The sequence below is a fragment of the Melozone crissalis genome, unplaced genomic scaffold, assembly GCF_028551555.1.
Source record: "Melozone crissalis strain CALT ecotype California unplaced genomic scaffold, PUWL_Pcris_2 ptg000056l_1, whole genome shotgun sequence".
In the NCBI taxonomy this organism is placed as follows: Eukaryota; Metazoa; Chordata; class Aves; order Passeriformes; family Passerellidae; genus Melozone; species Melozone crissalis.
Window position 1 is genome coordinate 2,065,982 of NW_026535834.1, and position 70,739 is coordinate 2,136,720.

General features: G+C 45.8%; 2 protein-coding genes across 2 annotated transcripts; both read left to right on the top strand.

Moving 5' to 3' along the window:
* The first annotated feature begins 17,491 nt into the window (after nucleotides 1–17,491).
* Nucleotides 17,492–39,279, top strand: LOC128943848 (inverted formin-2-like). Its single transcript, XM_054286784.1, has 5 exons — nucleotides 17,492–17,575; nucleotides 35,919–36,327; nucleotides 37,636–37,751; nucleotides 38,282–38,441; nucleotides 39,242–39,279. Exons 2-5 carry the CDS (start codon nucleotides 35,934–35,936, stop codon nucleotides 39,277–39,279), a joined length of 708 nt encoding a protein of 235 aa, XP_054142759.1. The 5' UTR covers nucleotides 17,492–17,575; nucleotides 35,919–35,933.
* Nucleotides 39,280–43,262: 3,983 nt separating this feature from the next.
* Nucleotides 43,263–58,529, top strand: LOC128943847 (inverted formin-2-like). Its single transcript, XM_054286782.1, has 13 exons — nucleotides 43,263–43,351; nucleotides 44,127–44,229; nucleotides 44,313–44,398; nucleotides 44,909–45,009; nucleotides 46,311–46,381; nucleotides 46,495–46,602; nucleotides 47,499–47,569; nucleotides 48,235–48,355; nucleotides 48,913–49,077; nucleotides 49,778–49,880; nucleotides 50,829–50,987; nucleotides 51,983–52,696; nucleotides 57,279–58,529. Exons 2-13 carry the CDS (start codon nucleotides 44,149–44,151, stop codon nucleotides 57,302–57,304), a joined length of 1,806 nt encoding a protein of 601 aa, XP_054142757.1. The 5' UTR covers nucleotides 43,263–43,351; nucleotides 44,127–44,148; the 3' UTR covers nucleotides 57,305–58,529.
* Nucleotides 58,530–70,739: the final 12,210 nt, after the last annotated feature.

Here is a 70,739-nt window from a genome sequence, read left to right on the forward strand (position 1 = left end):
CACTCCAGTGTGAGCCCCACAGCTGCACTGCACCAGCAGGGACAGAGGCACTGGGGAACATGGTGCAGGCTCTCACTTGTTGACCCCAAGAAGGGTTGCACAAGTTGAGGCACACTTCATTTGGGCATGTCCTCATTTGACAGCTTTACCCAGGAAAGTCCCCAGAAGGGACATTTATTGGAGGTCACAGTTTGTACTCAAGGGACGTTTATTGGAGGTCACAATTTGTACTCAAGGGACATTTATTGGAGGTCACATTTTGTACCACAGAACCTCTATGTGCTCAAATAGCAAGTGAGGGGGATTTACACAGTGATTTCATGACCTCTGTAGTCCAGTGTTCATCCTGAGCACTATTACAGGGACCACCCTCCTTTTCTTTGGTTCAGGCAGCTCAGTGGTGAGTGAGGTTGGGGCTCTCCTCCCTCTGGGTATTCCTCACACCTGCACAGCCACAGCATTGCAGGTGTTAGGGAAGAAAGTCAAACCAAAACCCAGCCTGGTCTGCAGAGAACTTCCCCAGCAGGGCAGAGGCAGAGAAAAAAAAAGGGCTTTTTCAGCTCTTGTCCCAGGGTCAGAGACCTCATTTGGTCTGTTCTCAGAAAATTGAGAAATTGAACAGGGCTGTGACTGGTTTGTCATGTTTTGCCCCAGGGTGACAGTGATGACTCAGAGCAGAAAGAGGAATGAAGACCCCAAAGGGCCAGGCTTTCTTCTTACCCAGCTGAATGCCTGAGCCTCTCCCTCTCCATGTAGATTGAAATTTGACACTCAAAAATTTGACAATTGTTTTCCTGCTGCCAAGAACAATTTTACAGAATCACAGATTGGTTTGGGTTGGAAGGAACCTTAAAGTTCATCTCATTCCAACCCCCTGCCATGGACAGGGACACCTTCCACCTGACCAGGCTGCTCAGAGCCCCCTCCTGCCTGGCCTTGAACACTTCCAGGGATGGGGCATCTGCAAGTTCTCTGGCAATGTGTTCCTGTGCCTCACCACCCTCACTGACAGGAATTTCTTCTTAATATCTAATTTAAATCTCTCCTTTTTCAATTTAAAGCTATTAAGCCTTGTTCCATCAGTGTATGCCCTCATTAAAAGTGCCTCTCTCTTGTAGCTCCCTTATATAATGGAATGTGCTGTAAGTCCTCACCAGAACCTTCTCCTCTCCAGGCTGAGCACCCCCATCTCTCTCAGCCTGTCTTCTTAGGAGAGGAGCTCCAGCCCCTCTGATCATTTCCATGGCACTCCTCTGTGCTTATTAACATAATTAATAATTATGTCACCCCATGTGACATAATTTTAATGAGAAAGCCAACACACATTTCTCCCCAAGCCACACAGAAGGGGCTGTCCTGCTGCCAGCATCACAGGCAGGTGTTCGGGGTAAGGTACATCCTGGAGGATGGGGAGGAAGAGTTTTTACCCAAAAATGAGAGCCAGGGCTCAAAGCCCTTCTCAGCACCTGACTAAGCACAGCCTCCTCCTGCAGCCCTGGCTCCAGGTGTCCTCCCTGAACAGCAGCTGGAGCTTGTGAGAGCAGCCACAGCCCCCAGCAAGGGCAGCCCTGCTGAGAAATCAAACCAGAGCTGCAAAAATGGGGAGTAGAGACAAAGCCCTCAGTCTGTGGTCACTGCAGAGCAGGTGGGGATGAGAGTGGGGAGTGAGCACCTGCACATCTCTGCCTGGAGGTTTCTGAACCTGGAGCCAGGTTTACTGTGCTGAACAAGAGCCCTGAGTGTGCTGTGCCAGCCCACACCAACAACTGAGAAACCTTACCTCCAGCTCAGCCCCATTTAGATCCAGACCCAAAAATGACATATGAATGTACCAGGAGAGAACAAAATCATTTTACTGTGTTCATTGAGGAGAACAGCTAGAAGGGGCTTTTTTTCCTCTAAATCAGCACGATTTCATAAAGGTAGTTCACATCCAGTTACAGGCACAATAAGCACATGTGCTTGAGTCTTGGGTAGAAACTGATGAGGTCTCTGGTGTTGAGATGACCCCGAGGTGTTAGAAATTCTTTTTTTCCCAGCCTTGAGACCGGAGAAGAAGACAGAATTCCTTGGCTGTCATCCTCAAGGTTGTTTAGTTGCTCTTATCTAATACACTGTCTTTCTGACCTGCTGAGATCTGTCCAGCAGGGTGGGTTGAGGCACACTGACCAGCCTTTTTATACTAAGAACTACATATACTTTATTTACAATAATTTTCCAATACTTATCACCTATGTTAGACAGTCTGTCTCCACTCTAAATCAATCAAAAAGTGTCACCATCCCAGCAGAAGATGGAGGCTAAGAAGAAGAAGGAGAAAGACAGGACACGCACAGATTTCTCCAGCTTGCCTCTTGAACCACCATTCTAAAATCCCCAAAATTCTACATTTTCACCCAGTGATAAATTCCCTATCATTCTACCCAAACTCTTGTGGCTTGTACATCTTCACATAAAGTTGTTCATTTTTTCCATGGGCTCAAATCAAAGGCACGAGTGTCTTTGACTCTGTGCCAAGGTCTCTGAGCCCCCTGCCAGGGTCTTGAATCACCCAGGGCAGCCAGAGGAATATCCTGGGTTCTGACAAGAAACAATGGCCCAGATCTGTCACTTCACTTTTCCATTTGTGGCATGAAATTTCCACCTGATCTGTGCCATTATGGCTGGAGTTACTGCCACTTTTAGGTTGATCCTCAGAGAAGGATTTAGTGGAATCTGCTGATTCCACCAACTCCATATCTGACCTGCACAGAGCAGAAGCTGAAGGCATGGCTTAAGCTCTCCTCAGCCAGTATTTACTAAATGTGAGCAACCCCAAAAAACGATAAATAACTTGTGCAGGCATTCTCTCAGGCCTCTTGATACCATCTGATAGCTGTTCATTTTGTAGCTGCCAGCAGCCCTTTTACGTCTTCCTTCAAACAACAGTCAGTCACTTGTCCAAAGTTCATCACCCTCTCTATGTTTCCATCAGTGCCCAGTTTGGCAGGTATGGATTGTCCAGTTTGGCAGGTAGGGATGTCCAGATCCTGCCAGGGCCGGTGATGGCTGGAGCAGAGTGAGCACAGTCTGTGAACTGTCCCTTGCACGTCCCACAGAGACACTGGCAAGGATCACAACACTAGACTTACCAGCTCAGCAGCTTTCAAAGCACTTAACACAGGCAAATCAGGTGTATCTGTCCAATGGAAGGACACAGGGACAAAGATAAACATCTCCAAAGGCCTCTGGACACTTAATGGGTTCTGCAAATGGAGTCACACCCCTCTCCAGAAGTTTGGCCGGATGTTGGCCCTCCTGGTTGCTCCATCATTTCCCAGTGGATGCTCCACACCAATGCCTGCTACAGCAAGGGAGTGTGACAGGGCTTCCTTCATGCAAGCTGAAAACTTCTCTGCTTTTTATCAATATCAGCATCCCCCTGCACCCTCCTGGAGAGCACCAGAGCTGACTGGCTGCGGTCCAGCTGCCCTGTATAACTGAACCTTCCTTTGCATCAGTCCTTGCACACAGGCACTCTGTGATTCTCTGTCTTTAATCAGATCCCAAATCTCCTCTCTGCTATACTGTGATTTGTGATTCTAAAAGTGGCCAAGATTCACAGCTTTCTTTCTGACTTCTCGGGGGTGTAATCTCATGCACAGCAGAGAAATCTAATAAACTTCATTCACCTCAGTGCAAGGACACTGCCTTTGGCCAGCTGCAACTCCTCAACTGGCCACTCATTTCACACCACATTTCAGACACTTCAGCACTTATCTTTACTTCTGCTTCCTTTTCTCATTTGACCCAAATTGCTTCTCCTTTCTATATTCTATTCACATAAAACCTGCATTTCAACCAGAAAAAAAAAAATTAAAATGAATTCTTTTTTTGGTCTGAAGAAGGCAAGAAGGACTGAGGCTCTCAATCCCACCTCCAAGCTGAAAATTGGAACACTCTACAATTCCCCTGTCCCTGACATGGCAGTGAAGCCTCCTACACTCCCTCCTGCCCCTTCCAGGCAGTCCCTCAGGCTTTATCTGCCCCCTCCCATTCCAAGTGCCTGACTCCTCTGGCATTTCTGCTCCCCTCCCACATTACAGGCGACCCAGACCTTTCCATGCTGTCCTCATTTGCTCCCTTCAGTCCCAAGGGACTGCAAATGCCCAAGCTGGGGAGCTCCAGGGCACAAATGACACTGCCTGCTTGAAAGTTGGTGCTGGGCACTCAGAGCACACAGCCCTGCTGAGCATCTCTGACTGAAAAGCATTTCCCTTTTCTCCCTTCTCCCTCCTCTGACCATCAGAGGATAAAACAAAAAGGACCCTCCAAGAACCTAACTGGTGTGACAGTGTTCACAGTGGTTTTAGGATGAGGGAAGAGATGAGGATCTGACTCCATGTTACAGAAGGCTTGATTTATTATTTTATAATATGTATTACCTTAAAACTATACTAAAAGAATAGAAGAAAGGATTTCATCAGAAGGCTGGCTAAGAATAGAATAAGAAGGAATGATAACAAAGGTTTGTGGCTCGTCTCTCTGTCCAAGCCAGCTGACTGTGATTGTCCATTAATTACAAACATCCACCATGGGCCAATCACAGATCCACCTGTTGCATTCCACAGCAGCAGATAATCATTGTTTACTTTTTGTTCTTGAGGCCTCTCAGCTTCTCAGGAGGAAAAATCCAAAGGAAAGGATTTTTCATAAAAGATGTCTGTGACAAACTGGAGCTCATCCTTGTGAAACAGAGGTGAGACACCAGTCCAGAGAGCTGTGACAGCTTTAACTCAGCTGTTTGAGGAAGCAGCTCACCCACCAGATCACACCTTTCACCTGGCATGTGCTCTGTGGAGAGCAGCCCCTTGTGCCCTCACAACTCATTAGACCTTATCACACTGCTCAGTGATAAGGGACAGCCAGAGCACACAGGATATTTGCACAATGCTGCATCCAGGGCAGCTCTCCATGGATCCAAGGCAGTTCCCTGGCTGGGGGAAGGCTCCAGCTGCCCCACTGGATCAGAGCATGTCCCCAGTGCAAACCTGCTGGCTGCCCTGGGCTGCTCTGCCCGGGGCTGCACTCAGCTGTGTGTACAGAGCATCTTCCGCCCTCCAGAGCAGAAGTGCTGCACTAATGAGCTCTGTGTGGGTTTGTCCAGCTGTGGCTATCTGGGAAACATCAGCTCTTCCCAGCCAGAGGGCTGGAGGCAGCTATCCCTGCCCTGCTTGTTATCAAGCTCCTTCAGTGCAAAGAGACTGGAGTAGCTGCACGTTGCTGAGCACAGTGCAGGAGCAGATTCTACATCTTATGAGTAATGCAAGTTTGAACCTAGCTCTCAAAATACATGTCTCACCAGCTAGGAACTGCTAGACTCTAGTTATTCTTAGCCCCCAAGTCACTGTGGTAAGAAACTAAATGGAAATGATTCCCAACAAAAGACATGCTGAAATCAAAATATTTATCATGCTGCTTCTGTAAATGGGAAAAGGCTCTGCATTTTCAGGGAAGACAACATGCTGTTTTATAAGAAACCACTTCATGGCTGGTGTTAACTCATCTGGAGTTTCTGGAGGGAAAATGAGTGCAAGGTTCTTTAGGGACCCTGCCTGCATGCTCCCATCTGAGATTGACTCTGTGTGTTCGATGAGGAATTCACAGACCAAGCAAAGCAACTGCTCCAGACACAGGGGATCCCAACAGAGAAAAACTACCACACTACAGCAGTGCCTGTGAACACACTGCCTCCACAGGGAGGGAATGGAAAGAAGAAGTCAAGTGAGTCAATCCTATGCCCAGTGTCTGAGATGGAACAAATCTGCTGTTCTGACTTGGCATTGTCCTGCACCAGCTTAATTACCTCTGGTAAGGTGAGCTCAGTGGAGAAACTGGCCCCTTCCTGCAGAGGTGGTGATGCAGGTGTGAGACATGAGCTATCCATTCCCCATTCATTTACAGCTTCATTCATGGAGTTGGAAAACAGAGCTCAGCGCCCACACACCTCCACAGCTTTTATTTACAAGCTCATCAGATAATGGTAAGCTGAAGCTTTTGTGCTTGTCTTTTAAAAGCTGATGACAGCTTTAAAGACCAGTTTTCCTAAGCCCTGCACAGATTTCTTAATAAATAAAAGAAAACTGGAGTCAGTATAACAAAAGATCTCCCTCCCTGCATGTCTCATGTGGATTCCATCCTCAGAGCATCACAGCAACAGGCAATTCTTGGCTACATGAATATTCAAGGTTCTCAACAACTTTCAGCAGCACCTACAGAATTTGGTCTGACTTCCTACAGGATGGCCTTTGGAATTCAGGTCTTCCTCTGCTCTGGAAAGAGTTACAGATCTGCAGCCAAGTGCAGCCAGCAGTGCTGTAGATCCAGCAGGATCTGTGCAGCTGGGAGACACGACATGGACTACTCATCCTTCAGCTCTGGCAGCCTGGAATGAGCCATCTTTACCTGATTGCTTCAGCCACAAGAAGCCCTGAAAGCAGGTTCCAGTGCTGTGAAGCCACCTGCAATCCCCCAGTGGTTCCCCTGAAACCTGTGTGAGACCCAAGTGTGGAAAGACAGCACTGGAAATGCCCTTCCAGCTTTCCCTCTCCTGCCAGCTTCTGCTGCCTGTGAGGCAAGAACCAACCTCTGCAGCCAGGCTTCTCCCTCCTGTGTTTGCCCAGCCTCAGCTCCCCTCTGGTCTCTCTCTGCAGACATGTAGGGGACAGAGAGCAGTTAAAACTTCACAAAGAACAGGTAGAGAGGACCAGACACAGATGAATTTCTCAGTGCACACAAGCACCCACACTGCTTTGGCTTTGCAGCTGCTGACAAAAGCCCCCTGCAATGGCCCATCCTTCATTCCAAGCCTGGCCTTGGGGGAGAGAACAGATTTGTCCAGCCTGAAGCAATTCACTGCACAATACCAAGGGCAGGAACATGATTTTCACTCTTTATCAAAACAGTCAGTCCAAGGGCAAGGCAATATAGTGCTGGTAATAGCAAGGAAAGAAGAACCAGGCAGTGATTTGAAGGTCTCCATCAAGTAAGGGGTATTTCCTGCTCTACCCTAATATAACCCTTTCAAGCCTCATGACTCACATTCACCGAGAATCACCACTTCCTTTTTGTTTTCCTCCTTCAACTGAAAGAAGCACTTTCTGCTGGCCCATGGCAATGTTAAATAACAGCCTTTCTCCTGCTGGCTCAGCTGCCTGGCCCCAGAGGCACAGGGTGGGGAGGTGATGAGCTCCACACAAAGCTCACCTGTTGTAGGAGGGTACACGTCAGCCCATGTGCATCCAGGAACACACACAGGCAGGTCCCTTGAGCAGGCAACAGGACTAAAAACACTGTTTCTGGGGTTAACCTAAACCCCTGGGGCTCAGTGCAGCTCTGGTGGGGCTGGAAGGAGAAAGGGTTTATTATGAAAAGTGAAGCTTCCACCAGTGAAGTGTGGGAAGCTGTCAGTCCTCCTTACCCCATGCTATTGCTAACCTCAGCTCTGAGTCTCTGCCCCAGCTCCACTGTTCAGGTATTAATCAAATTCAGCTCAAAATTATTCTTCAAGCAGTTTTCTGATGAGTAACCAAGACACATTAGTGGCTGACTCATAAGGAAGCAAACCTTTGTGCAGCAAGAGCAAGCTATGGAAACTCTGTCACATCAGCCTTGTGAGTGCCTTCAGATGTTTCCAAAAAAGCAGCTTCTCTGTACCACAGTTAGCTCAAAACCTGTCAGTGGCAGGGGATAAATGTTTTGAAAATGTTGGCAAATGATTAAATGGTGCCTTAATTGCAAAAAACAGAAGCAGAACTGCACATTCATAGGCAGGCTGGCTTGTCCCATGGTGCATGATCCCATGGGAACACAGGAGGTTTGAGTGCTCTTGCAGACTCTGTTGCCATCTTCCTCTGTAACCCTGGAAAAATCAGAGCTTCAAAGTCTAGCCCCAGTCTGAAGGTCAGTTTTTAAGAGAAGTTTGGCACCAAATTTGCTGAGCTCTTTACAGCTCTGGGGGAGAAGGCAGGAACCCTTGCTGTGGGACCTGTGTGCCATGTATGGGACCACAGCAGTGGTCTTGGATAGCAGTGAGCACTTGGGCAATAAGGACATGGCATTCAATCCAAATACTCTTCTAATCCATGTGCAGCTTTTGGACTTGCTGATCCACACCAGACCTTTGTGATTAATGGCCTCAGTGGACTTTTCTCCCTTGAATTTCTCTAGCCACTTTCTGAAGAACTTTATTCTTGAGTATGTACAGTAAACTCTACAGTTTAAAGCATGACATTGTAAAGAAACGGGGGTTTAGTTTAAAAACTGTTACTGAAGAAAACAGTTAATCTTAGGACCCCAAGCTCTCATTTGACAAGGAAAAAGGTGGATAATTTTGTTCACTATTGCACCTTCTCTATTGCGCTTAGGACATTGCAGCTTCAACCACAGACCCTTTCAATCACCCCTCTTCCTACTCAGTAAAGTCTTCTTATGAAAAGAGGTCCTTCCTATTACTATTCCTGTTGCTTTCTCCACATTTTTTCTACTTCATTTTGGGTTTTTTTTCAGCAAGAAAGTTAAGGACAGCTCTGTGCAGCTTCCCAGCTGTGAGTGCAAAACATTTTCTATAGTAGCTTGTTATGTTTCTCCTTTTTTGTGCACTTTTCCTGTTTGAACAATACCTAACATCTGGTTTACCATTTTCTAATTGCTGAGCATTGAATTGACATTTTCATGGGGTTATACATGATGAGCTGAAGTTCTTCTTCCTGAGTGGCAATAGCTAATTTTAGACCTGTGCATGGCTAGGATTGTCTTGTTTTCCTTAAGTAAATGAATTGCATCTGCTATTCTCCCATTCATCCAATAACCTTTGTGAGATCCTTCTGTAAGTCTTTACTGTCAGTTTTCATTTTTCTTATCCTCAGTCAACCCTGTATCATCCAGAGCTGCTGTCACTTCTTTATTCAGTGCTCTTGTAGATCACTTGTGAATATGTAAGAAAAGCAACACAAGATAAATCTCTATAGCAGTCTGCTAGAAACCCAGAATATCCTGAGCTGGAAGGAACCCACATGGATCATCAAGTCCAAATCGCGCATAGACACCCCAAAAATCACACCATATGCCTGAGAGCATTGTCCAAATTCTTCTTGAGCTCTCCCCTCAGTCTCCTCTTCTCCAGGCTGAACCAGATTTAAGTCCATTCCTCCCCAGCTGTGAATTTATTTTTTTTTTTTGCTACATATGCCTTAACCAGTCATTAATCCATGGAAGTGGCTTCATATTTACCCCTTTCACTACTAGTTGAATCCTCTGTTTTTCCTTCTCTACCAATTTTCCAAGGAAAATCTGAAGTTTCCTCACATAGCCTTCCTGTTCTCTTCTGACATTAAGATCTCCAGAAAATCTGCCCTTTCATCACTGTATGTCTTAAAATATTTGATGAATGGAAATAATAAATGCTAAAAAAAACAGGTCAGTTTATAGGAACGCCACAAATTGTCAGGGTAATTGCTGATGATAATCAAGTGCTTTTGTATTTAGAGGCAATTCCATGTACTGAGTCATACATTTCATCAGCTCTTCTGCTGAAACAGATCTCTGTGTTCCTGGCCTAAATATTAAAGCACATGCAAAGACTTTGACATTATTAGAAAATTGTTGTATGTTGTTACATGTGATGTTATGCCATAGGATCCATTCATGCCAGGCTCTGACAACTGTTGCTGCACAAACTTTTGCCTAATGCTAATCAATGAGCCAAGTGGAATAAAAATGTGCAAGTAAAAATTGTTTCATTTGATGATTAGGCAAGACGCTTACTATGGTTACTTTGTTTTCCATTTACATACAATTATACAAACAAGGGCACAAATGTTTACATTGCAAACACACTGTCTCTTAGGCCAGTGGTTTGCTATGTTTCCAGAGCAACAACCCAAATTTTCCTTGCATTATGAGTACAACCACAAAATGTGCTGGGCAAATATGTTTCATTCCCAACAAACTTTGTGGACAATTTATAAAATCTACCACTAATCTGCATACTACCACTGCTTTATGTGCTTGAGCAGGAGACATTCCTCTGTTGTAGGAGTACCTCAGGCATCCAAGGATGGGCTTTGTGAGTTGAATCTTCCTTCTTTTTACATACGAGGAACAGAAGTAGAGAGTTAGTCTAAATATAAAACAATTTACCACAGCATGGGCCTCAAGTTACCTGGAAAACCCAAGTTCTCCTTGGCCTACTCGTTTCTTGGCCATGAATTCAGCCAAGAAAAGGTCCTTAAAAAACCCCAGAAGTTACAGGGATTAGAGAAAGAAGCGGTGAACCAATTTGGCACCCATAAAATGGTGGCAAAACATTTTGTGTCTTTGTTGCTGGGCTTTAAACTGAGACCTTTTGGCACTGGTGGCAAGATGGACATCCCTCAGCCAAGAGAAGGCAGAGACACCAAATCAGCATTTCCTTGAAACCAGAGTGGTAAGGGGAACAGGCTGACTTTATCCTCACAATGCATCAAATCATGGCTCTATTTATTTACAGCCAGGCATGATGTATGCATGTAAAATCAAATCAAATATCCCAAGCTATTGTTGAGTAGAGATTGTGGGGTCAGCCTTTGTTCTGCTGCATGTACCAGCCCTGAAAGAGAGCCTTTGTGGTAGAAAATGGCCTGCTGTTCATATCAGTGTCCCTCCCCAAAATGAATTCTGCATTTCTCCCAAAGACATACACTAGGCCTAAGTCTTACTCTCACAAAGGGGCTTTGTCTGGGTGCCTTTGCTTAGAACACAGATTTTATTTATCAAAGCTGGGCATGAAACTTGGAGCCATGTTGATACTTAACATGCAGAACATGCTGCTTCTCTGGAAGCAAGGGCAGTGAAAATGGGGATCTTGGAGGAGAAGGAACCACGCCTTGTCCTGCCTTGGTAATTCCATCCATCCACCATCCCAGGCTGAATCACTGCTAGCACTAAGCTGTCTCTGGAAACAAAACCCCATGCCCTGTTCAAACCCAGAACAAAGACCTTCTGGAGAAGATCTGACAGCTTTTTGCAGCTATCATACTTTTAATCAGTCTAATTCTAAGTCCCTCAGCTAAAACTTTCACAGGCATTGGATCAAAGTGTGGGCAGTGAACCAGGCTCTGCAGGTGGTGGAGAGCTACCTCTTCCTAAGAGGAGCAGGCTGGAAGAAAGCACAAAATATGAGACAAGCTCTACTGGGCCACACCAAAGCTTCCATCCAACTAGACCCACATTTATTGTCTGTAAGTGGCCAAACAAGATGCTTCATAGTTGCTAGTCCAGTCTAACAGTTAATAATACCAAGCTAATAACAAATAATTATGCTATAATTAATTACAGCATATAGTCATATCCACCCATAACACCTCCTCCATCTCCAACATTTTGCACCTTAGGAACTTCCAGAGCCAAAAATATTAACTCCATAGCCCTCAGTCTATTTTTCTTCTTCACTGATTTTTACTGTTGATAACATCCTGCAGCAGGGAGTTTCTCAACTTATGTCACCTGGTGTGAGGAATCATCTCTTGTTATTTGCTCAAACTTGTCTTCTGCTAGTTGGATGAGGGGTTTTTTTCTGAAGTTCTAAATCTTTACTGGACAAGGCACAAAATAGCTGGATTCTGTTCTGCTGGATCAAATCACAGGGCCCTAGTGCTTGCAAAAATCCTTTCCCAGAAATGTAGCATATTTTTCTGCCATATCTGCATGTCCAATATTCTGGGAAGGGTAAAGAAGTAAGAGTTGTGCCATTAATTAAGTAATTTTGTCATAACCAGTTACACACATCTTAACCTGCTTGGTCCCTCTTTCTGTGGCAGTGGATTGGTCATCCAAAAGCTGATGGAGGGAGTTTCCATCACAAGATTCAGGCAAACTTACAGAGGAACTCCTGCCTCAAAGTGTACAAAACACTGCAGGCATCCAGGATGCAAAAGGAGAAGGGAAACCAACAGTGAACCACAACCACAACCAAGAGATGTATGCTGAGCCTGACATGAGTATGTGAGGAACAGGGAGGGAGCCAAAGGAGGGGTGACCTATCTCAAAGCACCCCCATGTTGTGAGAGCAGCTGTCCTAAATAACTAGCCAAAGTTGGAGGGCAAACTATGTACCACAGCCTTTCTCCATCCCTTCAAGCCATAAACAGATGCTTAAGTAAAAGGAAAGGAGAATTTAGGATCAAACCCCTTTGTGGTCACTGAAATTGGCATCTGCTGTTGCAGACAAATCCCTCTTCAATCACTTTTCATAAAGAAATGAAGCTCCCTTTTAACTCAGCCTAGAATTTTGGCCTTTCATCTCCTGACAGAGATAGCACTTTTCTGACCATTAAAACCCTTTTTCTCTTCCCCAGTGTAAATGGGTTTATTTCTCATTAATAGCCATTTGTTCTTGTGCTAGCACAGTTCACACACTTGAATAACCAGGGCGTATTTTGCTCCTGCCTTGCACTGACACCTTTCCTGAGATATTCAGATATGATCACATGCCCTCTCAACCCTCAATTTGTTATATTTTATCAGCCAAAAGTCTTTTAATCTCATGCTGTAAAACCCCACTAGCATCCCCCTTCTCAGCATCTGTCCCACTTTAAATTCACCATTCTGGGAATTATCGAGAATTACACACAGGATTTCAAAGGATGCTCTAGGTGAGTTATTAGCAATGGGAACCTGAACTCCAGCAACTTGGGCATGAAAGCAGAATGCTTTCCTGACAGAATTGGAAACATTTCCAAGCTCTGGAAGACTTAGAAATCTTTACATCACCTGGATAAGAGGTAGGAGCAGGGAACCACACACCTCCTGTCCAGCCAGTCTGGCTGACAGATGTGTATCCCACCAGTGAATGGGACACCCGGATAAATACTGTCCCCTGAGTTTGTAACCAATTCCCTCATCCATAGCAAGTGACAGCAAGCACGGCTTTGCTGTGTACCTGGAAGAATACCAGGAAGAGCAAGGAGCAAGAGATTTACAAGAAAACCAGAGCACTGAATCAGTACAAAATTACATCCCGTTAGTCTGTGTCTTGAGTGTGCCTGAATAATCAGTGCCAAAATCACAGTGCTTTAAAAATCCATTACATGGGAAAAATACAGCCATTAATCCTAAATTGCAATGAAGGGAAGAAGACTTCAGTCTCTGCTGTGGACTCTCGTTCTGAAAGCCTTTAATCTCTATGAAGTCATGTTTGAGATGCAGTTGCTGTTGCTGGGGAAATAAACATGATGGCACACGAAATAAAAAAACCCTGTCAAGTGGGGAGGAGGCAAGAGTAGCAGATGAGCCCTGATGAAACAAAGGACTCTCACTCTCCAAGTGCAGCCTCTAACAAAACAAAACATGAAGCAAAGTGACTGAAAACATCTTAGAAAAATTGACTGTGCTTAGGTGCATTAGATAGTAGGACATCTCTGAGCCTTTATCTAAATTACACAATCTGAGGTATTTCATCCACTCAGTGTCTCTAGGCTTCTTAAATGAGAGGGAAGGTTTATCTTCCTCCCATTACAACTGCAAATATGTGTCTAAATCCTCGTGTGTGTATGCACCATTACTGACTTACAAATTCCACATTGCTGCTCAGCGTTGTTACTCAATCTCCTGTGGTTCAGGGAACACTAAAACACAGAGATTATTTTGCACTTGGTATTATAGATAATATCTTTATCTTTAAGGTTCTCAACTCTCCTGGGGCCTCTCCCTCAGGAAAATTCAACTCTTTCACAACTGCTTTGCGACTCAAAACCAAAAAGCATTTTTCTTCTGTGCTCTGACCTTCGCTGTAAGCATTGCAAAGGGCTTAAGTGAAGAAACAAAAGATCAGGAATCCTTCTGTGCAGTACATGCTCTTAACCTTCACCACCACTGGAAACGAGTCCCACTTTAATCTGAACAGGGACAAACACTAAACCGACTCTCATCATCAGACCTTGGGACAACAATTCCTGCAGCTGTGCAGAAATGACATTCTCAGCATGGCAGATCTCTGTCTAAAACCCTGCTGCTAAGAAGGAAGAGGAATGTCTGCACAAACACTCACGTCTCTGCATTCCTGAGCTCTACTGTAGCCCTGCCTTCATGTCAAAAACACCAAATAAATGTTTCAGCTCTCCTGAAGGGCAGGGCACAACTGCAGGTAAAATATCAGGAACCTGACAGAGGTCTGTGGACAGCAAGAAAAAAAAGAGATCAGAAGAAAAAAACTTTGATTCATATTTTTGGCATTTAGATTAGATGGTCATTGTAGGTCCCTTCAAACTGAAATTTTTCTATTCTCTTCTATCCTATTCTATTTAATATTAGTGTAGGTAGTGAGAACACAAAGCAATACAAGCTAAGAATGATTTGGAAGTAGCTTGCTCCACTGAAAAAGTTGCTTTTTAGGACCTCAATCCAGCCAGGGCAACAATTCCCCTGAGCTTCAAAGCCCCATCTTCCAGCTGCTGTTGTATTTCTTTCCAGCCCTTTCACTGTGGACCGAGCAGCCAAGCATGGGGATGCTGTTGAATAAAAATGAATTTGCCATCAGCTCTTTTGCCCAAACCAAAGGAAAAAAATGGCCAGCTGGAGGTTAAAAGACCAAATAGTGGCTCATGGTGTAACCAAAGAAGAATTTGGCCCATGTGGTAGAGTTCTATGTACACATTTCTGTCATAATTGGCAGTGATTACACCAAATAGAAATGGCAATTCAGACAATCAACAACAAACTCAGAGATCACAGCCCCTCCAGGCAGGCAGATGGAGAGCCCAGGGAGAGTTCAGCCTGATTTTTGTGGGTGCAAGGTTCCAAAGTGCAAAGCACACTGCAGATATAGGTCTAGGAAAGCAAACCAGCGACTGCACCCCCTCAGCCCCAGCACGTGTGCACCCAGCTCTGGACATGGATGCACAGCGTGGCTGCACCCCAACAAAGGAGCGCTTGTGTGTTCACTGCTCACCCCCACAGTCATCTCTGCTTGGGTCAAAAGGGATCTGGGTGAAAATGAGGGGCATTTACACAGAGTTTCATTTTTTTCTCTTTGCCTTGTGTTTTCTGAGCTTTGCCCCTCATTCCTACATGATGAGAGCCCTTACGGCCCAGCAGTTATAATTCATCCTCCATATGACGTTTTTACAGTGTGTACTGTCCTTCTACATCCAAGCAGGGCAGACAAGTACCAAGCATTAGAGTAATGAATAAAGCAGTGAAACACAGAGGAGGAAGAGTTCCCTTGCTCCTCTCCCTGTCTCTCAGCTGCCCTGTCAGCTGCAGGTCTCCTGGGTGTGACCCAGCTGCCCCATGGCCACACTCCCTGCTGCCCCATGCTCCAGTAGACATAAGAGGAAAGTGGATTAAAGGATCTACAGTCCAACTGTCCCAACACTCACAGTCACCATGAGGGACAGAGGGCACAAACCTGGTGCTGAAAATGCCTGAAATGAGCATATGAATGAGGCAGCAGGAGGGGAAGCCCCATGGGTGTCCTACCTGTCTGACTTCCATATGGCAGGACTACTCCAGAATACAAAGGGAGCAGACAAACACAAAGAAGAAAAATGCTCTCAAGCAGGAAAGATTTGGATTCTCTGTTCTTCTTCATATACCAAAGCAGCAAAAACTTGCAGAGAATGGAAAAAAGGCTAAAGCAAGAACAGCAGCAGCAGGCAAAGACAAGTACTATTTCCTAAAAAATAAATAGTTCTTCCAAAAACAGTTTTAAACCCTTTAGAGAAAGACTGCAGGGGACACATCCATTTTTCCCACTGTGTAGATTTGTAAAGCTAAGTATGTATTGCATAAGATACCAATTAGAAACATTTGTTTTGGGCAAAAGAAGAAGCGATGAGCCACTCTGGTTAACTGCCATCTCTCAGAGAGGCAGTCTTTTTCCATTTGTCTTCTCTTCCACTAAAAACAGAGGAGTGTTTTATGAGCAAACAGTGAAAGCTCAGGTCTCATTTTCCAATTTGAAGTCTCAGAAGTACTCAGCCCTGTGTTCTCACCCTGTAACTATCCTCCAGTCACCTGTAATCATACTCAGTGGTCCCAGCTCGGCTCTCAGCAGCTTGCAGCAGTCCTTTGCAAAAACACTTCATCAGTTTATTTCCCCCCTCCATGATTTTCCCTGCCAGGTTTTCTCTGGATGGCAAAGCTGAGTGGCTCTGCCTGAAATCAGAACTGACTCATGCCCCTAATGCCTATAGGAGACAGCACTTCTGACCCACAAAGGGGGTCTCTTTTCCACCAAATTCTCTCCACTTGGCTGTCAATATTTAGCTTAACCCCATTGTTTTGTTGCCCATGTCTAGAGCTGATGTGTTTTACTAATGGAAAAGGCATTCCTTCTCTTCTGCTGAGTTGGGTGCCCACTGTGCTGATCTGAAGTACCATGAGATGTTAAACTTGCACTGACTAGATGTTTACATGGTGATACACATATCTGACTAGATGTTTACATGGTGATACACTAAAATCTGTGCAAAATGCTCAAATATTAGCTTTCCTAGCCCAGTGCAAAGTACAAGAATCAAACATTGTAACAGGCTATCCCGGGAGCGGGTTGAGTCACCATCCCTGGAGGTATTTAAAATTTAGACACGTCAATGTGGCACTCGGGGATGTGGTTTAGTGGTGGGCTTGGCAATGATGAGCTAATGCTTGGACTCGATTCATCTTAAAGGTATTTTCCAACCGGACTGATGCCATAATTCTGTGTTAAAAGTGAAGTGCTTACACTGCAGGGTGCCGGGTCCCTGGAGGAGGGTGCAGGATCCCTTGGGTCTCTGACCGCCTGGGCAGCCTGTCCCCAGCTTTCGTGATTCCCCTCGGATCCCCCAGCCCCGGGCCGCGGATCCAAACCCCTGGACTGAGAGAGTCCCCGGGCCGGGCGGGGGCCGCACCCTCACACCGGGGCCGCTCAGGCTGCCAGACGGCTGGGGCAGCGCTGGCTTCCAGGATGCCCAGGGGACACGGGAGGAAGGGGCACACACTGGGAACGGGCAATGCTCGCATCCAGGATACCCAGGGGACACGGGAGAAGAGGCACACTGGGGACGGGCAGCGCTCGCCTCCAGGATGCCCAGGGGACACGGGAGAAGGGGCACACTGGGGACGGGCAGCGCTCGCCTCCAGGATACCCACGGGACATGGAGGAAGGGGCACACTGGGGAGCCCCCCGGGACGGGCAGCACCCTCTGCAGCGAGGGTAACGCAGCACTGGCTCCGCAGGGAGCTCTTCCCCCGGGATTGATCCGCCAGGGCGAGACCAGGACACGCAGCGGGGCTGCTGAGGGAATCCACCAGGCAGAACACAGCTCGGGGGCGGCGCGGCGGAACCCCCGCCCGGCAGGGCACAAACTTCCCCGGCGGGGCCGGTCCGGACCCCCGCCCCGCCCGCGCCCCGCCCCGGAACCGGGCGCGGCTCCCGCGGGCGGGCAGAGCCCGGCGGCTGCGGGCGGAGGGGCTGCCGTGAGGGGCGCTGCCCGCAGCAGGGCCGGGGGCCGTGAGGGGCGCTGCCCGCAGTAGGGCCGGTGGCTGTGAGGGTCCCCGCCGCAGGAAAGCCGCCGCGGTAAGGCCAAGCTCCGCCGGGAGCGGGGTCCTCTGGGTCGGGAGAAGTTGGGCTAAACCCCCTCCCGGGGCTGGGCATCCCCCGTGCCCCGCTGCAGACCGCTGGGACCGGCCGGTGTCCGCGGAGCAAGGAGCTCAGCGGGCCGGAGCTGCACCCTCACACCGGGTGAGCGATGCTGAGCGCAGGGGATGGAGGCGCCACGGCGGCGGGGAGGCGTAGGTGGGACCCAGTTCGGGCTGCAGGTGCGGCAGCATCGCCGGGACGGGCCCCGCCGCCGCTGTGACCGGGAGCCGGTCCGGGCTGCGGGTGCAACAGCGCGGTGTGTTCATAGGCGGGATGGAGTCCGGACTGCAGGTGCGAGAGTGGAGCGCACAGGTGGGAGCGGGTCCCAGACGCACCGTGCGAGGGTTCGGGTGTTGGGATTGCCGTGCTGGGTGTCCTTCGGATGGCACTGCAGCCGCACGGGGTATGGGTGCGATGTGGTCCCGATTGCACGTGTAGGTGCAACGTGGTGCGGGATGCAGGTGTGATGGCAGCGGGATGTGGTCCTGCTGTGCCTGGGGCTGGCAGAGCATCTCCCAGCGCGGAGAGCATGGATGGCGTGCCTGCGTCTGCGCTGGGCCACTTTCAGGCTTTTATTTTGACGGATTCTGTTCTGTTATCCAGTGGTTTTCAGACAAGATCTCCCAAGTCCTGCCCGGTTTTCCCACATAGTTCTCTCCAACCTCATCCTCCCTTTTGCTCAATAACTCTGCAGTGATTAAATGGCTTCTTGCAACATCAGTTATACAGAGCTGAATTCCAGAGCTCGTGGGCGGGGAAGGAGTGCTCAGACATACTGATTTTAGAAGAAATACCCCAAAACGGTGCTTGTGGTTGTCCCTCCCTGTACCAGATCGGCACTGTGAACTGTACGTTCTTTTTTTGGGAATCTTAAGACTGAAGAATTTCTCCGTGTAAACACAGTGCAAAACACCTCAGGCTCCCTGGTAGACTGCAAGGAAACTTGTGGCTTGAGTTAGTTGAAAAGGAAAGTTGGAGTCAGCAGAGTTACAGTGATGTTGCCATGGTCCTACTGAACTTGCTCAGAATTTGGGCTGTCTGGCCACTAATCTCGTTTCTCTTCCATCCCCTTAAGCTTATTTTTCCACTAAACAGAGGCTGCCAAAACCAGAGGGCAGGGGGGAAGGGATTGCAGGAATCTGTGAGGATATGAGATTTTTTTTTTTTGTCCTAAGTTAATAATCCCATTCTAGGCTGTCATCCAAAAATATTGCTGAAAAAATGCAAGCAGTGTACAAGACCCATTGTATAAAAGATAATCTAAGTGTAGGACAGGAAGAGACCTGGCAGGTCAGCAAATCTAAACACAGAATGATATTATGCCTTATTGCACACGACTAATTCATTTATTGCCAGCCTTGTGGGAAAAGGAAATTTCACACCTTAATAGAACTGATATTATAACCCTTTCTCCAATATATGGCTTTCTCTTACTTTGTATTTGCACTGTGACTGCTTCGTTCTCCCTGCCTGGTGCTTTTCCCTTATCAGTGCAGAAATAGGGGTTGCATGCTTTTCTCTTTACTGTGCAATGCCAAACAAGCTCCAACTCGCTGTCTGCTCTCATGAAGCAGGCTCCAGCTTCTGCTGATCCCTGGCAGTTGTGAGCTGGGCTTCCTAATCCCTGAGTTCCCTGTGGATGGGCAGAGCTGCAGGGCTCAGAGGTCTGTCCTGTGCCTCTCATGTTTTTCTGACACCTCCCCTTGAAATAAATCCCTCACCAGGTAGGTGCTGCAGTTAAACTCCTCCTCAGGTTCCTCCTGTCCTGTGAGGGGGGGTGGGAAGCTGGGATTTTCCTCTCCACGTGTCCATATGACTTTTGTTTTCTGCTGTCAGCTCTCATCGTGTTCCAGTCATTCTGTTAATCCGTTTTTATTGCATATCCCCATGTTCTGTGCTGGTTCAGTATTCCCTCAGCTTTCTCCCACTTGCTCTGTGATGAAGGGACAAGTTAGGTAGGGTGAAGTCTCCCTCACTTGCACTCACTCCCTCCCTGCTAGACTCAGACTGACCCCTTCCATTTCATTGTCTGTCTGATCCTTCTAGGTCTGTGCCCTGCTTATTACAAATTTTTATCTTCTGTTTGCAAATTCTGATTTCACTGGACTGCACAGCAAATGGCTTCAAGCGCGTTGTAAGCTGTACTTTATCCCTATCTTGTGTGCCTGCTATGCTGGATAATTTTCCCAGAGTAGCTGAGCAGAAAATTTTTCTTACCAAAGCAAGCTAAGTTGCATTTTGTCCTTCTTTCCACCCGATTTACTTCCATGGCATTGATTATTAGATGTGGGGCTTTTCTGCAGGGATTATTCTGTTGAGGAGGAGGTTTAATTGTACTGCAGCCAGCTGTGAGTGGAAGATGGGTGTAATTCAGCAGTGGGGAGCAGCACAATGCTGCAGGTGGGGCACTGAACAACATTCATCCAGCTGAAACAGCTGAAGGAACTTCAGACAAGCTCAGTGCTCACATCTGAGCTCGGGTTAAGCTCCCACTTGAATATCCTTGCTCTTAATATTTGCAGTAAGGTCTATCAATAATGATTCAGAGAAAATACCACTGAACCAACAGAGTCAGGTCGTGGGGTCACACAGTGACACTGAACAAATCCAGCTCTGCTCAGTCCAAAACACTGCAATTGGTAGGTGCAGATAAACATAAGGAGTTATCCCTGCTCCATTCATTAATATTGTACATTGCTTTTTATATAACTAGGTGAAAAATACCTAAATAGTTTGCAGAAGGTAGACACAGCCCTGCAGCATGATACCCCTCGTGTTCAGTGCATGACTACCTGCTTCTGACCTAATATATTATAATCCCTGTGGCATTATCCACCAAGCTCAGGGTTATTCCAGTGTTCCTCAGCATTGCCTGTGAGCAGTTCATCATACAGGTTCATGAGCTTGGTCTTGCAGAAGCTGCCTTCATCTCCCAATGGTCAGAAAAAGCACTGAGAGCACCAAGTGAGCAAACAATCTGAATTTTAATTTTACTGAGATTTCTCCAGTCCTGTGCTGCCAGTCAAAATGCTAAGAACAAATTCAAGGAAGGCAACAAGTCACATCAAATTCTGAGTTTTGACTGTCTCCTTCTAACAAAGGGCAGCTGCATGCTCACAGGTCTGGTGTGGGGTTGTCACACCATTCCAGGGGTTCCAGTTCTGCAGGCATGCTTTAAGGGCTGGAGTGAAGCACAAATTGGGAATACTTAAAGAAAGCAGTTGGGTGACTTTTCAGTGCCTCTCAGATTCCTTGTCAAGGGCAGGTATCCTCTGGCTCCTTTTTCCTAGGAGAAAAATAATAATGAGCAACAGCCAAGCTTTATGATTGGTACCAGATAATGTCAGTGGTAGATGAGGTGATTTTATGAGACTGAATATGGAAGAAAATAGGGTGTGGGGTTCAAGCATGAGGCCCTGAGTCATTGTCTGGCATCTACAGGAGTGCCCAAAATTAAAAGTTAGTGATTGTGTAATGTGGCAGATGAACATTTGTTGCTGCTTTGTCAGCCAGCCTTTCACATCTGCAGGAAGCATCAGGAGAGCATGGTGAGTTTTCTGTTTGATGTAATGAACACATATTGTTCATGGATTCAGCTGTTTTCTACTATTTTAATACCTGAGCTGACATTTCAAAGTGCTGGGAATGCTGGAGCCACAGATCAATGAGACTCTTAAGCAAGCAATAGTGTTTGCAAAAAGCTCTGTAGCATTTAATGGTGTATTTCAAGGTCTCTGAAAAACCATCTGAGCTGCTGAAGGACACCAGACAAAGCCAGAAAGGACTGAGAGACACTGGATGAAGTCCTCATTCCAGCATTGGAGTCACTCAGCTGATTCCAAAGTGTTTAATGACCACAAAAGAAACAGCTCACTCCAGAAGGGACATTGCTCCATCACAAGAACAGACAAATGCAGAGCTGCCAAATGCTGCAGTTGGTAAGGCCTCATGTTGAACTTGGCATGGTTGGAGTAATTATCACCAGGTGGTGCTACTTGGAAATGACTTCCCACTTGTTATTTTTACCAGGATCATTATTCAGCTGAGGTGTGAGCAGGATTAATTTTGTGGACTGTTAGAGGCCAGAGGAGGGGTTTTCTCTTTGCATTGCTGTTCCAGTGCAATCTGTGAGCAGGTGTCCTCAGTCACTCCTGGGTGCTGAGAGAACTTCCCCACAAGGTACACAAGGGAGGTTTCAGCTGATGGTTTGCATTGCTGCTCACAGGGTACCTACAGACTCTCTGACACTGATTTCCCCCCAAACCCAGCTTGCAAAGCCTCTGTTGGCTCTGCTGCTCCCAAGCTGATGGCTAACACTAACACAGGACATCACTGGTGGCAGCTGGCCACCTTGGAGCCATGTGGGTCTCCACTTTTCCAGATGGGAAAGCTGAGTCACATTTTAACAAGGAAGGACAGCAGAGGAATTTGGAGATCACTCCAGGAAAGTGTGGGAAAGGAGGCAACCATAAAACCTCTGTATTTAGTTGTACTTTAGGATGGAAAATGTTGGCGATTTTGGCAGTGCAGAGGTCCAGTGATCTCCACTCCTGTTTGCACAGGGAGCCATGGGCACCTGTGCCACCCCTTCCCTGTGTTCCCCAGAGGGAGGGACATTCCAGCCCCATGGTGTCCTGGGGGCTGCAAGGCCAGCCCTTCCCTTGCAGGAGGCACAGCCAGAGGGGATGAAGGGAGGGAAGCAGCAGCAGCAGAGCCCTTTCCTCTCTCCAGATCAATGTATAAGGTTGCCATCATCTTGATTGATTTATTTATTTATAATTTTGAGCAGCTCTGCTTTTGCCGATGCAGCGGAGGCATAACTGTCACACTGGCTCCGTGGGTTAAGTTGCATTATTTTTAATGAGGCAGCTATCTCCGTGCTGCTTCTGTTCTGCTGGCTTCCCCTTTCTGGGAGCTCTCTGCTCTTTGCTTGTCCTTCTTTTCTGTTAAGTCATTGCTGAGCATGGGCTGGAAGCAGTGAGCTAAGCATTACCTTTATTTTCTGCCAGAGGCCCCAGTTGGAAACAGAAGTTCCCATAGAACAGGGCAGCAGCTCTTTGTGAGCAGTGCTTTTCTTCCCACAGCCTACCAAGAAGTCAAACTGTGCAAATCAACTCATCCCACCCCCTGGCCCAGATCAAGGTACTTCCCCTAAATAAAAGGATGACCCCTGCTGCCAGAGGATTTACTGCAGGAGTGGGTGCAGCCCTCAGGGGCTGGATGTGCCACCCAGGGCTGCAGGACGAGAGGCAGAGCCACACAGCCCTCCCTGGGCCGTTCCTGGTGCTCTGGCTCATCTCTTCCATCAGCACTGCGGTGCTGAGCCCCTTCCCTGTGTCCCAGCAGGTCCCTTGGTGGCACTGGGTGGCTCTGGGGGGTTCTGGGGTGCAGCCCTGGGGTTTTGCCCCCCTTGCATCCCACAGCTGCACACCTTGGGTGGCTGCATCAGCTGTGTGAGTAAGCCTCCCTCCTGCCCCAGAAACAGCCACAATCTCCTCTGTGTGTTTCTAGCTCAGAAAAGGCTGATTCATTCTCTGAAGCAGATTAATTACTTCTGCTATTTAGAAAAGAGGGGAAAAAAAAGATAAATCCTTTAGAATTGGTCGGCTTAACTTTCAACTGTGTGCACAATGCAGTGGAACAAATCTGCTCTGAGCCAGAGCAGAAAAGTTCACACTCCTTACAGTAAGAAACTGTAAGAATGCAATATTTACCTGTCATGTCAGCAGTGGGCTCTGCTATTTAGAAAGTATTTGTGAATGTGTCTTCTTCTTGACTTATATGACAAATGGTGCAAATGTGAGCCTGCCATGAAGTTGAACTGGGGAACAAATGTTTTTATTCCCTGATACATTTTATAACTTGCTTCCTTTCTGGTTTGTGTCATGCCTATGTGGCAGCAGGCTCCCTGAGTAGCTCTCATCTGAAAACTGGCTGAGCTGCTCCATTTCTCCCTTGGAAGGCTGCTTTCCAAGCCTGCCTGGCTGTGCTCACTTGTTTATGCACTGATGGGCTGTAGTTTCCCATTGCAGAACAAGCTGTCCAATATTCATGAGTTATTTTATATTTACCCAGTCCTGAAGCTTCTTTTATAAGCCTGGGGATAAATTTTGGGTTTTGTTGTTTCCATTACTGGAAATGGACTGAACCTCTGCAAACATTACCAAGCCTCAAATAAGGCCTCTATTTATCTAAAAAGGAAGGGAAAGGACTAACACAAAGCCAAATTGATTTACAAGCCTGTAATTCCCAAACCCCTGTTCTGATAACACGTGAAAGAAAGCAAGCCGTATGTGAAGAGATGAATCACTTATAAAATTATATCCTAATATTCATTATATATTAACTTATCAGACAAGTATAATGATTTTCATCTTGAAGATTAATGACAGCCACATGTTCAGCTGGCATAAAGCACTGCAGCTCTTTGGACTATGCAAACCTGAGGATGTGATTGAACAACTGATTTCTTTGCAAAGAACAAAACAGTATATAAGGTGATAAGGAACAACTGAAAAAGGTGAAAATGATAATCATTAGATATCCTGCTTGTATAGTAAGGTCATTTTGACCAAGCATGAGACCTTTCCCATGATCCCCAGTTGGCTGGGCCATACTAAAATCTTTCCACATTAATACAAAGACTGGGTTGGAGCTGGAAAGTCAGTATCTAGGGGGACAATTTTAGGTCCTCTCAAAACAGCTGGAATGAGTACTGTAGCAAAATGAAAGGTTAAACCCATTAATGTTTTAGGATTACTGTGTTACAAAATAGGCTCTTCAAACTTTTTTACCCAGCAGCAGAGAAAATACTCTAAAGGCATCTTTGGAGTGGATTAATGTTGAAATAATGCTAAGCCAGCCTTCTTCAAGCATTTATTTTAAACAGCTCAAATGCTTAACTTCTTGAATTAGCAGCTGAGCAGGTTCTCTCATTAGCCTTGGTAATGTTCACATTCACAGGAGCGAGCAGGAAAGTACCTGGCAGCATCTGGGGCTGGTCTCCCTAATGTGTGCAATACTGCTTCAGCGCTGCCATTAGGAGTCCTGGCTGTGGTCAGCCTTATCTGAACAAAAACACTCAGGATGTTTGCATTTGGGCTGTTCAGCAGATGAGATACCAGCCCCTGTGATTCAGCAGCAGCTGAATGCAAAAGCTGATCATGGGAGAAGGGAATTGCATTTGCAACCTGTTTGGAGAGCAGCTGGAAAAACACTTCTCCCTCCTGCACCATGCTGGTGTCTTGGGAGCTCTGTTCAGAGGGGATGTCTGTAAATATGGGTCTGGGTGGCTCTTTGGCTCAGTGATGCCCTCAGCCCTTTCCTCCGTGAACATCCAGCTTCAAACTGGATTTTAGGGGAGACCTACTGCTGCCTGAAGATCCTCCCCCTTGTGCAGGGTTTGTGCTTGTGCTGGAGGGATACAGCTAAACCCTGGGCAGGACCTGCTGCCTCTCTCCCTCCGGGGCAGGGCTCAGAAGGTCTTTTTTCTGTAATTACATCTTTTTGCTGCTGCAGCACCAGCATGTGTACCAGGGAGCAGAGTCCAGCTGCCGTGGCACCTTTCATCCTGGCAGTGCCTTAGTTCCCCTGCAGCCTTGGCACGGGTGCACTAGATGTGTGCAGGAAAAATAAATAATAAATATTAGGCCTCTTACCTGTGCTTAGCAGCACATACATCCTTTAGAAACCTGTACATGGCTCTGTGCTCTGGGCAGAACTGCTGGTGCAGTTTGGGGTTTTGGCAGCACCTTTCCAAATTAAACTCCAAGTTCCTCACATGGTTTCATCTCCTCAGGAGGAAGAACCCTCCCCATGTCTCTTTCTTGCAGAAGCTTTCTACCAAAAGAGCTGCAGAGCAAATGTCAAGGATGTTTTAAGCAGATCAACCCCATTAGATACAAAGTTCCCGGAAATATGCTACTGGCAGTAGCAGAATCTTTTATTTTTGTTATCTGAAGTGTTCATCAGATATAGACTACTTCGGAAGGCTTTTTTTCCCCCCTTCTTTTAACATCCTCCAAAGTGAATGCATTCAGCCACAAAGCAATCCGAGAGCTGGTCTGTGACAAGAGAGCTGCAGGGATGTCAGTCTTCAAGGAGAGAAGAGAAATTCAGTAAGAGGCAGCAGCAGTCAGCTCTGCAGTTCCTGCCTTGCTCCTGTGGCTTCCTGAGGATGCTCAGATGTCTCTGCTCCCCACAAGGGAGCAAACTGGCTGCTGTCACTGTGCTGTCCCAAAACCTGGGAAGGTCATCATTAGTTCACCACATTTACATCCCAGTAGCTCTTCTTGCATCTCCTGCTGCCCCCAGTGCATAAGGTCGTGTTGCTGAGGCCAGAAACCTTGTGGGACGAGGGAGGATTTGACTCTTCCCTTAAATTTTATTTTGCACTCTCCCTAAATTTGTGTGTCTTCATCCATGCCTAATTCCCCTTCACTGCCATTTCAGCACTGGTCCTTCTGCTTACCTCAGAGTGCAGTTCTCAGATGAACAGAGAAATTGAATTATCCAAGTTTATTTCCCTAGTTTTCCCCATGTAGTTGTTATCACTGGCCCCATGGGTGCCAGAGTGCCCAACAAAGCCCATCACAGAGATGCAGAGGTGAATGTTGCACCTTGGATTCTTGAATAACACCTGTGCTGATGTTTAGTGATTTAGAAGGGAGTGATAGGAGGCATTTTAGGCAGGATCACCTAGAAAGAGCCATTGCAGCAGATTTCTGGCTGGCACAGGTCTCCCTGCCAGCCCAAAATGAGCTGGGTGTTCCCTTTCCAAAACCCTTGACATGACTTCCTTGAAAAGACACTGGCATGGAAATGAATTTGTCGCAGAAACATAGAGCAGTGAGAAGACACTGATTGCTGTAATTAGGAATAATCTAATTCCTTAAGGCAAATGGGTTGTATTTATGGCTGTTTAATTGGATTCCTGCATTTTGTGGACCAGCCATGTGGGCAGTCAAGCACTGCTCTGTGATTCAGAGGCAGCAGAGGGATACTCAAAAAGTACAGGATCTCTGCTATACTTGACCTAGCATGGAACTAAACTCTTAGTTCTTGATGTCTTCTGTTTGATTTTGGTGTAGTTACTATTCAGAGGATCACCAAATCATCTGCTAGAAAATTGGAGTAAAATTGGGCTGATTTGCTGGGGTAAAACCATTTAGCCCTCTCTCTGAGAAACTTGGAAGTTCAATTCCATGTGGCCTGCAGAGGAACAGTGCAGCCTCAGAGCTGGTTTTCCTGCTTTTCAGCCCAATTTCTCCACTTCTGCTTTTTTGCTTTTGGGTTATTTTGGGGTTTTTTTCTTGTCAGAAATGATGGAACCTTTCTCAAAGGAGAAACATTTCTGTAATTTCTCGGATCCAGGCTTCAGATGAAACCCAATGGGCCCTGATTGATAACCTTTCACATTGCTTTCCATGGTTTTCAAGGACAGGAATTTGCACCATCACAATCCTTTCTTTGCAGGATTTTTTTTTTTCTCTTAAATTTTATTTTTTCTCCTAAAACCAGCTGTGAGGCTGGTCCTGCTCCCAAGAACCAGATTAGTGACTAATCTTTTGAGGCCTTGGGGATTACCCTTCAGGAGTGCATGAAATGTAAAGGGACATTCATTTGCTGCTGTAAAACCCATCCTGAATTAACAATGGCCTTGGATTGTATGGGCACACCCCCAGAGTGTTTCCTATGGCAGGATGGGGAATTGTGCAGAGTCATTTCCTTGGACATTGCATTGTTATGGTGAAACTGTTTTAGTTAGAAAGCAAGTGGGCAGTTTGGGCTCTTAAAGGCCAGCTGAATTTGGACCAAGGGGCAGACAGATCAGTGGATTTCTTGTACATGTGGATTTCTCATGCTCATGTACACAAGGCTTGAGTTTCCCACCCAAGGCAGGAAGACTCTTGATGTGGGTTCCAACTTTTGATATGGGAGGTTCAGTTCAGGGTAGAACTTCACAGAGTAAGAAATAAACATTTGAAGCCTAACTGCCACCCCTGAGCCAGGCAGGAGGCTCATGCTGGAATGGGCCATGTTGAAATATTCACAATTTAATAATGACTGGGTTTCAGTTAACACCTCCCAAGGGGCTGAGTGGATGCATTTTGCAGCTGTGGCTCACAAACTAGCTTTCACATTAAATATCAGCCAGAAAGGCACAGAGATGTTTTCTCTTAAAAAAAGCTTTTAATGTCTTCAGAGCCTGCTCAGCCCATAAAAGCTGGGCTGAAGCTCAGCAGGACCTCAGTGCTGCCCAGTGAGAGCAGAATTCTTGTCACTGAGCCCCTGTCCAGGGGACACTGCCTGAGCTCCCAGCCTTTGCTGTGTGGCCTCTCTCCTAGGGTGGGAGACATCCTCAATATTTTAAGCTGTCCTGGCTCTTCCAGCATTGCAAAGACCCCTGAGACCCTGCACTGTTTGGAGCTCTGGTGCCACAAAGGCAGAAACCCCAGCTCAGCTGATGCAAGATGCAAGGGGCTGTCCCCACCCACAGCTGGGATCTCCATCCCACCCCCTGACCACCCTGCATCCTCTTTTGTCCTTCTCATTGTTTTTCCTTTCCTTTGCCAGATCATTGCCCTGCTTTGCTCATTTCCCTGCTTTGAGTCACCCCATGCCAGTGGTGCTTTTTAATGTTGGGACACAGACATGGAGTGGGGACAAGGCTCCCACCTTCCCAGCAGACAGGGAAGTGACACCAGCACGGGGTGAATGAAGGTGACAAATGACATGCAAATGCCTTCCCTGGGGGCTACAGAAAAGTCACTTCCTTGCCCCTTTCTGGGGAGTGGTGTTTGCATACTATCAGACACTGACATCCTGGTGAACTTTCTTAGAGTGTGTGAATTATAGAGACACTCTTGGGGGATTTACAGTGTGTTGACTGAAGGTTGCTTGATGAGAGAAGGAGAAAAGGGTCTGGCTGGGGAAGGGCTCACACAACTGGTTGAGAAGTATCCTTCCATGTGGGAGAGACAATGGAATAATTTGGCTTCAGCTCTGAGGTAGGAATTCTTCCCTCTGACAGTTTTCTCTGTCCTCTTGGCATCCCGGGGAGGTTTTTGAAAACATCAGCAACAACAAAAAAAAAGGCTATGAAAGGGTTTTGGCTGTCATATCTGCTTGTGTGACAACTTCCCACAGAGCAGAAGCCAGGAGTCTTAGAAAGTTACCACTGCACTGTCCATGTTGCTGGGTAACAGCTTCTGCTCCTCACATGACCCCAAATGATGATAATAATAAACTGCATCCCAAAATGCAGAATGGTGCTGAAATCGCTGGCAGATGGAGCTGCTGCCCCTGCCTGAGTGTGGGCCCTGGAGCAGGGGAATCTCCAGACCCTCCTTGTTCCCATCAGAGTTTCCACGGGACCTGACCTGAGTCCCATTCCTTTTGTCTGGAGCCAGGATGCCCCTCTGGCTCCCATGGGCCTGCTGGCAGCAGTGGGGAAGGAGTGGGGTTCAGCACTGGTGGCCCCATTTGGTGCAGAACTGGGGGCCAGTGCTGGGCACCGCCTCCATCCCTCCAGGGTGGAACCTGCTGTGCCTGCCAGGGGCTGTGGCAGCACCCGAGGGTGCCCAGGGCTTGTACCCACCTTGGAAAGCCTCTGATGCTGGCTTGTCTGACTCACACAGATAAGCCATTTCCCCATCCCCACAGTGGCAGTGGCAATTACAGAAACAAAATCTGACAGCTGCACCAGTCTGGTTTAAACCTGGCTCACCACATTTAGGGAAGTGATTGTTGTGTCTTTACACTTAGAGTAACAAAGAGTGGTTGGTTTCCAACCCATTTGAAGCTGAGCTCATGGAACCTCTCACATTAATAAGGGTTTAGAGGCCACTGAAGATCCTGACATAAATGTCCTTGAGCTTGATTTGTTTGTGGTCCTGCAGCAGCACAGTGAGAAATGTGTTTATTTACTGAAGAAGAAGGCATTGGCAATTTTTTTTTCCTTTGGTTAAACCTGGTGTGACTCCAGTGCTAGCAGTACATATTGAATGGACACATTTAGCCATTTTGTGAGGCATCACACAATAGTGTAGTCTGTAGCTGCCCAGGAGAGAAAAGCTGTGCTGGCACACAGCATCCTGGTGGTGGTGAATGGGACTGAATCAGAACAGCATGTTTTTCCTTTATTTGTGAAAGAATAAGCTATACTGGCAAAATACATACAAATTTATACCAGTATGGCCACCCTTTGTCTGTGCACTGAAGTTCTTTTCTGGGAAATTGCAGAAGCCATTGCCAGGCCCAGTCAGTGTGGACGGCACAGTTCCTGCCCACAGCTGCAGCAGGGTGTGTGTCCATGCTCCCTCGTTTCCTAAACTCAAAATATTCCCCAGAATGGTTTGCAGCACTGCTGAGGCCACAGCTGACCTGGGCTGTGTTGTGAGAGCTCCTTTAGGCTGTGCCAAAGCACAATGTGCCAGAGACCTTCCTCAGTACTAAAGAGCAAGAGTGGGCACTCATTCCAAAACATTCTCATTTTTTGACCATAAATCACATTTCTGGCCTCTGATACAGGTGATCTAGAGAATATGTAGATCTGGAGACTGCTGAGGCTGCTGGCCATGGCAGCAGAAGGATGGAGCAGCACTTGCTGGGGCAAGGTCTGTTGTGCAAACCATGCCTTTGGTTTGCTTTGGTTTGAATTTCCCACCATGCCCTTATCCCAGCTGCCCTGGGAGACTGAAAATGCTGCTGGCTCCTACAGACACTGATGGGCCCACACCAAGGGCTCAGGCTGGTGTCTAAAACAGAGATCTGTGCTGTCCCCCAGCTCATCTTGGTGCTTGGGAGGATGGTTTGTTGGCCTTTGTGTGGGGGAGCTCTTCCAACACTGCATAGGAAAACAACAGCACAAATGAAAGCAAAACGAGAGGTGAAGGAAACACATCACACTTCGAGAAGTGACTTTGGAAAGCACAAAGCCAGGATGTTGTTTCTTTTTAGGGACTGAGTAGTCTGACATGTTGCAAAATACAAAGGCTTGGCATATTCCCAGCAGCAGAGGGAAAACTGGAGCTCCCCAGAAGTGAAACCTGTCATTAGCGGCCAGCCAGGCAGAACAGCTCCTGAGTGCCAGGAACAGCCATGAAGGGGGAGACTGAGCAGCAAAAAGGAGCTTTCCTCACCCTGGCAGCCTTGTGGAGGGGAGCAGAGGGCTGCGAGGGCAGCATGTGGGATTGGGATGCTGCCAGAATTGAATTGAATGTGGGATTGGGATGCTCCCAGAATTCTTCAAAAGGGCAGCAAGGAGCTGCTGTTCCCCCTCACACACAGCAGCCCCAAAATCCTGTTCTTCTGCATAGGGGTCTGCTCCCCAAAAAAATTAGAGCAGTTTTGACCTGCAGTTTTTCTCCCTTTTGTTCTCACTCAATTATACTTAGCTGCCCTGAGAAATCTCTTTTCACATGTCCTCCCCAGTCCTTGCTGTGATCCGTGTCATCCTGCAGGCATGTAATAATTTAGAGTGAAAGCTGTGCTCTGCAGCTCTGTTCTCTGCAGCTTCACAGGATGGAGGGGGTATTGATGTGCCCTGATTTATCTCCCACAGATGTCATCTCCCTAGGAGTGGACTTGAAGGACAGAGAGGCACAGAAAACTGAATCTGGGAAGCACCTGATTTAGAAAGAAAGGAGGAGAAAATTTTACAGACCAGGTTGGATGGATGCAGGGAGCATTATAACTTTGCAAAGCCAGTGATCCAAGGAGCTGGCACCATGAATTGTGATGTTGCTGTTGCCACGTGCAGGAGCATGAGCTCTCAGGATACCTTTATGTTTCCCAAAGCTAAAATTAAGAGTACTCACTCCTAAATTTAAGAGTAAAATTAAGAGTAAAATACTCCTAAAATTAAGAGTGCTTTTGTATTGATGCTGCTTTAGACCTTATAGCAACCTTCCAATATCTGAAAGGGGCCTAGAGGGAAGCCAGGGAGACTCTCCATCAGGAGCTGTAGTGACAGGACAAGGAGTAATGGGTACAGATGGAAAGAGGGGGATATTTTTTGATGTGAGGGTTGCTAGACACTGTCACAGGTTGCCCAGGGAGGTTGTGGATGTTACAGCCCTGGCATCCAGGCCAGACTGGATGGGGCTTTGAGCAGCCTGGTCTGGTGGGAGACGTCCCTGCCCATGGTAGGGGAGATGGGACTAGATGATCTTTAAGGGTCCATTCTAACCCTTTAACATTCTGTGATTCCCCCATCAGAGCTAACCAGCTCCCGAGGGTGAAAGATGAGGAGAGGATTGCATTTAGTGCATGTAGCTGTGGCACTTGGGGACATGGTTTAGTGGTGGGCTTGGTGGTGCTGGGTTAATGGTTGGACTCGATGATCTTAAAGGTCTTTAAGCTAAAGCATTCTGTGGCTGTTTGTTGTGGCTGTGAGTGTCCCCACAGCAGCAGGCACAGACACACTCTCAGGTTGTGCCCAAGGGAGCAGCACCCAGCCCCAGGGCTGAGCAGGAGCTGGGGAGGCAGAGCATGGGGGCTGCAGGCATGGTCAGACACAGGGACATTGGGGACATTGCTTCCACCATCACAGCCCCCTCTCTGCCCTGGGAAACAAAAGGCAAAGCTCCCTGTGGCCTTCTGCTGGCAAAAGGTGAGGTGTATTCAGCTGTCCTGTCTGGTTTTGTCAGGGCACTTTCCTTCCCTTGGCCAACACAGTTTAAATGGCCTCTGTGAGGCAGCCAGATAGATGTGTTCCATTTCAGTCCCTGTCTGTCTCACTCTGCTGAGATCATTTACCTGCTGACAAGCTCCTGTGGTCAGAGATAAAAGGCAAAACCAGCAGCCCTTTAAGGATGTATCCAAAAATCTTTGCAACATTTTCCTTCATGGAAAATATGGGAAGATGTTGCATTCACAATATATCACTCTTATCTGTGTTTGTAAACAGATTTATCACACCATCTGCAGAGTCGTATTGCCATCTCCTCCATATTCATTTCCTTCCCATTTATATAGTACAGCTCCTGTTTATTTTATTCCCTTTTTACAATTAGATACATTAGCTACCTTCATCCTTTCCTGCAAAAAGGGTGCACTCTGTGGAGAAGAATATTGAATCAATCCAATTTGTTCATTTTAGTGCATGGAAACACAAGCCAGGGCTGTTTGGAGAGGTGCTGCCCGCTTCTGTTTCTCATCTCTTCACATCTGTGCGGAGCAGGTGGGAGGGAAGGATAATTCAGAACAAATCTGCTGGTAAACAGGATGCTCTCTCGGTATTTCCTGCCTCCTGTTGCACTGGTGGAGCTTAATTTTCAAGAATCAGCTAAGCCTGAGGTCAATAATGCTGTTGTAATTTCTCTGACTTGATACAGTATAATACAAATACAATATAATGAGGCATTCGTACATCTGGGAGCAAAAAGTCAGCCTGCTTTGTTATCTGGCTGGATAAGAAATGTTTATTCATGTTCAAATGAAAAAAGTGATTTGCTGAGTATAAATGAACTCACACAAGAGAAGAGGAGCTTGCAGGTGGAGCCAGTTCTGCAGCCCCAGGGGCTGACCAGCACCCAGGTCAGATGATTCTCAGTACTGCCCCACACTGAAGGTCCAGCTTGACCCAGCACTGGAGAGAGGTGTCTGGGCTCCATGCACAGAGTGGAGGAGGATTTGACTGCAGGTGGACTGTCCAGCCCCATGGCTGTAGATTTGCAGTCACCATGGCTGGTGAGATGTGTGGGGTGCTGCCCCATCCCCAGGGCTGTGAAACTTTTGCTTCTCTCCCTCCAGTGAGGAAGGATTTCTCCTCTCCTTTGTATCAAGCCTAACCCAAATTCCTGGGCTGGAATACAGGGGAGGGACTGGGGTTGACTAATCCCGAAAAGAATTTTACCAGGAGTGAGTAAGGGCTCTGGACTGCAGGGAGTGATGACAAATCTTGGAAACTCAAACCTGTGCTTTGGCAAGAAGGTTTGTTTGGGGATTGGTTGGGTTGGTTTTTTATGGTCCTTTTTATCACTTTTCAGCTGTACAGTGTGTTCTCAGATGGTCTATTTGCCACTTCATGTTTTAGCTAACAGAACAGGGAGCAACTGGGTGCTTGGCCAGCTTCTTTCCCACTGAAGCAAAAGAAAACTCTGCAAGAGGGCTCCTCCAGAGCTCTCTAAATGGATCTTCTGTCACCAAATCCTGCTAACTCTCCCACCCCTCTGACCTCTCAATGCAGGCTTTGATGCTGTGAGCTGCCAGAAAGTCCCACCATCACATTTTCTCAGGGAAATTTTTCAAGTGCCCTACCCCATCACACTTTGCATCTTTCCAAGAGGCATATTTAGGCCTATAATATCGTGCCTGTCACTAATCAGTGAGCAAATCTTTTGGCTGTATATTTGCCAAGGGGAGATTGCCAAAATGACTCTTTGGGTAAAACAGAAGCCATGCAGCTCTGCTGCAGGGAAGGAGCCAGGACTTTTCTCAATGGTACAGTCCCCAGGAAAAATCACAGGGCAGGCTTTAAAATGAGATTTTTTTCCAACCAGTGTAAAGGGTCCATCTTTTATATTGGCTTTCTGGAAACAAAACCTTCCAGAGATTACTTAGTTTGTATTTTTCAAGCATTTTTTCTAGTCACTATATTTTACCTAGCATGGAACTAAACTCTTAATTCTTGATGTCATCTATTTGATTTTGGTGTAGTTACTATTCAGAGGACCACCAAATCATCTGCTAGAAAATTGGGGTAAAATTGGGCTGATTTGCTGGGGGAAAACCATTTAGCCCTCTCTCTGAGAATCTTGGAAGTTCATGTCCATGTGGCCTGCAGAGGAACAGTGCAGCCTCAGAGCTGGTTTTCCTGCTTTTCAGCCCAATTTCTCCACTTCTGCTTTTTTGCTTTTGTGGTTTTTGGGTTTTTTTGTGGGGTTTTGTTGGGTGGGGTTTTTTTTCTTGTCAGAAATGATGGAACCTTTCTCTAGAAAAGGTTCCATTTGGTTTTCTGGAAAGCCTTGTGCTTGAGCTGGGAAGGGAAAATAAGAGTCTCTCATAACCCCCTCAGTCCCCTAAGTGCTGAATTTTGGGGCCAAGCAGCCCCAGGTTATTTTGAGCTCTTTGCAGGCTCAGCAGCTCAGGGGAACAGAGGTACTGGTGGTGTAGCAGGACGGGGAGGTAGCATCAATTTTTGTGGGGAAAACTGTCATCTATGGGAGTAATTCAGCTTTAAAGCAGAATCACAGATTCACAGAATATTCTGAGTTGGAAGGGACCCACAAGGATCATCAAATTCAACTCTAGTGAAAGGCCCATATGGGGATCAAATCCACATGCTTGGCATTATTAGCATGGTGTTCTGACCAACTGAGCTAATCCCAGTGGCCAAACCCATTGCATGCAGCCTTGCAAAGGACCTGCATTGTGTGGCTTGATCCCTGAGAGTCTGAAAAATAATAATCCTGCCTAAAACCATAAAATCTGGCATCAAGAGTTACACTTGGCTTTGCAGTTTGTGTGTGCTGGATCAGTTCCTGGCCTTCCTTGCTGCTCCTGTCCAGCCAGGCCATGTCCTCCAGGAGACAGGGCATTGCTCCCCATGTCCTAAAAACTGCTCTGCTGCTTTTGTAGCCAGCCTCCTGCTGCTGTACCTGCACTCACAGCCTGTCAGGCTCTGACATTATCAGGCATAAACACCATGTGTACAAACATATTTGCTATTACAGCAGACAGGAAGAGATTAAGTGAGTGCTATAAAATTAACCTCAACATCAGTCAAAAGAAATAAAAGCGAAAAAGGAACCGGGTAATCAGATGCTCTTATGAGCAGGATATGCTCAAAATTATTTCTCCATCCCATTACAAATGCCTAGAAACTGCACAGCCTCTCCAGCACAGTGAGATTTTGAAGTGGTTTAATGGGCATTAGGAGTTCAGAGCTGATAATGCTGCTTCCAACCTTTTCCTTTCACTGCATGAAAACAGGCAGTGGCAATTGAGTGGTGCAAATTGGCTACTTTTAAAGCTGTGTTTGCTGCCTTGGATGTGCTAAAAGTCTCTCCACAGAGTCTTCAGAGTCTCAATGTAATGTGTGGGTAAGGTGGGGATATATTGAGTTTCTTCAACAGAGGACTGGTTCCAGTGTATGTGCTACGTGCTGGAGAGCCCAGACCTGCTGTAGTAAATTACCAGCTGTAATTTACATCCCAATTACTGATTAAACACTAATTAAATTACTAATTAATTTACTAATTAAAAAGCAGGGCTACTGGATCGTTTTTGGTAAGTCCAGACAAACGTCTCACTTTGCCTTTTCTTTTTCTTTCAGAACAAGCTGTTCACCATGTCAATCAAAAAGGAAGGTGCCCACAAGAAGTGGGCTGCCCTGAAGGAGAAGCTGGGGCCCCAGGAGACCGACCAGTCAGAGGCCAACCTGGAAAATGCAGAGCCAGAGCTGTGCATCCGCCTGCTGCAAATGCCCTCCGTGGTGAACTACTCCGGGCTGAGGAAGAGGCTGGAGAACAGTGATGATGCCTGGATGGTGCAGTTCCTGGAGCTGTCCGGGCTGGATCTGCTCCTGGAGGCCCTGGACAGGCTGTCAGGGAGAGGAGTGGCCAGGATATCTGATGCCTTGCTTCAGCTCACCTGCATCAGCTGTGTGAGAGCAGTGATGAACTCCCACAAGGGCATAGAATACATTGTGAGCAACGAGGGCTACGTCAGAAAACTCTTCCAAGGTGAGAGGACACCTTCCTGCTTCATCCATCACATGCAGCATTGAGGAGGGCACTTTCCTGTTGCTTATCCTCCTGCCCTGCACCAGGCTAGTTGGAAATGGTTGGTCACAACTGATTCATGAGATTGTTTTCTTCTTTAAAATAAAACTGCTATGAAATCACATTGTCTTTGCCAGCCAGTGCTATTTCCACACAAATATTGTTATAGTTTGCTGAGAAGGTGGGGATAAACCCAGCCTTATCTGTATACAGACATGAGGAATCTTCAGCCCTTGGGTTGTCAGCAGACATTTGCTATTCAGTCTTTGAGAGCCCCAAGGGCAGAGGAGAGGAACTGAAAGGGCTTGGAGTCTTGTAGCCTGTAAAGAGAAGGGAAAGTGGCACGTTTGGACTCAAGAGAGCCTGCTCTCTGTGCTGCTCACTCTGCTCTTCCTGGAAGATGGTGGGTAACACCACTTACATTCGCCTGCCATTCACTTGGCTGATCATTGCCTTTGAGATTCATTAGGGCACCTTGTAGTACTTACTGTACAGCACTTAATGGTGCTGGAAGGATAACTTCTGTTCCCAGAAACCCTTATCAATAGCTTTTTAAAATGCATTTAGTCTGAAAGCTGACTTGCTTCCCTCTTCTGTTTTGAAGTCCCCTTCTTTCCTTTTCACCCTGTGTTTTCTTAGTCTATATAAAATATGGACCTGGCATTTTTGTATTGTGAAAACAGGGGGATATCCTGGATTTTCAGTGTTGGAGCTTCTTTGTGCTCTAATATAGGAAAAACAAGACAGCCTAATGCATTCCCTCCCAGCTCCCAAGGCTCATAGAGAAAGAGTAGCACAGAAAGGGAATGCATGGGACCCATTGGAACAATTTCTCTAACTCATATGCATATTGAGCTTTTCTGCACAAAAAATAAATGTCATTGATCAAAGCAAATTGTTCATCTGCTGTTCTAGAAAATACCCATATGTGAAAATGGGAAATAAATTTCGTGAGTGCGGAAAATTCTTGGCTGCTGTTGCAGCATGTCACTGGCACATGGAAAAGAGGAATAACCACAGGCTGCACCAAAATGCCAAGGGGATACCAGTAGCATTTACTGTTCCCTCTAGAAGCTATCATCATACAATGCTATTGGGATGGGATATCTGTACATTAAGATATTTCTCTTCTCATCTTCCATTGTACTGGGTCCCCTTCTTCAGTCTCTTTTCTATGACTGCTCATAATTCATGTAGCAGAAGACACTGAGATTCAAAACATTAATGTCATTATGAATTCTGATTTGTTTTGTTCTGTTTTTCCCACAGCACTTGACACAACTAATGTCATGGTCAAAAAGCAAATATTTGAGCTCCTGGCTGCACTGTGCATTTACTCATCAGATGGTCACTCTTTGGCTCTGGATGCTTTGGACCATTACAAGGCAAGTGTTTGGTTGGAGCAGGAGGAATGGCTCAGCCTTGATCCATGCAGACAGATCCATATACCACAGAAAAGGATGGGAATGAAGTTTATTTTGCATTGTTTTGGTTAAGAGAAGTAGGGGTTTATAAAGTGAAAGCTGTAGGAAGTTTTTTGTGGTCAGTGCAGGTCTGTGGTGCTGTTCTGTGACTTGTGTGGACAGATGACTGCCAACCACAAGGTGCTTTCTGGCACCACTAGATCAGCAGAATAAATGGTGCCACATCCACAGGTTTCACTGCCCACGAGCTCAGGTACATTTACCAGAAAGCACAGAGGGATCCAAGAGGTGTTTCAATGACTTTCTGTGCCAACCAGTCCCTGCTCCATAATGGAGGAGTGCTGCTTTTACCCATGTCTTCCTGTCCTGTGCACAGTGGGACAAACTGAGGATTTCAGATGCTAATTTCACCTGAAAGCCTGCACCATTCTCATGGGCATTTCTGTCTGTACAGCCCATCCTTGTCATAATCTCAGTTGTGTTTCCCTCAGAGTGTGAAGAACCAGCAGTACCGGTTCAGCATCATCATGAACGAGCTGTCCAACACAGACAACGTGCCCTACATGGTGACACTGCTCAGTGCCATCAATGCCATCATCCTGGGCAAAGAGGAGCTAAGAACAAGGACACAGATCAGAAACGAGTTCATAGGTAAGGATGCTTGTTACACCTTTCCCTGGAGAAAGTCTGTTACCAAATGGGGTTTTTTCACATGTGTCCATAAGGTGCCTGAAGAAGCTGGGGAGCTTGCAAAATATTAACACTGCAAAACTTCAAATATTAATTTTCTTCTTTCTTTTGACCTTTATTCTCAACAGCCTTTCTGTCAACAGATTTTTTTTTTACTTTGCTGCTTTCCCATAGCTTTGATCTTTTCTGGAATCCTATCAGCACTGTATCACTTGAGCTTCTTCAGAGCATTTCTATAGCCAACCATATTATATGGCCACATTTCCATATATTGCAGCTATTTGTGAGAGTTGATAAAGTTTCTTCACTCTGTGTCTACTCAGTTGAGCCACAGAGGCTTTCCCATGGTTCAGAACTTTCCAACTGCTAGAATCCCAGGCTCCTAGCTACCATTGTTGGGCTTCACCTCACATGCTGGGTGCATCTGAGTTGGGGAGCCTGGGCTCCATTTCTCTCCATGGAGATCAAGGAACATTTGACAGTAGCAGACTGATTTTAGATATCTAACTTGGACAGAGGTCCCTCGTGCCTCAGAAGTGCCTGTGTCAATCCCAGGGGAGTTGTGCAGTGGTTCACACAGGTGCTGCAGATGTGTGCTGTGGTGTCTCATCATTTACCAGATGACTCTACCCACTTTGATAGATCCATCTGAAGATATTTTCACTTTTTCTCTCTGTAAAAAGTGTTTATGAACATAACATTTATAAAGATCATACCAAGTGGGTCATTATGCAACTATATCTATCTTTTTCACCTGCCAGGGCTTCAGCTGTTGGATGTTTTAGACAAGCTAAGGTAAGGATCTCTACTTTTTTTTTTTTTTTTTTTTTTTTTTAATGAGATTCACAGTGAAGTAGCTTTGGAAACTTAATACTTAGCCAGTCTTCTGTTGTGTGAAGTGCAGTGTGCTTGGGTGGAGTGGACCATGCTTGTGCACCCATTCCATGGGAGCCAGAGGCATCTGGCCAGTGTTAAGATGCTCTTGCCAACCACAGTGTCACAGGGACAGCTGTTGGCACAGATGGCATGCACAGAGGCTCTGGGCACAGATGGAGTGGCAGTGTCCTCATTGAGGCTGTTCCAGACTGAATCTGAAGCAGTGCTTTGGGCTCACTGAGCAGCTCACTGTGTTCAGCACCCCTTCACTGCTGCTGTTGGTCCCAGAGGCTCCAGCTAAAACAATTTACTAATGCATATCTGAATGTAATTTAAAAATCATGTTCGATCAGAAACATCTGTGATAAATTCTAGAATGCAGTTTATGTGAGTTGCAGTTATCCATGTAACTGAAATTGCTCTATCCAACATCACAAAAAATTAGGGAAGAGAAGATCTTTTATTAGAGCAGCAACTCTAAAATTCTAACACTGAGTGGTCTCGAGAGTGCTGAAAAAGTCAGTTTTTTTATATCCAGTTTTGAATAACAGAGAAGGAGGTTTTTCGAATAGAAACATCACTGGAATATTTTCAATTAGTCTTGACTTTAAAAAAATAAAGGAGGTGGCCTTGTTTCAGAAAGGTCAGAATGCCACTCTGTTGTTACAGCTCTGAGGAGAATTCCATAGCAAGCCTGTGCTGGGCCAGGTTATGCCATGAGAAGTCCCATTCCTTTGTATTTGTTGGTTGTAGGAAGAGGTACATTCAGTTCAAGAAAGGATGCACTGATGGCATCTCCTCCTTTATAAATCAGGCAGAGTTGGGTGCTTTCAACACCAACTGACTGAGTCTGAGAGGCAAAGAGATAAAAGCCATTTAACAAAAACAGTAATCTGAAAATGAGTGAAGGGCTCTCCACTGAAAACAAATGCTGTAATATTGCAGAGACATCGAGGAGGAGGATCTGCTTATCCAGTGTGACACATTTGAGGAGTTCAAAATAGAGGATGATGAGGAATTATTAAGGATATGTGATGGCATAAACATGAATGATCATCATGAGGTCTTTTCATCTCTCTTCAACAAAGTAAGTTGCCCCTCACATGGGGTGCCCCTCGCACAGTGGCCAAGTTAATCCCCTTTGCTGGGAGCCAGCCTGGCTGTGACAGAAGCTGCTGTGTCTTCCAGGTGAGCCGCTCTCCAGTCTCTGTCCAGCTGCTGTCCATCCTGCAGAGCCTGCTGCACCTGGAGCCCTCTCATCACTCCAGCCTCCTGCTCTGGGAGTCCTTGGATGCTGTAGTGAACAGAGCCCTTTTACTCGCCAATGACAGTAAGAGTGACACATCCATCCAGCCTTGCTCACTCCTCTTGTTTCCCCTTGTCCCATAAAGCCTTTTCCCAGTGTGCAGGAAATAATCTGTGGGACTTGGTGAGAGCTGAACAGAAGTGAGACAAAGTTATACCTTCTGTATAAGCTTCATCCCGGTGGGTGGCCACATTTAGCAGTGGGCTTGGGATTCCCAGTCTTGTTTTAATGGTTAATCCCTGAGCTTTGGCTCAGGGGAGTCAGTGGGAATCTGTCCTCACTGGCATCCTGCCACTGGTGCTGGCCTGTCTTGCTGGCAGGCGTGCTATGGGAAGGAAATTGCCTAGAAGCCAAAAGTGTAGTTGTGTAAAGTGACACCAGGAAATGGACTCTCCATGGCTCCAGATTTACTGCTTGGTGAGGGTTGAAAAGGATGAACTGTGGGCCTTGTTCCCTTCCCTGACCCTGACTCCTTTCTCTAGTCCAAGGGAACACAGTTGAAGAAGTCATTGAGAGGCTGCTGTCTATCAAGAAACATCCCAGCAGGCAGAAGCGAGCTGAGCACCGCCTGTCCGGGAGCGCAGCTGGAGCTGCCCAGGCTGAGCCAGAGCCGTGTGCACGGGCAGCTCGGTGTGCAGTGGGGTCAGCAAACCCCACCAGGGCACCAGCAACACCCTCAGGGCCGCTGGACAACGAAAAGAAGATCTCATCCTGCCAGTTCACAGCCTGCTGTGCCCTGCCAGAGAAATCCAACCCTCCCTCCAACACCGCTCCCAACCCGGCACCTCCAGCCCCACCACCTCCACCCTCTGGCACAGCAGCCATGACCCCCACATCCCCCATGACAAATACACCCCCAGCCCCTCCACTCCCTGGCATCCCTCCCCCTCCACCCCCTCCTCCTCCTCCTCCACCATTGCCTGGCATGGGGGGCATTCCTCCTCCTCCACCTCCATTGCCTGGCATGGGAGGCATTCCTCCTCCTCCACCTCCATTACCTGGCATGAGTGGTGTCCCACCACCTCCACCTCCACTGCCTGGCATGGGTGGCATCCCACCCCCTCCACCCCCACTGCCTGGCATGGGTGGCATCCCTCCCCCTCCACCTCCATTACCTGGCATGGGTGGCATCCCTCCCCCTCCACCTCCATTACCTGGCATGGGTGGCATCCCTCCCCCTCCACCCCTCCTTCCTGGCATGCCAGGAGATCACATAGAAGCCGTGGTGGCCTCCCAGTTCAGCTGCCCCCTGGGCTTGGGCAGGCCCCCCCACAAGACGGTGAAGACACCAACGCTGAGAATGAAGAAGCTGAACTGGCAGAAGCTGCCCTCCAATGTGGTGAGAGGTGGGTACTTCTGGCATAAAATCACTGCTGCTTTAGGGGTGTTTTACACTGCTGCTTTTGCTTCCCAGGGGAAGAAATAGTATCTTAAAGTTTGTCAGATGTGGTTGACTCCGTTTAGATACAGAACTTCCCTGATTTCCTTTACTTTTGACCTACAGAGCTGATATAAAAGTAACATGAAACTACTAATGTAATAGTAACTATTCCACCTGAATTAGTGCTTTGGAATAGCTTGCTTATAACTAAAATATTTTGAACTTAAAAGAAGAGAAAGGGATGGGAATGTTTTCGTAATCACTATGACGTGCCTTAGATCAGGCTGTGATCTGAGCTCCCCAGACTTTTATTGCCCAGCTCATCTGTGCTTGTTTCTGGGTATATTAAAGTCATGAGTAGGAGTGCATGTGAGGATCACATCACATATCTCTTGATTTTTGGGTTACATTTCCCTCTACTAGTGGATTCAAAGTGGAGCATGAAATGTGAGAAGAAGCTTGGAGAAGCTGTGTCAGCTTTGTCCTAGACAAGCAAGGCATCCACTGCATGAAAGTAGGCAGAGGTGAAATCTAAATAAGGCATGTCTTCAATCACAAGAGCAGTAAAATGTTGGGATTACTGCAGTAGAGGCTTCTACAGGCATGTTAGGGTGATGATTTTTTTTTTTTAAGATACAAGAAATTGCAGTAGAAATTAATTCAAGCAGTCTTGTAGCCACCATTATACAAGGAGACTTGAGTATAAAATGAAAAATGGAGAAGGACACAGTGAGAAAATGTTCAAGTTGTGCCCAGTCCCTCTGTTAGGATGCAAGGAAGCAAAAATAATATCAACCAGGGGACTAGAAACAAAATGTCTGAGGTCCTTGTCATGCTGATCCAGTTTGCCCAGCATGGAGGAGAGCACAGTTTTACAAGGAGGGATGGGGCTGCACAGCCTCTGTGTGCCCAGTGCTGTCTTCCCCTAGCAGGTTTAATTTCCCTTCAGCCCCTTTGGATCTCACCTGTGGCACTTGCCCCTCCTCAGTAATGACCATTTGTCCACTAATACGGATAAATATGTCATATTAAGAGAATAATATGTCTCCTTATTTCATTCACATCCTGAAGAGTGTCCCTTGCTAGCAGCTCACCTTGTCCCAGGTGTCAGGAGCTCTCAGCTCTACCTGCAGCCAGTCTGAACACTTTTCCTTTCTTTCAGAGAGCCACTCCATGTGGGCTTCTGTGAGCAGCAGCAGTGAGGAGGTGATAGAGCCCAACTACAGCAGCATTGAGCAGCTGTTCTGCTTCCCACAGCCAACCCCCAAGGAGAAGACAGCAGCACCAGTGAAGGCAGAGCCGAAGGAGGTGAGGAGAGCCCCTCGTTTTTTCGAGTAAAGATCCCTGCAGACAGCTCGTCTAATATGAGATATCTTCTTTTTCTTTAATGAAGATCACATTTTTGGACTCCAAGAAAAGTCTCAATTTGAACATATTTTTGAAGCAATTTAAATGGTAAGATATGGCCAGTTTTCGTGACAGTTGACAGAACTTTGAGCAGGTTTTGCAGTTTCTGGAAGGTCCTCACGAAATCTCTTCTAGGCAAAGTGATTTGGTGATCCATGCTACTAAATCATCTGAACATTCCCCATTTTGTTCTACAGTGTCTTTAAAATACTGAGTTTAGGGGTTTAATTATGTTTTTACATATAACTTCCCCATATGTTGGCAAAGGAGTTAGATCTCCATTTTACAGATAAAGTCATGGCACAGACTCTTAGGGTGACACAGACTGTGAGACACACCTGGAGGTCAGATCCCGCCTCATATCAGGGCCAATGGACAAATGAAGAGTTCAATTTTCTTTTAAGATAAAAAAAAATACTCCGAGACAGGGTCTTAGTTGCAGGATTCATCTCTGTCCTTGAATCATTTGATCAGGGCCAGAAATAAGATTTGGGTCATAGCAGGGATCCAGGTCCTGATTCTAAGTTAATTGTGGGGAGATCCCTTTCCCTTTGGATTATTGTGATTCTTTACTAGGGAAAGCACAGAGTGCTTGCACAGATAAATCTCTTGGTAGTGTGGGATAGTTGGAAAGTGGTCTTTGGTTGATGGCTGGCTCTGCTCCTTCTCCCTGCAGCTCCAATGAAGAGGTGACTGCCATGATCCAGAATGGGGACCGGACCAAGTTTGATGTTGAGGTTCTGAAGCAGTTGCTGAAGCTGCTGCCTGAAAAGCATGAGGTCAGGAGGAAAACACCACCCTTGGTTCACAGAGCTGAGCACATAGAGCAGCCCCGCAGTCTTGATTCTTTATTTCTCATTAGATAGAAAACCTGAAGGCCTTCAAAGAAGAGAAATCAAAACTAGCAAATGCAGATCAGTTCTATCTTCTCCTCCTTCAGATTCCCAGGTAAGGTTTTTAGTCGTAAACTTCAGCCCAATCTGTTTCTTGATTTACCTCTGGGAAGTTTAAGCTTCTTTATAGGAGCCTCACAGACCAATACTGATGGATGTAACTGTTGGATTTCCCCTTCCTGGAGCTATCCCTTTCTCTGTTAACCTTAGGGCTCTTCCTGATCAGCACATCCTCTCCCTCTGAACCAGCTGAAGCTGGCTCAGGCTCAGGGTTGGGTCTGCCCAAGGAGGCTCCATAACTTGGTGAAAGGCAGTGCCAAATGCAGTGCCAAGAAGGGGAAACCCTTCTCTTTGCTGATCACAATGCACCAGCAGAACTCACATCCCTGCTGGTCCTCAGGGCCAGCAGCAGCCCCTCTCCTCCCTCCAAGGCCACACCAGTGGTTTGGTGTGGATGTGCTTGGCATGTTGTGGGGTGGCATGGGCTTGCTGGTGATGTGGGAAAGGGGCTGCTGTGCTGGCTGGGATCCCAGTGCCTTTAGCTGAGATCCATCTCCACCCTCAGCTACCAGCTGCGCATTGAGTGTATGCTGATCTGCGAAGAGACCACCGTCGTGCTGGACATGATTCAGCCCAAAGCTGAAGCCATCCGCAGAGCCTGTGAAGGTAGGCATGACCTGAGCTTATTCCTGGCTCTGATTTAAGACAGGAAATTTTAACCCCCACGAAACTCCCCTGGAGCTCTGCAGCATTACTACCCAAACCCCAAAGAACTCCTGTGTGGTCCATTCACTGGTTTGCTGCAAATGGGGTGCAACTTTAGGTATCTCACTGATGGTCAAAGCCCGTAACAGGACCAAAGATTATTTTCTGTCGTCCTCATCCCACTTTTTCTGCAGCAGATGTATTCTCCTGAAACACTTTGAATGGTGAAGTGCTGGAAGTTCATCAGCCCTTTCAAAGGAGCTGAATTTAGACAGCAGAGCTGGCCCTGCTGCAGCTAATTCATTCATCCAGCATTATTTCCCAAATTAGAAATTCATAATACAGTAATTTTCTCTACTGCCAGAAAACTTCCCCCAAAAGCAGCTCTGCTTTAGTATTTCCCTGCCTAGAAATGGTACCAGAAGAAAAAGGTTGTTATTTTGGGTTATAAATTGCTGATGCTCCAATATGGTGAGTACACAGAAAGTTTATGCAATAGATTTTGGCTTCCTGTGGCAGAAACCTTTGGTCCCACTCCTCTGAGAGCAATATACTCTTCTTGGCACTGTCAAGTGTCACCTGTCCTACAGGGCCAGTTGCCCCAACTCCTGCTGGGGGTTTCTCCAGCTGGCATTGCAGCTGTTTGCTGGGATGAATTGAAGCTTCCCCCAAAGTGATTTCCCAGCAGCCCAGTTGTTCTTTTGGAGCTGCTCCTGCCTCAAAGCTGAGTGCTTCAGAAAGCACAGCACTGCAGCACCCTGTTGTAAGAGCAAGGACAGGGACTGCACTCTTCATGCCTGGTCAATAATCACCTCTACCATGAGAGACCAGGAACAGGGTGAGCATGCCTGGTTTTAGCAGCTGGCAGGTGATCATAGTGCAGTCAGAACTGGCTTCACAGCACAGCTAAATGAAGTTGGCAAGATTCAATTTGCAGCCCAGTTACACCCTTGCCCACGCTGGGAAACTTGCAAGGAAGGCTGGATCTTGACTCCTGTTAGTGAGGAGGGTCCCACTGCAGGTTATTTGCCATAAGGAAATGAGAGACGAGATGTAAAGAAAGAAACATAAGTCAACAAAGACTTTGACAACCCATGGAACTGAATCAACATGAAATCATCTTCTCTGCTGGTTGGGCATTGGGCTGCAAAGCCAAAATACCAGATTTGATTGGTGGAATTCAGAATCCCAATTTCAAAGCAGTTTAGGAAATGTTCTGGTGTAACAGAGGCTTTTGCTTAAAAGTCCCTTATGTTTTTCAGATCTTCTGACCAGTCATCGCCTGCCAGTCTTTTGTCAACTGATTCTCAAAGTTGGAAACTTCCTGAACTACGTAAGGACTTTTTTTGTCTTCTCCTTTCCCCATCACAGTCTGTGAATGATCTCCTTTAGGGTTGTAATTTGGATGGACACAGGAGTCACATCTGCTTTTTTTCTCTCTTGCAGGGAAGCCACACGGGCGACGCCGATGGTTTTAAAATCAGCACTTTACTCAAACTAACAGAAACCAAAGCCAACCAAACCCGCATTAGCCTGCTCCACCATATTCTGGAGGTACCACTGCCAAGTCCTGCACAGTAGGGAAGAGGGAGGGTTTTATCACAGATGAAACATTTCTCCTGCTGTTGGCTAATGCCACATGCTCATACTCACATCCTCCCTGGCAAACCCCAGAGTGTCACAAGTCAGGAGGATTTGAATCACTTTGGTGACTCTGGTGGAGACTGCTTGTGGGCACTACTCCTTATTTTAGGATTTGATCTGCTTCCCTCCAGCATCTTTTCCCACAGTGTCTGCAACTTCCTTTCATATTTGTGCAATCTGCACATCAGCAGCTGCAAACCACAGAGCACAAATCTGTCCTGGCTCATCTGTACCCATTCAGCCTTTCTGCCTTTCCATGGACTTTCCCTTTTCCTCCAGGCTGTGCTCAGGCTTTTCATGCTTCTCTCCAGGCCCCCATGGCTCTCCTATTCCCTGCCATGCTGTTTTTATCTTTTTGTCTCCATGCTCTGCTCTGCCACCTCCATTCATCAATGTCCCTTGGTTTCAGTTACTCATGTTCAAGCCCCGCTTTAGCTGGCAGTGGCTTCACAGCAAGGACAGCTGTGAAAGTAAAGAATGCAAGACTCAAGGCCTTTTAATATCCTTCTGGGACTGTGGGAAGTGTCAGATTGCATCAAACCACAGTGCTGCCTCCCTCCATGCTCAAGAAGAGCTCTGCTTTGCTTTGAACTATGAGTATTTCTGAGGGTTCAGTTCTCTTCTGTGTTTTTATAGCCAGGGGAAATGCCTTTCCTCTCTGAATGTGCAAACTACAGACAGGGGGGCAGTAGCAGAACACAGCACAGTCATCCTTCCTGGACACTTCTGCCCATGTGTCTTCCCCCCAGCTTCCCCTTGGCTCCTGCCACACACCAAATAACACTTCTTTCTCTCTTCCTCTTCAGGAAGTAGAAAACAGCCACAAGGACCTACTGGAACTGCCAAAGGATCTTGAATATGTTTCAAAAGCAGCAGGGTAAAATTGTGTGTCACTTCCTTTGAATTAAAAACAAAAATAAATCCCATGCACATCAACAATGTACCAGAAATTAGGACACACACAGCTGGTATACAGATTAACAAGATGGCATCTTACATAGTTTGAACTGAAAGATTTGGTTGATGAATGTTGAAAGGCCTTTAATATATAATAATTCTACTACAGCTGGCAACACTTAGGACTGAAATTTGGAGAGCAGTCAGTTAAAGCTGCCTCCCAGACCTTTCTGAAACGTGCACTGCCTTTGTGGTGGCAGGAGCTGGTGAGGGTCAGCTACCCAGACATTTCTGAAGTCCCTCCAGGCAGGGGAAGTGAACTAATGCTGAGCATGGTGGGTGGAGAACAGCCTTTTGAAGGGGTGGGCTTTTTTTGGCACTCATCTCCCAATACACAGAACTGTAGGTAGGCCTGGCAGCCTTCCCGTAAGTGCTGTGGGGGGAAGCTGTTTTCCCTGAGCTTGGTCTGTATAGAGAGTTCAGAGCACAGGGTTCAGCTCAGGGAAGTGGTGGGAAACAAAGGGGTGACCAAAGCACCAGTTCAGACTTGTCCACTCCTTGCTCAGCTCAAGATACTGGAGTGTCAGCTAATGGCAGGGTTCTGTTTGATTTCAGAATTAATGGCAGGGTTCTGTGTGATTTCAGAATTAATCTTGACATTATACGCACCGAGTCCGGTACCAATTTGAAGAAGTTGCTGGAGCTTCAGCGGAAAGTCTTATCATCAAATGAGGATGTGAAACAACAGTATGAGAAACCCATCCAGGTCAGTAGCAGAGCTGCCTTAGATCTCCCCCATTACACACAGAGGGGTGCTGCATGGTACATCTGCAGCTCAGGAGCCTCGTGAGAGGGAAGAAAATATTGCCACAAGACATGCTCTCAGATTTGGAAATAAGATGCAATGCTGTACAACCCAAATATGCAGTGGCCAGCTGCACCCCAAACCTAGATACCTTTGGTGAGGCCATTTCTTAGGATGCTGCCCCAACTGCTCTGTCCATGCTCCTGTGTGACTCCTCACTTTAAGAGAAGATGGTCACCTTCTCTGTGGATCATCAGAGTGAAGCCGTTTCCTTGGGATTAAGCTTTGCATGGGGCTGTCCATGTCTTGCTCATGACACCCCTGTAAACTGGCACAGCACAGTTGCCAAGAGTAAAGATCATCTGCAAATCTTAATTTCTTCCCACCTGCTTTCCAAAAGCTGCACTTAAAAGCCAGAACCCAGAGTCCTGCTCTAAGCTCTAATTCCTTCTCTGTGAGTGCACTTCACTCGTTGTCCTCTGGATGGTGTTTTACAGTGTGCATTTAATGTGTTTCAGGACAGCATTGATGCCTCCAGAAAGCTGGAAGAAGAATTTGATACCATTGAAAAGAAGAGAGAAGAACTTGCAAATTATCTCTGTGAAGATCCAAGCAAGTTGTCCTTAGAGGACATATTTAGCATCATGAAGACCTTCAGAGACCTCTTCATCCGAGCCCTGAAGGTTGGCACCTGCACACAGGATCCTGAGCATCCCTTCCTGGAAGATGGAAGCTGCTCCAATGGACAGGAGTGGGATGGGCACCCCAGTCCAGGGGGGATCCTGGTTACAGCCTCCTCCTTTTGGCACTTGGCATCAGGTCTCCCAGTGAAGTAGTGTCTGATCCCTTCTCCACTACATCCTCATGGATGGAGGTTCTGGTGCTGCTGGGCCTGGCCCAAACACCAGGGATTTGTGATTCTGTTGCAACTTCAGCTGCAGAGTCAATCACAAAGATGCTTTTAGGCCAAGTGTGCAAGTTGTAGAGAAAGGGGCTTACAAAACTTAACCCTTTGCTCCAACCTGAGCAAACAGGCTCAGAAGGGGGATATGTAGTAAAAAAGCCACCTTGTGGAAAAAAAAAAAACTGTGGCTTCAGTGTCTCCCACTTTCACCTCAAGATCAGGCAGGTGAGCACACTGCAGGTAGCTGTGTGAGGCAAAGCACCACTGCCACCTCCAGCTGGGATGTGGCAGAGTCCTGGCCAAGTCAGCAGTCCCCCAGTCCCCTCTCACCATTTTGGTATGGCAGCCCTTATTCCCAATGCCCATTTTAATTATTGCACAGGACAAAGCCAGAATTTCTCTTCCTTCATCTATAGATCTCCTTTCTCTTCATCGGCTTCTTTACCCCACCTTCTCATGCCACTGTTACCTCCCTGCAGGAAAACAAGGACAGAAAGGAGCAAGCTGCCAAAGCAGAGAAGAGGAAAAAGCAGCTAGAAGAGGAAGAGGGCAAGAGACAGAAGGGAGAAAATGGAAAAGTCAGTGAGTATCTGAAATGGCTTCAAAAAATAGAGCTGGAGCCATAGGGGCTCTTTGGTGGTCCTGCTTTAATGGACCAGTAGTGGTAATTTATTTTGTAGGTTTCTAGGTGCTGGCTGACTAAAGGCTTTTAGGTGTCTTACAGCCCTAGCTAAGAATTGACTTTCCACAGTTGCAGCTGGGCAGAGAAGTTAATTTTAGGTTTGCTGACTGAACAGCAAAGAAGAAAGAAAATCACCACAAATTAAATATTTCAGTTAACTTTTCCAGTTTCTAAACATAACTTTTGAATCCCAAATCTAAAAAGAAACATTTGACTTATCCACCATCCAAGGTCCTCGTATACACTTGAATAGTGTCTCTTCACCACAGTTGTCCCAAAAATCTTGCATATGGCTTAAATATGCCTTCTGCTGGATGAAAATGAAAGACTAAAAAATGCAATTGGAAGAAGCAGAGAGGAAAGAAAAATCAGAATTATTTTTCCTCCTCCAAAAAAAAAAAAGCATTCCACCAACATTGATAACAAACAGGGAATATTTCATGGTCACGGGACAACCAGGGATCTGTCCAGGCAGAGCTGATGCCACTGGTGCCAGACTGTAGCACCAAGACTTGGGAGCAAATCCCTTGTGTTCAGCCAGGATGGGCTGCTGTGGGATCATGGAGCACTGCTGTGAGTCATGGGCAGTGCTGTGGGATCACAGAGCACTGCTGTAGGATCATGGGCGCTGCTGTGGGACCATGGAGCAGGGCTGTGGGATCATGGAGCGCTGCTGTGGGATCACGGGGCGCTGCTGTGGGATCATGGAGCTGCTCCCAGGTCTGCTGTGGGTGCCTTGCTCCTGGCCAGTGGCTGCTTGTGCTGGGGCAGCAGGAGGCAGCTCCAGCAGTGGCATCCCTGCAGCTCCTGCTGGCCTGGCTCAGGGGTAACTCCCATCTCTCTCCCAGTCAAGAAGGGGCTGATGAAGCAGGAGGAGGTGTGTGTCATCGACGCCCTGCTCGCCGACATCAGGAAAGGCTTCACGCTGAGGAAGACAAAGAACAGACACGAGTCAGAGGCAGCTCCTAAATCCTCATCTGCAGAGAGCCTGGAGGAGAGCCAGTCTGGTAAGGACACAGACCTGACTGTACCTGCAGCTCTTCATTCCCATCTGCCTCTGAGCCTGAGCCAAGCATGCACCAGCCAGAAGCCTTTGTGTTTGCATTTGGGGCATTTTATTTAAGGAGGTTTTGCAGCCAGTGCCAAGGAGAAGAGGAGCAGAGAGCCTTGAGCTGTTGGTAGCCAGGTCTGTCCCAAAATTAGCAGGAATTTGGAGCAGCATGGGCCTGCATCTGTGTTGATAAACCCTCTGAGGTGCTTGACCCACGTGTCAGCCATGGCACCATGCTGATGGGGCACCGCTGTTATCCCTGCATGCTCTCAAGATTCAGTAGCACAGTGTGTTCCTGTCTTACAGACTGCTGCATCCCATCTTAGTCTACACTTGGGAGACTGAAGAAACCCTTTAAAAAAAAGATAAGAAACCCTATTTGCAGAAGTACCCAAGTCCTTTAGGTGCTTGTGAGGAGACAGCCTCATGGGTTTAGGTTTTCTTTGGTCTCTTGACCTCAGTGTCAGTGCAGTTAGGCAAATCCAAGGACATTGGTCTGTCCGTGGCTCTCCTAGGTCTGCTCTGCAAGGGCAGGTTAAGGCTGGCTAATGGGCAGCCTTGAAGTCCTCACACACCAAGCCAGCAGTCCAGCCTGGGCCAGGACCTCACAGGCAGGGTCTCTCTTCTGTTGTAGACTTTCAGGCTTCCTTGCAAGTCCTGGAGCCTCCATGGAAATCAGCCATTTTGTAGCAAAGACACATTAACACCTGCTGAAAACAAATCAGGGGCTTTGCTGAGCTGGAGCCTGCAGTCCAGCCGGGGTGACCACACAGATATAATGAGGGGAGGTACAGGGAGGATAAATTGGTGCTGCCTCTGCATTGGAGCTGCTTTAGGGTCAGTGCTCCCTCCACAGGCAGCTGCTGACCTGTAACCTCTGCAGGGTAGGTCCATCTTGGCTGATTCCTGGTGAAACTGCAGCTGTGGCTGATTGTGTGTTTCTGTTTAAAGGACAGAGCATGAAGGATCCACAAGCAGCAGGGAAGCAGATTGATGACAAGACTGAGCAAAACAAGGATGATCATCCCTCAGAAAGCACTCCTCCCTCAACCACTGCCCCGATGGAGACAGGTGGAGGTGTTACAAATGCTTCAGCTTCAGGCCAGGTATTATCTACAAACAGTGCTGGAGGAAGTCTGCCACTGGAGTCCCAGACCAAAAGCCCCTCAGGGAGCGTGGTGGAAGCTGATGGAGCCACTCAGACCACCCTGGGCCCTGGGATGGAGCAGAAAAACAACGTGGAAAGCCTCCAGCCCAGCACAGAGAGAGGCTCCCTTGGCTTCTCTGTGGCTGACATAGGCTCAAGGATAAGTTTTGTGAGCAGCAGTGCAGCCCCTGCTCTGCCAGACCAACTCAGCTGGACTAATGGGGCCATGTCAGGAGGCCAGGACAAGGAGTGCCCAGCTGATGGCTCAGACAGTGCTCAGCCTGCTCCCTGCCATGAGGCTCAGCAGGCAGAGTCTAAAGAAATGACAAAAGAAAATGAAGACCCTGGTACAGACTCGCTGTTGGACACCTCTCAAGACAAGTCCTTCTCAGAGGAGCCGGCCACTGACTCCTCTTGCTCAGCAACACTTCCCCCAGAGCAAACCCACAGTGACAGGGAAAAGCAGAGGCCATCAGGGAAAAGGAAGAAGAAGAAGAGGCACAGCAAAAGCTACTCAGGTAGGTTATTTTATAAATAGCTCTCAGGGACTGACTTAAATATGGGAACCTTCCTGATATATTTGTGTATACCTGTTTCTTTCCACTTCAAGGCCCAGTGCCCCCTGCCCCTGGAGTCACACTGTTTCATGCAACTATTATATTTTTCAAACCTGAAAGAGCTTTAAAAAGAAAAACACAAGCATAGTTCATTCTGGTGACATGTATAAGTAGTTTATAAAGGAGTAATGATGAATCAATAATTCAAAAGCCCATTACACATATGCAGTAAAGATGGCAATAAGCACATCTGTCAATGTGCTAAAGACAGCTACAGGCACGGTTATGTGCAAACAAGAGCTCCATTAGGCTCCAGAGCAGTGATTAAGAGCAGTTAATACTCAGTACTTAATCAGCAATCACCCCTCTGAACTACTTATAAACACATAAAAGCAGCAGCCTCCATGCTGCCTTGGGCTTGTTTGGTTTTTCCCCTCATTGCAGCAGCACTTTTGCCTGACAGCCTGCCCCAGGGGTGCTTTAGGTGCTTCTAAACATCAGGCCCTCGAACCATCTCTGCAGAGGGAGGGGAAAGGTCAGTCACTGGAAAGGAGCATCTTGCTGATGCTGCCACCAAGGATCCATCCTCCATTGGGCTGCCCTGCTGGGCTGGGAGGGAGCTCAGCTCCTGGAGCCACACAGGCCCCCCTCTCCTTACCAAAATCCTCAGCCAGTCCCAAACCTGGGAAGAGTGTCCAGGTCCTGTAGATCCTGCCAGCCTTGGGTGGGTACCTTAATCCCAAATTGGAGATGCCTCATAGGGAAGACAGATGGGTCTGTCAGCCTTTAGAACTTACAATATCCTTTCCAAAGCCTGTTTCCTGCAAGATCCCGAGATAAACAAATGGGCAGGCAAATGGGAAAGTCTCTTTTTACCAATGCTTGATGTTTTTCCTTTCAAGGAGAAAGGAAGGGAGGGTTTGAATACCCATTGCTGAGAAAGACAGCATAGGTTGAGCAGCTACCACAGAGGGACTTACCCTTTTAATGCAGCATGCCCCAGGGTTGTAGTAATTTACATTTCTAAACATGCTACTGGTTAAAAACAAGCCACAAATGAGAAGTTATTTCCTGTAATGTTGGTTCCTGAACTTGCTTCATCTGAGGAGCAGAAGCTGCAGCAATGGGAGCATCCCATGCTCCCAGACCTGGCAATGCTTCCTGACGCCTGAAATTAGGACTTCTGGCTTAAGAACTGACCCCAGCCTGCAAAAGCCACAGAGTTCCCTGGGCATCCAGGGATGGCATCAAGAGGGTTGGAACAGGATGATCTTTAAGGTCCCTTCCAACCCAAACCAGTCAAAGATTCTGTGTTCTTAGGGACCTCTCTGCTACTAGACAGTATTTTCATCATGAAAAGTTCCCTGTTGTTACCTTGGCCTTGCCATGATCAGATATATTTGGTGTCTCTCTTTTGTCCAAAAGCAGAGGTTGAGACTGATTCTGGAGATAATAAAACAAAAAAAGATTGTGTGGCACAATGAGGTATGTAAACTCACAAAGATAATTTTTTTTTGTGAACTAACCACAGCACTGGGACTTCACAGACCTAATCAGTATTCAGCATATCACCTGAGCTTTTTGTCTTTGTGTCTAATCACAAACACATGTGAAATGAATTTGTTACTCTGATTTTTACTCTCCAGGGTGTTGATCTTGTGTTGAGTGGAGTCAGTGCTGATCTCCACTCCACACAGGGTCACAGCCCACATGTTTGTCCTCTGTGTCAGCAGCAGCCAAACTGCTTCTCCCTGCAGATAATTAAAAGCCATTATTCTAACCAAACAATCAGACTTCATGTGATGAACAAAGTCCTTGCTTTGATCACATTATTTTCTCAAAAACTGTAAAAATGCAATTTCAGTACCTACCTCCAGCAAAGAACATTTGGTTTGCTTGTGGGTAGCCACTTTCTATAGCACTGTTTAAATATGGGTATCTGGAAAAGGGAATAAAATACTGGACCCAGGGGCAAATACAAGCTGGGGCAAGATACCAGCTCCCACTCAAAGCTAAATTCAACTCCAGAGTTGCACACAAGTTCCCTGCATCCTTCACATATGCTGGCAACATACAATTGCCCCTCAAAAGGAATTCTAGGGTGAGACTTCCATTTGCAAAACTTCCCCTGTTTTTACAGCAAGTGGAAAGAAAAGCAAGAAAAATAAACAAGTGAAACCCCCACTGTACTGAAATTGCATAGTTACACGTTGTCCTTTCCATGCTGATGAGCATCTCTTATGAACTAAATCAATATCATCAAATCTCTTTGTCTTGTTTCCTGAAAGGAATGTATTTATTGTCCGGCATCCCCATTCCCTGGGGCTGGGAGCCCAGCTGGGAGCCCTGCTCCTGCACAGACACAGGAGGAATCTGTGCAGGATTTCCCCACAGGGCTGCTTTTGTTCCTGCACCTGGAGCATCACTGCTAGCAAGAGAAAATGGGATATACCTTGGGTAGTTACAGCCTCACTACTCCTGCCCTCCTTTTGGCCCTTTCCTTGCAGTACCATAGGAGTACATGAAATGCAAGTAGCTCTGTTGGTTTAAAAATCCTAAGGAAGATTTCCTGCAGGAACAGAAAATGTTAGCAATGGAGCATAGGTGAGAAGTACACCAGGGCCAGAGCACATGCTGCATTGGAAGGGCAGCTGGAACCACCAGTTAAACTTAACTCAATTTTTTAAGCATACAGGCTTAAAAAAAGTCATGTTTGAAAAAAATACATGAAACACAGTTTTGTTTTGTCCTGGGAAGAGATAGAAATGCAGCACAGACAAATGCATGGGCACACAGGACCTTTATGAAGTCAGGCAGGCATTGCACCAGCAGAGCCTACCTGGGATTTGATGTCAGGAGGACAGCAATGAGCTGCACCTTGAAACCTGCACTTCTCTTTTTCCTCTTCTGCTCCTGTATGTCACACAGCAAGGGCAGCAGAACCTAAAACCCATTTGCTTGTCTTAGTCTCCTGCCAGAGAGCCTCCTCTCCCAAATGCAGCTCCTGTCTTGATGAGACAGATAAGACAGAACTTCTTGGTAAGACACATTCAACAAGCCTGGAGTGTTAGCAATCAGTATTTTTTCCTAGGATCTTCCACCTGATTTTTGTTACATTTTAGGTTTTGTCCCAAGCATACATGGTCTGTTCAGGTCCCCACTAGTTCTCTTTTGGTACAGGTTATTTCTTTCTCTGGTGGATTTGCTGATGTGGAAGTTAATGGGTCTCATGAAGCCACAGAAATCTTCTTCCTTCTTGTGCAGATCCAGCTGCAGGGATCAAGACTCAAAGCCCTTATGAGTTTTTAGAGCTTCCCTGACAGCAGCAGAGGGCAGGAACAGCCTGAGACTCCGTGATAATATTTCAGAGCAGTAAGAGACTGTAATCAGCTACTGAATTCTTGCCTCACTTTGACCATATCTTGTTATGCAGCAATTTCTGTAATAATGTCTTTAAATGTCAGCTCTCACATCTAAAGAGCTGCATTCCACATTATCTTCATGTTCTTGAAAGAAATGGTTTAGCTGTTTTTCCTCTGGAGTCAAGGCATTGGTGGTCACACTGTTTGTGTGCACCCTGGTAACATCTCAACTCATTTCCAACCAAGTCCAGAAAGAGCTTAAAGAATCATTTTATGAAGGTGACAGTACAAGAGAGGAGAGACTGTACAAACACCTGAACTCAAGAGAGCTGCTCTGAGTGTACCTGCCTTAAACCCTAGAGAATTCCTAGAGACAAATGTTCATGTCTGTTTGTGCAGCTCCCCTTTTCCTCCCCTCTGTGTGTCACTTGGAATGGTTAGGGGGAAGAAAAGCCTTGAAAGCAAAAGTCCATGAGCAATTGGGCTTCAGCAACTGGACTTTAGCAATTTCCCTGCTCACAAACCTGCTTGATTTATTCCCTAGAAAATAAAAGGAAAACCAAAGCAGGAGTACAGACCACAGCCTGGCAAGGAGGGAGGGAAAAGGCAGAAGGGCAGCTATGACATGCACATGGCACAGTGATACATCAACCTTCCCCTGCAAAGACACAGAAGGGATTTCCTTTCATTCTTGAGGGACAGATGCTTCACCTCCCCTTCTCCGGACCCGTATTGTCTGTGGGCAGTTTTTAAATAGACTGTGAGAATGTCATCAATCAAATGCTCATCTTCCTGCTAGCCCTTTGCCTCCATGTCTGCCTTCAGAAATGGTATTTGAATCAGTTATGGAGTGAGACAGGCTGCAGTGTGCTGCCCCATCCTTCTGACAGTCCTGCTAAATCCTCCAGATTTAGTTACCTCAGCAATTTAATACCTAGAAGGATATATGTTATTGAACTAAACTTTAAAGCAAAGCTGCCCAAACTCTGGAGTTTCAAGATTGGTTCTGGAAACATGAGGTTTTTATTAAGTCCATCAAAGTACCTGTTTTTAGGTTATCTGAGGAACAGATGAAACTGATTTCCCTAGTAGCACCTCAACCATTACATACACATGCATGCAAAACCACACCACTTTTACTCACAGTTGCAAATGATTTGCATTTCCCCCTCTTCCTGCAGGTGTCATGGCAAGGCAGAAGGTATGAGAGAACCTCTCATGCGTCCCTGGGGTGCTGCCAGCTTCTGAGACTCCAGGTTCTGCATCAATGAAATGCCACCATGGACAACTTCTGCCCCATGAAGACCCACAGCCTCTCCTCATGCAGCCTTTCACTCCCCTCCCAGGACCTAAAGAGCCTCCCCAGAGACTTTGGACCCCTCAGCCTGTGCACTGGGCACCTGTGGGGACAGGGGATGGCTCTGTGCATAGTGGTGGTGGAAGGGTCAGACCTGTCACCCACTGTCCTGGAAGCCAAGGCTTTCACCCTGCTCTTGGGCCAAACTCCTCTTGAAGTGACAGCTGAGTGTGGCCCAAGAACAGACTGCAGTGGCTAGCCCTTGAAGAAGTGTTAAAAACAGCAGTGCCTCAACTAAATTAAGGGTATAAATTAAGCAGTGGCTGTACCATCACAAGTGGAGGTGTGTTAAGTCCCTCTTCTCCTTGCCCGCTGATGATTTATATTGGACCAGGTCCAAGACCCAGATTAGACAAATGTATTTTTACTCTCAATCACTTAGAGCAAGGGAAATTGGTTACAGGGGAAAAAAGCAAGTAAAAGAAAATGTATTTTCTGTTTTACTAAGCATATGGCCATATAAGCAGTGTCTGGTCCCTACATGATGCTTATGTGCAATTAAGTTGAAGTGCATCAGTAGTCTTAAGTAGTCTTGTCACACCTGCTGATGCAACCATCAATTTTTGGAGAGCCAGGGCTCTGGCTTCTCTCACTAAAGCAAAAGGAAGAGGTTTTCCAGTGTTCTATTGGACACATTTTCAGTTTATCCTGTAGTAAATCTCTGGGTTTGACTTCCATTGTCAGCTGCTTGTACTCGAGAGTCTGTGTCCAAGCTGCAGAACGTGTGGAATCATGTTACTTTGGCTTTAAAACTGGGACTGTGCAGTACTGTGTTTTCAAAATTCAGAGCTTTATTTCTCAAGTTTGTAATAACACTGTATAATAATTTTGTACATAGCTGTCCATTTAAAATGATCTATGTTTGTTGAATCTATGGTGTGATATGTGCTGAAACATAAATCCAGTGGAAGAGCTGGGTACATTTCAGAACTGTTCATTTATATGGTAACTCACTGTGGCTAAACTAACGTGCAGGCTAAAGCTTATTTTGCTCTGCTTAATAGGACTTATAATGTCCTTGTAATACTGAAAACTTAGAAGTGAAACCAAGAATTAAATCACTGGTTTGCTTTAACCAAGGCATCACTATGAGCATATTGAGAACTGGTTAACGAAGCAGAGATCAGAACAGACATGGGCAGGATCAGTGCAGGAGGCACTCAGAGTAGCACAGCCCTGTTGCAACAGAAAACTCATTCCTGCTGGCAGAATTCCCTGGAGAACCCCCAGCATTCCCTGGAGAGCCATGCACCCAGGTTTGATTTGCAGGGCTGTCTCTATCACATCTACAGGTATCCCCCTTTTTCCCGTCTCAGAGCACATCACCATATTTTTACTCCTCAGTCTAGCTCTGCTGCTCTCAGGTTAGACTCCAAGCTGCAAAAACCTGAGTATTAAACACATTATTTCCAGCTCTGTGCATCCCAGGCTGGCAGTGCACAGCCAGCCTCCTCCTCTCCACCCCACTGTCTGATCAATAGGAACATCATCATTTGGAGACGCAGGAGTGGGGAGCAAACAGTTTCTCTGGGTGTTACCTAGGGAACCTTTCCTGCTGATGCCCCACTGGCTGCTCACTCCAGATGCTACAGCATGTGTCCACTTCTCCATCTGGGTCTTTCAGCTTCCCTCATTTCCACCCAGAGGGAGCAGCTCATTTCCACAGCCAGAGCTTTTATTACTCTGTGTGCTTACCTTGGCCTTAAAAGAGAGGGTTTTGGCATTATCTTTCCCTTGCTTTCAAGAGTTTACAAAGAAATGGGTTATTTTGAGCCACCAGAGGCTCTTTGTTCAATAGTCATCTGTAAATTATCTATTCAATCACATCCCAACCAGCAGCCTCAAGCACAACATTTATAATTTATTGCTCCAGAGCAGCTCTGCTTCCATTACAGTGATTATTTCAGAAGAACAGAAGAAAAGAATCAGAGCAGGTCAAAGACTCAAATTCAACTGGGATGTGGAGTTTTGTTCCATTTATGAGCTTGAAATAAGCTCATGACCCTGAAGATTTTTCAGTGGTTGCAAGACCAAATTAATTGTTGGTGAAAAGAATATAATGGCCAACTCAACAGAGCTTTGGTCTTTTGAGTCAACCATGAGTACAGACCTCAAAATAGAATTCTTGTGGTGTATCACAGCAACTGCACACAGAGTCTGGTATGTAAACCAGGCTGTGACCACCACAAGCTTCTTGCTGCCAAATAAATGCATCTTCTGTAATTAAGCATTGGCTATATGATAAAATGAAAGTACAGGAGAAATCGGCAGAAGTCTCTTCCAAATATTCCACATCAAAAATCAGGTTTGTTTAATGAGATGGATTTTCAGGGTTAGTTTTTGGGGAGTTTTGGTGGGGTTTGTTTGGGTTTTTTTTCCCCAGGACCGAAAATATTTCAAAGTTTAGAATAAAAATAAATACTTGGTGAGTTTCCTTTCTCTGGTGGGGATGGGGAAGAACTCATGAGAATGTATCCATCAAAGTCCTATATTTTCCATATAGTATATAAAGCACCTAAGCATAATTGTCATACATGCAAGTAATTGTCATATATGCTTAGTAATAACTAGAAATTGTTTTGCTCTTCCAGTTCCCTCAGTACCCTTGGGTATTGTCTTATAGTGCAAGAGTTCTATTACATTACATGGGTTCCATATTGCTAGAGTTTCATACCTCTTTGATATTTCTTGTAGGCAGCTCCTCTAAGCACTGACTCTTCCTTGTCCTCACAGCAGCCAACTGACTCCAGTTCCCACCAACCAACCAACCCACTCTTTTGTAACACTCTTTGACTGGCTACAGCTGTGGCCTGATAAAATCAGGCCTGCTACTAATCCTTAATAATTGGCTCAGCTGCAACTCTTTAGGGGGCAAGATTACTTTCTATACTACCTTTATTTACTTATGTTCTATCCCCCTACAATTCCCCCTCTTTCTTTTAATTACAGAGTTGCAGCATTTCTAGAAGGACATGTTCAAATAAATTAACATTTACACATTTGTATATTCCATTTAGAAGTAAGAGTTACACAAATGTTCAGACAACATATTATAGTATAAATATATATATATCTGAGTGTTGGTTCAGTTTTGCAGCTGTTCTCAGTTTACAAAGCACTTATCTTCAAAGTCTTTTACACTCATATTTAACAAACACTAATAGCTGCAATTGATATATTTTAACAATAATTTAGTATTCAAGTCCTTTTCCCCGAATCCACAGGGTCATATAGTTTAATCCCAAATCACATTAGAGTCCCCATTTGTTATCATATATTGCAAGAGTTCCATATTGCTAAAGTTTCATACCTCTTTGATATTTCTCATAGACAGCTCCTCTAAACACTGACTCTTCCTTGTCCTCACAGCAACCAACTGACTGCAGTGCCCCCCAGCCAACCAATCCACTCTTTTATAGCACTGTTCTTATTGGCTACAGGTGTGGCCTGTTAACATCGGGCCTGCTCCTAATCTTTAGTAATTGGCTCAGCTGCAACTCTTTAGGGGATAAGATTACTTTCTATATTACCTTTATTTACTTATGTTCTATCCCCCTACACTTGGGTGAATCCCATCCAGCCCCGTGGATTTGTGAGTCTGATTGGTCCCCCTGGATTGTGGGGACCTATTCTGCTCTCTGTCCCTGTCTGCCAGCTCAGGGGGCTGGTTGCCCTGAGGATAATTATTCTTAAAGACTCAGGCAAAGAAAGCAGCCTTTTCCTCATCTGTGATGATAATGTTCCCCTCCACATCCCAAAAAGGATGGAGATTTTCCTGTCCCTCTTTTGTTGGCAGTACATTTATAAAAACACTTTTTATCTTCTTTAACAGCAGTGGCCAGATTGAATTCTAGCTGAACTTTTGCCTTCCTAATTTTCTCTCTGCACAACATTTCACCATCCCTATAAATGTTCAAGAAACGACTTGATGTGACACCTAGTGCTGTGGTTTAGTTGGCACAGTGGTGTTTGGTCAAAGGTTGGACCTGATGATCTTGGAGGCCCCTCTCCAATTTTAATGATTCTGTGAAAAGAAGGAGAGATATAAATGGAGCTATATCTAGTTCATGAGCACCACACAGCTTTGCACTCTCCTTGGAGCATGGCTGAAATCTCAAAGCTATGCCTGGATCTCTTGGGCTGAGTGTATAATTTGGTCCTCTCCTACATTCCATGCAGCCACGGGGGCTGAGAAATGCCTTCTGTTCCAGTTAGAAAAAGGCAGGATAAATTGAAATAAAAGAAACATGTATAAGCCTGTTTTAGGAAAATGAACCAGTTTCCATTCCATCTAAATGTAAAGCCTGGATCTATGGCTTCATCTTTCTGGTACACATTGATCAGACAAGTACAACATGCAAGCCTACCAATGCTGAACATCAGCACTGTAGGAACCCTGGCTCATTCTGTCTGTGTGGTAATAGTCATGGCCATGAAATATGGGTGAACATGTTAGTCATGAGGTTATGTCCCCATAATGTGTCTGAAAGCAAATACAGTCAAAAACCAACTCCATCAGAAACCACATTTTGTTTGATCATATTACAGCGTCCTGAGCGGGTCGCTGGTGGTGAGAGACGGTGAATCTTGTTTCTCAATCAGAAGGCTGGATTTATTGATATATGATATATAATACATTATACTAAATAGAATAAAGAGCGAAGTTTGCAGAGGCTGCTAGCTAAGCTAAGAATAGAAAAGAAAGAATCTATAACAAAGTTGTGTCCAAGGACTCAGTCCCCTGGCTTGCACCCGTGATTGGCCGTTAATTATAAACATAGAACATGAGCCAATCAAGGTGAATCCTATTGCATTCCACAGCAGCTGATAACAATTGTTTACATTCTCTTTCTGGGGGCCCTCAGCTTCCCAGAACATGCAGAAATCTGAAAGAAAGGATTTCTGTGGAAAAATGTCTGCAACAACTTCACAATCAAAAGTGGGCAGGATATGATAAAAAGCTTTGCCTTTACTAGCAGTGTGACTACAGAGGGTTAAAAATGGGGCAGTGATAGTGACAGGACCTCTCTAGATGTTTGCAATTACTGCATGGTGTCAATCTTGCAAAATAACCACAGGATTTGCAGGATTTGCAACAGAAATGAGGCCCATAGTAAAAAAAAATGTTTCCAATTCCTTAGTACAGAGCAGGTACTAGACCTGAAATACCAAGGGAGAATTTGATCACTGCAAGTTAATCAACATATTCAGTCAGCTCTGTGAGTAACTCACCCCTTCATCCATGCTGTGCTAGCACTTAATTCACATTAGGAACTCTCTAATGCTCTCTTTGCTGCAGCATAAACAACTCCTGCAAGAGCTGTGTGTGACAATCCACACAGAGCCAGGTGTCTGCAGGAATTAGCAGGAGCCCTGTGCTTCCCTAATGGAGATTTTAGACAGGCTCAGCTTGCATTACTCAAAGTCAGAGGACAAGAATCACCCTGTGGCAGTCAGCTCCTATCAAGTCAGTTTAGATACACTCCCAAGCCTGTCAAAGTAGGTTTTTTCTAAGATCAGCAGTCTTTGCTGATGACACCTGCATTATTATGGTCATGGTTGGTTTGCCCTGCTCAGGGCATGCAGAGCCTGATGTGTTTGTCTGGCACTTATGTGCCTTCATACAGCATAATCTGCTGTAAGTTTAGTCATGAATTAATGACAATTAATGACCAAATCCTTCAGTCAGAATAGATGAAGAAGGAGGAGAAGCAGATGCAGCACAGGCAAAAAGGGAAACAGGTCTATGAAATCTGGTCCTGTAATCCTTTGAAATCCACAATCTAAATGAAATCCTCAGTAGCCCACAGTTCCAGGACTCATCCTTTGAGACCTGGGTTTTTCTATACACTTTGCCATGTTTTGTGCCTCCCTTTGTTCAGATTTTCACAGCTCATACAAAACCAAAGCAGCGATGATGATCCTCTGAAAGGGAGCTTGGACAAAACCATTTCCAGGGTCCTTTCCAAACAATGTTTTTATGATTCTCTGTTCAGCAAGAAACAGATACAAGGGAAGTAGAAAAGGTAGGAGCAATAAGAGTCCAGAAACCCTTTCAGATGTGTGTGTTAATCATCTTTGGTGAACCAGTGTTATACAGAGAAGAATATGCCCCAGGGGTAGTGACTGCATTCCCCATACCAACAGTCTACAAACCATCCTGAATCACAGACAATGGTTTGTTTTTCTAAAACACCTCCTGAATGGGAGAGACAACAACACAAGAAGGAGGTTTTCTCCCTCCAAATACTTTCAACTGCTCTACCTTGCTAGAGGTCTAGAGGACAGAGAGGAGACCCTGATCTCCATAAGGTGTGTTCTGTGACGCACTCAGCTGCCTTCCCCAGCTCTGGGTGCAAACCACAGCACAGCTACATGTAGATCAAATGAGAGAGAACACAGCAATGTCTTCAAACCATGACCTATCTCAAACCTAGCAAATATCCAAAGATTAAAGCTATGATGTGCTGTCTTTAATCCCTTTAGCTGTACAAGGCCCAGCTGAAGTAACTGTTGACATTTCTTCCAATTTTGAAGACTTCATCCCTATTCTCTACAAATTCCTCTGCTGATCCTACAACACATCTTCTCCCAGCCTTCTGCTTCTCAGAGTCTGTCCCCATGCTCTACAGACCCATTTCCATGGTTCCTTGGAGTGCCTTATCCCTGCTGCAGGGCCCAGAATCCAGCAAAGTGGTCTTAGCAGCAGTGCTCCAAACATCTGCCACCCACAGCTGCTGCTGCTGCTGGCCCAGGTTCCTTCTGCAGCACATCCCAGGGCTCCTGCCTTACCTCCAGCTGCCAAAAAGTGGAGCCAGCTCCCTTAGAGGAGTTTTCCATTAACTCCATCCCTGGGGCAGAGTCCACAGGCTTTGAGCACACACACTTCACAGCCACATTCCTGCCAGCAGCAGGGGCAGTTACAGAGGGAAAAGTGAACGCTTTCACTTTGTTTCCAGCTTTTTCCAACTGCTTCCGGTTTCCAACAGCTTCCAGCTTTCTGATAAGAGGAAATGGAGGCACAGCAGTAGCTGGATCATAGTGACAGGTGGACTGCAAAGACTAAAGAGGGTTTTGACAGACAGAGCACTGAAATGAAATTCCAGCATTAATAATTTTTTGCCACTGGCTCCCTAAGAGGCTGTGGGCAAGCAGAGAGCCTGTGCCTCAGTTTCCCCTTCTCTAAAATGGGCGTAAGGGCTTCATTTGAAACACTTTGACAAACATTGATGAAAAATACCACAACAGAAATATTGTTAGCAATGAGAAAATGAAAATTCCCTTTAATTCCCTTTTTATCTTTACTGTTTGCAGCCATACTAGAATCAAAACAAAAGGAAGAGGGGAACCTGCAGGGAATTACTATTCCCCAAAGGCCTCTCTGACCCTAGGTTGCAGAAATAACTTGAAAACCCCTAGGAATTTATCTGAAAGGAAAGGAGTGAATCTTACAGTGAGAAGATTGCTTGTGGAATAAAGGACTAAGATTTCTATTTTCTCCTGCTTCTTATTTTTATCTTTGTAAGAATCATAATCATCACGAATAAATTACACAAGTTGCAAAGTCAACAGTGAGGAATATTACACCAGGAGCATCTTAATGCAAGTCAGCGCCTGAATCCAAAGCAGAGCAAGTGGAGCCCATTGGGAGCTAATGAACAACAGCTTTGTTCTAGTTAGGGAGCAGCTGTCTGCATAAACAAGTGACTAACCCTGGCCCCAGTTGGGTTGTGCCTCCTGCTGCTCAACTCCAGCCATTAGGTAAGAATACATCTTCATATCCTCAAAACTATCTATCTCACACTGCAGGTGTTGACTGTGCTGACACTTTTGGTGGTTACCTTGGATGTGTGTGGGGTACAGTTTTTAAACAGCTTCCCCCTCAAGAGAAACCTTTTAGGTATTTATAGTATTCAAGGGGAAATATCAGGTTTCTTCATTGACACCCCTGCTTGTAGTATAATAGTGACCAATGAATGAAATTCCCATTACAAAGAAAATCAGGTTTTACAAAACAAGGTAGTCCCATATCAGTCCATTAGCAGCATAAGCAGTGAAAAATTGGGAGTGCTTACGTGATCCAAATTACAGAGTTAAGATTTTTTTTTTAATCTGACTTAAAATTCTAAACCCTATGTTGTCAAAATACAGCTTCTCTTTCAAGGCTAATGAGATGTGTGCCTATTTTTAGCATGTTAATAGTCAGATAAAGAAGTGGAAAGGAAAGCCTGTATTGTTGTGGTCCTCAAGCATCATCAGCTTTCCCCATAAAACAAAAGGTGGAGTAGTAGAGCACTGAAAAGAGCTTCACAGTTAGTTGCAAGTAAACTGATTAGACAGGATCATCAGAACTGGGCTGATGTATTGAGTCCATCTCTGTCCCCTGCCCTGGCTAAGTGGTGCCAGTGCAAGTGCTTGTCTGGCTGCACTGAGATGTGTGTTTATTTATGTATGCAGTCACCAGCAAGGGGAGGCTGCACTTTCCAAGGGGAAATTTCACACAGAGATTTCTTTTTAATATATACCCACAAGCTCATTTGAACATTATCAGCAATGTAAGTTACAGCTGCCTTGAAGTTAAACCAAAGCTTTAATCCTTTTAAAGCATGGGGTTTTTTACATAGTCTCTAAAGTATAATCTTTGGAGATACATTATTATAAGCCTATTTATCATTCAAAGCATATTAGCCATTTCTTGTACAGTACTACTTGTTAGTAGGATTTTTAAAAATAAGACTTTTCTTTACACAAAGCCTGTAGCAATTTAGATGAGCACTCTGATTAAAAGAAAAAGAGCTTCCTAATTAATAGTCTAGCTGATTCTCCCTATAGCTTAATTAAAATAAACAAGCAGCAGAATTTTAACATGAGCATTTCTAATAAGATTTTTTTTTTTTAATCAGCTCATTTTACTCCTAATACTTCTAGCAAAAATTGCCTTATTTCTCATTAGGCTTTCTCATTTCTCATTAGGCTTTTTCATAGGGCTGAATCCTTCCCTTGTCCTGTTAGGGTAATTACACACATATGTACAAGTTTACCACAAAGATTGTGAAGTCCTAAAGGGGATACATTAAGTTGTTTACTTAAATTAAATGTAAGCCTGATTTACCTTTGGGGAAACTGCTTATCTGTGCAAAAAGAAATATGGAAACCAGCAACAAATTAATTCAAGTAAACTGCAAATGTGGTTAATATTAATTTTCTATTACAGGCCTTTGACTTAGTTATTTTAACTGGTACTATTTAGTATGTAAATCAAATGTTATTTACTGGCTGATTTAACATTTAATGTTTCTAATGTAAGCTATTCTTACTAAATTAAGACTGAAAAATATATCAGAATTTTATTGCTTTCTTTTGCCTTAGATGCATTGGTTCACAATTTTACTGGGGCTGTAGGAGCTGAGACTGTCATCATTCTGAGCTGCTAGGTTTCAAAGACAAACTGTTCCAAATTATAGGAGATGCTTTACAGGTATGCTATGGACTAGAGATCCATCAATGGCAGGTTTTAATGCATTTCCTTTAATGAGTTTTTTCTGTGTTGGTAACTGCCCCAAATTGCTGTGTCAGGAGGAAAATGGTTCATAAGTATTATGATAGATCATAATATATCATCATTCATAGGTATTAACCTGGCTTTTTGAGAACATAAATGTGGAGTATGTACCAAAAAAATCTCTCATGCTGCACTGGAAATGAAAGTCCCCACCTAGTTAGAACTGCTGATGCTATTAATGTGTGTTTTCCTCAAGAATGTGATGACAGGGGGCTTTGTTTCTGCCTACATATAGTCCCTAAAAAATGCTGCACCGACTGTGTCATTTCTGCAGCACTGATATTTTGCTCACTGCTCCCCTTTTAGCATGTGCTGCTCCTGCCATTTTTGATGGTCAGTGCCGTAGAGGTTATAAAGAGAGAAATCACAGATTAAGTGTCCCAGGACACTGCTCATCCACAAGAAATGCAATTGTTTGCAAAGGTTGCTCAGTCAAGCAAACAAAGCAAAGTCCTGAGCCAGCAAATGCTTTATTAAATTAGGTAGACACATTTTTATCATGTGTCTCCATGATAAAAACTGGGCATACATGCAAGATAGGCACTTCTGCAGTCTTTTCCAAGAAGCTCTGAGAGAAACTGTATAGTCTAAAGACAAATATAAAGATTTTCCCTAGATTAAAATTTTGTTTAAGGGCAAAATAGGAAAGGTAATCTTATTTACTGAAATGCTTACAAGTAATTTCCATGTGTAGTCACAAGCAGCTCAACCTGAATCCTCCTCCTCCTCAGCTGCAGCTTGTTTACTTTATTAGGCTATTTTGAGGGTTTCTCTTTAAATGCCCTGCACCCTCCTGCACTCAAGGTAAATTGTGGCAATGTGGTTTTGCAGGGTTGGCTCTGCCCCTGCTGTTTGAGATGTCCCCTCTATAGAGCAACTGTAGTAAATTCTCCAGAAGGCATCTCTTCAGCCCTTTGTTCATCCACCAAACAGCTGTCAACAGGGGAAAAAACAACCAGGTAAGGGTTTGCTATGCTGATAGCATTTGCTTTGTTTTTATGTGTTATAACAAGAATGTGGAAGGATCAAGAGAAGTCAAAAATGAGCCTTATGGCCAGAAGGACTGCCTTGCTCCTGAAGCTGCTATGAACTATCACTTGTAAAGCAGTTAGAAATATTGCTGTTGCTTACCTTAATGTGAAGGCCACTGTTATTTCTGTGTCTCTGTAGGAATTACAAGTAGAGAGCAGTCATGAGGAGCTTTGCTAATCCATGCACCTCTTTGTTGTCTTGCAGAGCAGGAAGATGGGACCGGGGCAAACCATGGAGAGCCTGCTATCAAGCATGCACTGCTCAAACCACCCCAAAACAGTGCCTAGAAGATCTGTTCCAAAGGTGAACAAATGCACTCAGGTTAGCATGGACTTGGAAGAGAAGAATTCCAGCGCAGACCTGAGCCTTTCTAGGCAGTCAGAGCATTCTCCAGGGAGCACATCACCCACCCAGAAAGATGTTTGCTCTTCCTCCCCAGAACAGTCTGTCATGCCAGCTCTGCTACCGCAGCTGCCCCCGCCTCCACCCCTCCCTCCTGGGGGCAAGCTGCCTCTTCCCCCTGTTTCCATGCCTGGCATGAATGCCCCATCACTGCCATCTCCTCAGCCATGCAGCAGTCCTGGGTGCAGCCATTGCGGCTGTGGGGAGCAGCCCCAGGCTAGGAAGACACCGACACTGAGGATGAAGGTGCTCCACTGGCAGAAGCTGCCCTGTGACGTGGTGAGACGTACGTGCTTGTTTGTAGCACTGGGCTGATGGGTTCCTGCACTTTGCAGCCCAAGGAAAGCACTGATGTTGGGGGAATTAACCTTCACTCACAAGTCAGGTCACACATGTGGTCCCATTGCTTGCTCTCAATCATAATCACAAAATGAATATGGAAAGGCAGTCCTCTGCCAATTAGTGGAGGAAATGGTAGTTTGGGAGAAGCTCTGGGCTGAGGCTCTGTGGCTGCTGAAGTTACCTTCTCTTAACCTCTCCATCTCTGTTATTTGTTGATGAGGTGTTGTGAGTCTGCACTGATTGAGGTTTGCAAAACACTCTGAGTGTGTGGAGTGGAAAGATCCTTTGAATGGTCATGTTCTCTGGTTCTTCTTAATGAATTAATTGCTGGTGCATCACCAGTGAGTGAACTCTCAGCTGATGGTTTTACTTTGCTTTTTATGTTCTTGCACAGCCAAAAGGTGCATCAGCCAAGATCTGAGGGTGAAAACTCTTGTTGGCAGGGCTGGGGAATGTGTACCCTCAGGGTAGCCCCCAGTTTCATTGCAGGCATGTGATTTGTGTGGTGTTTCACACACATACACACAAAATAACCCTAAGAGTCTGTGGTTAGCATGTGCCAAAGGGGCTTGAAGATCTTGTTTGACTTCATGCAAAGAGGCTGGAAATCTCCAGTTTTGCTGCAGGAATTTTTAATATTCAGTTCACACAAGATAGATCTCAGTTGCTCTTCCTTGCTTATCTCCAGGACAAGGGGTCATAAGGGGCAAGAACTTGCTGCTATGATAAAATATATAAACACAGATATAGAAAAACCTGAGCCATGGATCACTTTTCTTGTGCAGAGACACAAACTGAGATTCATCCCCAATGCACTCAGTGTCACTGTTGTAATCTCTCCTAAACCAAAAGGAGCTGAGATCCTGTGTTAAAAGTTCCCATGTTGTACAAAATCATGTTTGGAAGTTCTATTTGGTTTTTTTTTTTTTTTTTTTTTGATAGGTCCCAATGGTTCTGGTAATAATGTTGAGCTTGGGAGTCTTTATCTCTTGCAAAAAGAGATGTTTACCTAATTGGATGCAGCATCCCCTGTTTTGGTACCACAGTCAATGGGTCAGCAATAGCAAAACCAATTTGGAGCAGCCCATTAAGTTCATCTGCTGCCTTCAGCTCAGTGAATTGAATGTGGCAGTAATCGTCCAGGTTTAATTAGGCTTCAAACCTTTGGGATGCTCTCTGTGGGAGCTGTCACTCTTAAATAATTCACATTTGTCCAGGGCTAATGAGCATCATATTTCATTCATCCTCAAAAGTGTTTTCCCTTTTACAAGTCACACTACCTTGAGACTCCTCCTCAACCTCTGTGGTCCATCTTGAGCTTTTATTCTCCTCCAGAAAGCCACTCCATATGGGCTGTGATGCCAAGCAGCAGCAAGGAGCTTGTGGAACCTGACTATGCAAGCTTGGAGCTCCTTTTCTCTGTCCCATCAAGAATCCCTATGGAGAAAACGGTGCCAAAAATAAAGAAAACAAAAGAGGTACTTGGACTGCCCACTTTTTGTAGAAAATGGCAAAGTTCTTGGAAGTGAAAAGCTTATTCATTCTTTATTGTTGTTAATCATTTATAACAAGAAAGTTTGAAATATTTTGAGATCCACTGCCTGAGGCTGCCTTAAAAAAAAAAAAACAAACACAGGGGAGGTTTAGAATGAAACAAGTTGAAGTAACTCTGCTGAGGGATAGGTCTTCATCTGAGGCAGGAGGACATGAGAATTTCAATATTAATTCTTATGAACTGGAATAAGCAAATCAATTTCCTTCTTTATGCCTTTTCCTCTTTCTAAAACATATCTAATAGCTGAATTGTTGTCATTGGGATTTGATCAATGAAGGTTATTGATTATCTTATTACCAAAAAAGAATAAATCTCGACCAATAAAGAAACAAAACCTATAGAAAACCTGTTAAATCCAAAGTAAATGTATTTCTAGCTGATTGATTTTTTTT

What these genes read in the sequence shown, in the direction of transcription:
- LOC128943848 (XM_054286784.1), top strand. Translation starts at nt 35,934, where the DNA reads ATGTCAATCAAAAAGGAAGGTGCCCACAAGAAGTGGGCTGCCCTGAAG. An exon ending in CGTCAGAAAACTCTTCCAAG is followed by an intron (nt 36,328 to 37,635) that starts GTGAGAGGACAC and finishes TTTTTCCCACAG; the next exon opens with CACTTGACACAACTAATGTC. An exon ending in GATCAGAAACGAGTTCATAG is followed by an intron (nt 38,442 to 39,241) that starts GTAAGGATGCTT and finishes TTCACCTGCCAG; the next exon opens with GGCTTCAGCTGTTGGATGTT.
- LOC128943847 (XM_054286782.1), top strand. Translation starts at nt 44,149, where the DNA reads ATGATCCAGAATGGGGACCGGACCAAGTTTGATGTTGAGGTTCTGAAG. An exon ending in CATCCGCAGAGCCTGTGAAG is followed by an intron (nt 45,010 to 46,310) that starts GTAGGCATGACC and finishes TATGTTTTTCAG; the next exon opens with ATCTTCTGACCAGTCATCGC. An exon ending in GGGAGAAAATGGAAAAGTCA is followed by an intron (nt 49,881 to 50,828) that starts GTGAGTATCTGA and finishes TCTCTCTCCCAG; the next exon opens with TCAAGAAGGGGCTGATGAAG.